This window comes from Lactuca serriola, chromosome 5 (genome assembly GCF_051521515.1).
Source record: "Lactuca serriola cultivar US96UC23 chromosome 5, Lser_US96UC23_V15, whole genome shotgun sequence".
Lineage (NCBI taxonomy): Eukaryota > Viridiplantae > Streptophyta > Magnoliopsida > Asterales > Asteraceae > Lactuca > Lactuca serriola.
This window is the reverse complement of record NC_136412.1, coordinates 341,090,413-341,162,501: the sequence shown is the minus strand read 5'-3', so window position 1 is coordinate 341,162,501 and position 72,089 is coordinate 341,090,413. Positions and strand designations below refer to the sequence as shown.

At 32.6% G+C, this 72,089-nt stretch overlaps 3 long non-coding RNA genes across 11 annotated transcripts; all 3 read left to right on the top strand.

The window, feature by feature from the left end:
* Window positions 1-7,365: 7,365 nt before the first annotated feature.
* LOC145055380 (uncharacterized) lies at window positions 7,366-17,836 on the top strand. 7 transcript variants are annotated; one of them, XR_013685162.1, is made up of 19 exons: window positions 7,366-7,652; window positions 8,097-8,277; window positions 8,428-8,796; window positions 9,067-9,159; window positions 10,386-10,460; window positions 10,554-10,661; window positions 11,066-11,319; window positions 11,439-11,498; window positions 11,778-11,829; window positions 12,120-12,225; window positions 12,316-12,459; window positions 12,543-12,595; window positions 13,098-13,180; window positions 13,303-13,609; window positions 13,689-13,782; window positions 13,885-14,259; window positions 14,389-14,448; window positions 17,184-17,258; window positions 17,733-17,836. It is a non-coding gene; the product is annotated as an uncharacterized LOC145055380 (long non-coding RNA). The 7 variants fall into 7 exon arrangements; XR_013685168.1 differs by lacking the exon at window positions 17,733-17,836 and adding an exon at window positions 16,340-16,464 and having other exon boundaries at window positions 8,428-8,485; window positions 17,184-17,537; XR_013685167.1 differs by lacking the exon at window positions 17,733-17,836 and adding an exon at window positions 16,340-17,110 and having other exon boundaries at window positions 8,428-8,485; window positions 17,184-17,537.
* Window positions 17,837-36,395: 18,559 nt separating this feature from the next.
* On the top strand, window positions 36,396-39,513 carry LOC145052047 (uncharacterized). 2 transcript variants are annotated; one of them, XR_013683946.1, is made up of 4 exons: window positions 36,396-36,648; window positions 37,335-37,472; window positions 38,054-38,117; window positions 39,413-39,513. It is a non-coding gene; the product is annotated as an uncharacterized LOC145052047 (long non-coding RNA). The 2 variants fall into 2 exon arrangements; XR_013683947.1 differs by lacking the exon at window positions 37,335-37,472.
* Window positions 39,514-52,331: 12,818 nt separating this feature from the next.
* On the top strand, window positions 52,332-62,891 carry LOC145055379 (uncharacterized). 2 transcript variants are annotated; one of them, XR_013685160.1, is made up of 11 exons: window positions 52,332-52,396; window positions 52,477-52,638; window positions 52,712-52,878; window positions 53,064-53,159; window positions 53,560-53,683; window positions 54,138-54,214; window positions 54,327-54,414; window positions 60,779-60,816; window positions 61,497-61,531; window positions 61,974-62,087; window positions 62,338-62,891. It is a non-coding gene; the product is annotated as an uncharacterized LOC145055379 (long non-coding RNA). The 2 variants fall into 2 exon arrangements; XR_013685161.1 differs by lacking the exons at window positions 52,332-52,396; window positions 52,477-52,638; window positions 52,712-52,878; ... (2 more) ...; window positions 54,138-54,214; window positions 60,779-60,816 and having other exon boundaries at window positions 54,333-54,414.
* Window positions 62,892-72,089: the final 9,198 nt, after the last annotated feature.

The following is a 72,089-nucleotide window of genomic DNA, read 5'->3' as shown; positions in this document are numbered from 1 at the left end:
GATGGTAGATTTCATGTTAATGTTTTAAGACTAGCAATTGATAAGAATCTATCCACACCTACTTTGTGTAAGTTAATCTGGTGCAAAATTATTCCATTGAATAATACTTGCTTTATATGGGGAGCATATATGTAACATTCCAAAATTCAAGGCCAAAAATTTCATTTTTAAATAAGTTATTATAAAACCATAAGTATAAATACATCCATAATAACCTCTCATGTCAAAACAAAGTGTCAGTAGTCAAACATGTTATCATAAAATAATATGAGAATGTAATCCTAAAGATCTCATATGCGGAAAACATAGTGTGATGCGCTGCGATCGAGCCGACTCATTTCCTTTGAAACAATGTACCTAAAACCAAAACTGTAAACCGTAAGCACGAAGCTTAGTGAGTTCCCCCATCATATCACATACCATACAATACACATACTGTCGGGCGATTATGGGGTGCCTAATCTACCATGCCAGACCATTCTGGGGTGCTTGACCTACCATGTCAGGCCATTATGGGGTGCATGACCTACACATGTCAAGCAATTCTGGTGTGCCTGACGTAGTCAAGCAGTTCTTGGGTGCTTGACCTACTTTGCTGGTTAGTCAGAACCAGGCCTAGGGACTAATCCCTTAACTAACACTATCACATAATAACATGACATAATCATACTACTAGGCATGCAAGGGTACTGACTACCCCTTCAGTATCTTTCAATCGGTAACCGGGGACTATTTCACCCATACTACTACTAACATGTATAACAGAGCACTCTGGCACACAGAGTATATCAAATAGCAGCAAACCAGGCAATTATCACAAAGACAATTATCTAACACACATCTCCTACTAGTGGGCCGACATTATGGCCTTAAACCCATTTCTACTGGAAGGTAACTCACCTCACACTACTGAAGTCCCGCAAACCCAACCCCTATTGCTGGATGACAGATTCCTGAACTGTCAACATCAAAACATCACCCAATTAATAATTGGGTTCCAATACATAACCATAAGTCTATGCTTGGGGTAAGAGACTACTCTACACCTAACTTGGCTTGATTCAAGCGCAAGGCCCAATCCAAAGGCCCAAAAGTCCAACTATGGCTCAAAGCCCAACATATGGCCCAATTTTCCAAATTGGGCCCAAACCTTCACATGGTCTCATTCTAAGGCCCAACCATTTATTCCAGTCCAACAATTGACATTTTAATGGCCTAATATCATATAACCATTAAGTCCTAAACTATGGCCCAATTTTCCAAATTGGGACCAAACCTTCATATGGGCCTTACCCTAAAGCCCATCTAAATATTCTAGTCCATTTGATTGTTTTTGGATGGCCCATTATTAGCCCAATCACCAAAGCCCAAGTGAAATTAAGGTTTTACATAAAATGACAATTAGGGTTAAGTGTTTCTCACTTAACCCATTAAGGACTTAATCCATTAAGTCCATTACTTTACTAGATAAGTCATATGGTGTGATTGGGTGTAATTCACAATTCCATTCCAATGGCCCAAATGTGGGTCCCGATAAGTCCAAGGAAAAATTAGCCTTTGTGGAGAATCTTCTTGGAGAAAGCGAAAAATTAATGTGGCAGCAATGGCGAACTGCATACCCAGGAGCATACTCTGTTCTTGAAACAAACGCAGACGACCCATAAAATATAACTTCACAAGTAAGACAACTAATTATAATGGAGGATCCATATAGAGGATCAATTGATGAACCGAACAGAGCCTACAGGGACCTAGATAGAATAACTTGTGAAGAAACTAAAAATTTGTGGTCATTCTTGCAAGGTTTCAGACGATTGGCAGTAAAGTCCGGAAAATTAAACTTTCCCTCAACAACGGAAAAACTCTTTGCTAAACTTCCACCCTCTTTATCCAAAAAGATAAAAATGGGAGTCTATAACAATCAATAGACTCAACAGTCAAACATGGTCTGATAACAAGGCAAAATTAGCCTTTATGGAGAATCTACTTAGAGAAAGCGATAAATTAATGTGGCAGCAATGGCGAACTGCATACACAGGAGCATACTATACTCTTGAAACAATCGCAGACGACCCACAAAATATAACTTCACAAGTAAGACAACTAATTATAATGGAGGATCCATATAGAGGATCAACTAATGAACATGACAGAGCCTGCAGGACCTAAATAGAATAACTTGTGAATAAACCAAAAATTTGTGGTCGTTCTTGCAAGATTTCAGACGATTGGCAGTAAAGTCTGGAAAATTATAATTTCCATCAACAACGAAAAAACTTTTTGCTAAACTTCCACCCTCTTTGTCCAAGAAGATAGAAGAATCATTTAAGGCCAAATACCACGATCTTAATGCATGAGTGTTACCTGCAATCAAATTTACTCATACTTTCGTCTCAGAAATGTGCAAAGACGCGACTCTTGCCAAAGAATTAAGGGATTTATCTCTTTGTTCTGCCATACCAATTCCCGGTTATTATAAAAATGACAGGAAGAAATATGGAATGAGAAAATCAAGGACATACAAAGGAAAACCACACAATTCTCATGTAAAGCCATTCAAGAGAAAATACAAAGATGATAGAGGACGAGTAAAGAAGTGTAAAGGCTTTATTTGTGGAAAGGAAGGAAACTTTGCAAAAGATTGCAAAAGTAAGCAAGGAAATATCGCAAGATCAACTGTTTATCAAGAATTAGATCTTGACGACAACTGGGATATTGTCTCGGCAGACTTTGATGATAGCAGTGTATACAACATATCAGAAGGAGAAGGTGATGTTCATCGAAACACTAGTTTTTTAGTTCAATACACTCCTTTTGAAGAAGCATCCCTCATGGCGATGAAAGAAATTTATGAAAGTGATGATGAACAAAGCATAAAAGAAGGCTGTGATAACCATCATGCCTTCATGTTTCACCCTGGACCACCAACAAAAATAGTAGACATGGTCCAATAAGCAGGATCGTGGAAGCCAGACAAAGAATTACCAACCTAGAGCAAAGGTTGTGAGCATGATTGGAAAGAAAACACGGTTAGAAATTATACAACCTGCTATTATTGTGGAATATTAACTACAGGCATGTCAAGGCTCAATTGTCATAAGTGCCAACTGACAACATGTGCTCTTTGTGCAAGAAACTATCTTGGCAACATAGTCAATGTTAAAGGAAAGCAATCAAATAAACCAAAGGAAGATGAAAGGAACTTCAACAGTAACGAAGTAAAGCTTCTTAAAGAACTTTTAAAAGAAAAGACAGAACAAGTGCATCAAATGATCAGGGATAAAGCCAAAGAATACTATGAAAACAAAGCCGTTATGGAAAAGAAGGAGGAATTATGGCAAAAAAAGGAAGGCTTGTTATTAAGGGACCCTACAGATGCCCTCAAAATCATTTATCAGCTAAGAAATGAAAAGGAAAGGCTTGAAGAACAAAAGAATGAAGAAATAAGAAAACTTAAGGCACAACTACAAAAGAGAAAAGAAGTAGAAACTCAGTTCTCCAGTGAAGAGTTTCTGCCACCAGGAAGTCCTTAGATAGTAAACCCCTTCATGGAAGTAGAACTTTATTATTCTAGAAACACTACTACAACTCCAAAAGTTAAGAAGGTCACCAATCAACTTTATAATGTGAAGGTTAAGTTTAAAATTCCTAATTGCCCAATGTTTGGAACCACCGCAATAATAGATATAGGGGCATCAACATGTTGTATAAACAAGAAAGTCATTCCAGAAGAAGCAATGGAACCTCTAAATCACGATGTTTTCTTCAATGGCCTAAATTCAAGACAACAAGCCACCCATAAGATAAAGCAGGGCTACTACCTAATTGAAGGAAACAAATTCAAGATATTTCTTCTTTATGCATAGGACAACAATGGTATCGAAATGCTAATATGATCCAACTTCCTGAGGCCAATGAAAGGAGGAATTCATATAGAAGGAGATGAAATAAACATTTACAAAAAGGTTACCAAAATCAAAACCTCAAGTCAAACAGAAATTGCAGAAATTGCTGAGTTAGGAATTAGTGAGGAAGACTTCCTTGGAATAAATGAATCCATTTATTTCAACCAAGAAGGAAGCAAGGAATTCTTAGAGCAATTTAAACCTATCATAGAAAGGTTGAAACATCAACGGTACATCGGAGAAGAATCCTTAAAGCATTGGAAAAAGAATGGTGAACTTTTTAAACTAGATATCATCAATCCATATATCACACTTGAAGATTGACCATTAAAACATGTGACTCCAGCAATGGAAAACTCTTTCAAGAAGCATGTTGATAGCCTTCTCAAGATAGGTGCCATTCGCCCAAGTAAGAGCAGGCACAAAACCATGACAATGATCGTTAATTTAGGAATAACATTTGATCCTGCAACTGGAAAATAAATCAAAGGAAAAGAAAGGATTGTTTTTAATTATAAGTCCTTGAATGATAATGCATACAAGGATCAATATTCCCTACCAGGAATCAACACAATTATCAAGAAAGTAGGAGGTGCAAAAATATTCTCAAAGTTTGATCTCAAATCAGGATTCCATCAAGTTTCTATGGAAGAAGAATCAATCCCTTGGACTACATTCTTAGTCCCAGGAGGACTTTATGAATGATTGGTTATGCCATTTGGGTTAAAAAATGCCCCAATAGTATTCCAAAGAAAAATGGATACATTCTTCATGGGAACAGAATCATTCATCGCAATATACATTGATGACATACTGGTTTTCTCAAAAAATGAAAAAGAGCATGCTAAGCATTTGGAATTGATGCTAAAAATTTGTGAGGAAAATGGTCTGGCCTTATCTCTAGCAAAGATGAAGATAGCAATCCCAATAATAGATTTCATGGGAGCAGTAATAGGAGAAATTGCAACCACACATCATAAAAAAGATCGTAAACTTCAATGAAGAGGATCTGAAGACTAAAAAAGGATTAAGGCCATTCTTAGGAATCCTTAATTATGCTCGGAATCATATCCAAACGCTTGGGATACTCCTGAGGCCGCTATATGAAAAAACAAATGCTCATGGAGACAAAAGACTGAAAACTTCTGATTATGAGCTGATCAAAAAAATCAAAGAGCAAGCTCAAAACCTTCCGGACCTTGAAATTCCACCAGAAAATGCTTACATCATCCTGGAAACAGATGGATTCATGGAAGGATGGGGAGGAATAGTGAAATAGAAAGTTAGCAAGGCAGATCCAAGAAGTTCATAAAGAATTTGTGCATATACAAGTGGCAAATTTTCAACAACCCAATCCACAATTGATGCTGAATTAATGCTTGCATCAACACTCTGGAAAAACTGAGGATCTACTACCTTGACAAACAGGAAGTCACCTTAAGAACGGATTGTCAAGCCATTATTAGTTTTTACAATAAGAATAATAGTAATAAATCCTCAAGAGTTAGGTGGATCAAGTTTACAGACGCATCCACAAGAACAGGCGTCAAAATTAACATTGAACATATAGAAGGGAAACATAACACCCTTGCTGATTCTCTCTCAAGACTTGTTAACCTTTGTTTTGCAGAATGCACAGTAGAAATGAAACAGTTAGTAGTAGCAACTTTTTGCTCAATGGAGGAAGTTCTAATAGTGGACCCGGGATGGGATGATTATTGGCTACAAGCGTTAAAATTGAATCGTCCCGTTCCACTTTGTCCTGTAGCTCGAAGGGCCCGCATATGAAACAAAAGATGTCGGCCATTAGTATGAATTATTATGTAAATTATTAACATGAATTATCACGTAGGGCCAATGTAACATAATCAAATAATGGTTCCACTACTAGAAAAATAGCATTTTACGACGCGCAATTAATGGCATACCCTGATAGAGGACGTGTATTTGTGCGTGCCCTAAAAATTAATGTCAGTTTTCCAAAATTTGAAGGATAAAGGACACACATTTTTGCGTGCCCTAAAATTAGTGTCCAAAAAAAAAAATTAAAAACGCGGAGGGCACTTATTTAAAGATGGGTGTCGTGGAGATGTCGCTTTATATTTTTAATGAAACGCGTGTTCCCTTCTTTTGCAGCTGGGGGGAAACGAAAATCCAAAAAGTTTGAAAGGCCGCCATGTTATCCTCTACCTTATTACCGTCGTTCTTTTCTATATCTCTATCTCCCACACTCTAATACCCCAAAAACCCTAATATCATCGCCGATCCTCTTTTCTCCTACAATAAAATCGCAATATCACCAAATATTCGATCTTCCACAAGAAAATGTCTCCGACCGATGTCTTAACCCACTCTCTGCCCTCACACTACTTCTCCGATCGATCTTCCACAAGAAAATGTCTCCGACCGATCTCTTAACCCACTCTTTGCCCTCACACTACTATATTATAAAACATATTCGAGAATATTCCCTGACATATGCTATGGTTTATTCCTTTATGTTTTTGGCATATTCCATATGCCATTTCTATGTGTTTCGCCTATATAAAGGCATTTGTATCGGTTGTAAAATACCATTGAAAACCCCATTACAACCATCATTTTATAATCAAGCTTCCGCAGGATTTTAATAAAAAAAGGTATGCTTTTGTAATACTTGTACTTTACAATTTTAGTACTTGTACTTTAAAGTTTTAGTTTTTGAGCTTTGGTACAAGATAAAAATTCATGACAACGTAATTAATTTGTTGTGATATAATTAGCCTTCCCAATATTTGATAATACACAATAGAATTCAATTTACCAATTCTCGCGCAACCAAACAATTTAGAAAAAAAATTACAAAATCTTAATTTTTAACATCAACGAAAAGATAAACAAATTGATACGTTTTTGACAATTTTAATTTTTATAATCAACTATTCAATCCACTGTATCCAAATTTGGTAACAATTAATGGTGATTTCGCATTCCATAAAAATATTACTTGTTACTTGTTTGTACATAAAACATTACATTGTCTATTTCTTAAATTTCAAGATTTGTCAAATATGTTTTATAATATAGCAAAAATACAAATATAAGTAAATTCACCAGTGAATCTATCCATAAATCCATTTATGTATGATTAAAATGTTGAGACTGTAAAAAGAAAATCAAATGAATCAACTTATATTCACATATAAATATAAATATTTATTAAAATTAATATTTTAGCCTCGAGGTCATAGACTAATTTAAGTGAAAACAAGATAAAATATTTATTTGAAAATTGCAATGCCCAAAACGATTAATAAACAAACATTTTAATAAATTTTAATTGTTTACAAAACGAGAATTAAGCATATTAATAAGTTTAAGATTTGATATGTTGCTTTCATGAGGGTGTAATTTAGAAAATGTTAATTTTGGAAAGCATTTATAATATTTAACCGTTGGAAGTCGAAAGAGTTGGCTTGTTCTTCAGCTATCCCGCTCTAACATACCCAACCCGGGAGACCCATGGCGATCTCCGCTCCCCGGAGACCAAAGAACCACCTTCCTTCGCCGGAGATCTAAGAAGCCCTTGGAATTCGAAAGGACTGGTTTGTAGTCGAGCGTTATATTCATCATTCCGCTCTCAACAAACCCAAACACAACCAAACCCGTAGCGATCTATGTAACTACACTACCGGAGACGTAAACACCCCCAACCTTCGCAGGATACTCTCATTCATCTCTCTTGTCCAAAAAATTATCAAGATCATTGTAAGTTTTTGCTAGGTTTTTTTTTTTTTTTTTTTTTTTTTTTTTTTTTTTTTTTGTTTTTTGTTTTTGTTTTTGTTTTTTGTTTTTGTGATTAAGGTATTGTGATTTCCTTTTAAATATAAAATAGTTGTTTGAATAAGAAAGAACCGAAGGTTGATTGCTATTTTTTTAATCTTATTTTATTTTTCCCTCTTCTCGTTGGGGTTTCTACTTTCTAGTAAAACCCACTCCTATTTGCTTATGTTTTGCTAATTGATGACTAGTTGACATTTTAGTGTAAACAAACTAACAAAACAATGTCTGTATTTATTGCATTTAGCCTTATTATCTGGTGTATGTGATTGTGTGACGTAGAACAGGGCTCAGGTTAAGTGTAAAACTAATTTATATGTGAAATTCTCTATGTATTTGTTACTGATAAATGACTCATGATATCTTATATAGGATGGATGAGAAGCTAACATTGGACTCATGGATTAATTTTGCACTTTATTAGTTTTGACTGAATGTTCTTAATCAGAACAACTGAACAAGACTTAATTCAGTAAGGCTGTTTCTTTTTTACTTAAAGCAAAAAGAAAGAATTACGCAAAGTTTCAAGGAGAGAAGGCTTTCCCTATTAGAGGTAGTTATAACCTTTACATTACAATAAACCTATTCCATCATTCCATGTCTAAGGCAAAAGAGAGCGAATTGGCAAGTGGGATTGTTATTTTTCTCTCTAATTCTACAAAAGTTATTAATTATTTAATTAAATAGTTTTTTCGTTTGTTAGGAATAAGCTCTACTGTGAAGAATAATTATTGTGAGAAGGTGCTTATTCAGGTTAGCTGGTAAGTTGATTAATGAGGGGTCATATTCAAAATTTTGACTAATGTCTTTGATCCTCTTTCAAAAAACAGTGCACCCCATGTTGTTTTCAATGATGATATTCGTGTATTAATGTAGTTTTAACCTTATCAAGGGGAATTTATAGGGATTAGAAATGTATTCTAATATACTCTGTTTCTTTCTCTTAATAGCAATGTACTTTACATATTACAAGTTAAAGTAGATTTTAAAAAAAAATAAAAAATAGAAATTCTGCGTACTATCATATGGAGATCTTGAAGAAAGTTGATGTCATAGTTTCGCCAACAACTGGGTATTTATTCTATCTCATTATTGTAGATTTCTTTAATTTAAAATTAAATATTTTTAAAACAAGCATGGGGTTTAATATTTCAAGATTTTGCATCCTATTTTCATTTCGTTCTATTACAATATTGTACTTTTATCTTTTTCTTATTAAGACATTGTAGTTTAAAAAATTTACCCATTTATAGCAAATGTATGTGTAATCCTTAGACTCAGATTGAGACTGATTTCAATGGGACACAATTGCAGTTTTTAACCCCAAGATCTTTCGATTCAGGTAAGTCTCAAAGTCAAAGTCAAGGTCAAAATGAAATGAGGAGAAAGTCTCTCAAAATGATGCCTGCATAGTTCACCCTGTCACCCTCTCGAGGTAATTCATATCAAAAAATAAATTAAGAAAAGCCACTTTGTACTAAATTAAATAATTCATATAATTGTTACCCTATCATGACAAAGATAATATTACTTTTGGCATTTATTTAGATTGAAGAGGTTGCCTAGCTAACATATTATATATATATATATATATATATATATATATATATATATATATATATATATATATATATATATATATATAACCAAAATAGGTATGTGAAGCAATTCACTATTCATTCCACATAAGCATAGTCATTTTTTAAGTTTTCATACTTGGGGTTCTTTTTACATTTTTCTCCCTTTACTTTTATTTTTTTTTTATATTTTGTACCCTGAACTAATTTTGATATAACAGTTTTTATCCTTATAGTTTTAAAATTTATATATATTTATATTCTTTCTCCTTAATTAATTTTTATTTAACAGTTTTCACCCATTATAATTTTAAAGTTAAATTATTAGTATTTTATACATTATAATGTCAATTGTTTGTATCCATATTTTATTTTGATATTTTTGTGTTCCACTTTACATGATTTAATTATCTCAATGGTATATATGGTGTCAAACTACATTTTTTAACATACCGGATCTTCCGTAGCAACGCGCGGATGGTCTAAACCCTAGTTTGTTTTTAATTTGTTATAGGATAAATTCAGGAAATAGCAACATACTTAACATATGTTAAGAAAGTATGGATTTCTGGTGACAATTTTTGTTACTGGATCATGTAATAGATATTTTTGTTTTACTATTAGTACTTAATAGATAATTTTCTTTATCGAAGATCAATGATTGTGTAACAATATTACAATTAAAACCCGTGGGAACCACGAGTTGTAAAATCAATTAAATTTTCATAATAAAAATTTATAATTATTAATCAATTATTTAAAATAAATTATTAATTAAGAGATATATCAAAATTTTAAAGCTATTATAACTTCAAATTTAACATATAATTAGAAAATGTAAATTTGAATTTTGAAATGAGTTTCCTACATGACATATGACATAATATTAATGAGGAGTTATATTAGAGTGACACATGGCAAAAGGAGATTAAAACTATTCATTTATTAGAATAGGGATTCTACAACGTGTAACTGGAAATGCCCTGTATTCAAAATTCATCATCTATCTATAATAGTATTCAAAATGCCCTGTATTCAAAATTCAAAATTCATTATATTTTAATTATGTTTCACAAATTTGCAGAGTGGATGTGCTCTGATGTTAGGTGATGTTCAATCATTTCTTATCAGTTGTTTCAGACCAGATAAACAAGGCAAGGTATTTGCTTCCTTACCTTCTTAATTATTGTATTTGTTAAGAAAATATTTTTTGTTTTCTAACCATTATTAATAATACTATTTCTGGTGGCAGGTCTTGAAATATGCATCTTTATATGCTTCACTGCTAAAGCTAGAAGTCATTGATGATGATAAAGACAATAGACTGTGAACCCGATATTGAGCTCATAGTTGAATGGAGGTATGATTTTGTTAAACATGTCCTTATTGACAGGTTGGTGGTTTAGTTCCAAAAAGAAATATTTTTGCAGTTTTGGTCCTTAATTTCATAGTTACATAATGCTGTTTAGTACCCGGGTCATCAACTCTATCAACATAGATGTTAAATTTATAAGAATGACCATTTTGTCATCTCTTTCATTTCCATTTTCAAGGAAATTTCTCCTTTCGTTAAAAATCTGTCATATATGTTGAAGGAGCATAACTAAACCCTAAATCCTTATAAATAGAATCTTTTTTAAAATTATCTGCCATATATGTTATTCACGAAATGTATTTTTTGTGAATAACTTTTTAAAATCTCTTGCAAATGGAACACCTTCATCTTCATTCAGAGTCTCTCTCTCTCTCTCTGATAACAATCAGGAGAGGCTTGATACAGATACTACTTCAGAAGACATTCATTCGAGCAGCAAGCAGAAAAACAACAGGCTAAGGCAAAAAAACCCACGACCCTGCCCTATATATGGTCACGGTCAAAGTCAAAGCCCTGATCAAAGTCAAGGTCAAAAATGAAAGGAGGGGAAATATATGGGCTTCCAAAGACCACCAGCCTCTCGAAATGGCCCCCAATGATGTCAGGTCACCATAGTTCCCAAATACCCTCTGACCCTCTCGAGGTAATTTTTATCAAAAAAATAAATTTAGAAAAGCTGCTTTTGTACCAAAAATAATTTCATATAATTGTTACTCTACTATGACAAACTTATTATTATTCATTTACATTTATTTTTGGCAGTTTAATAAATTATCACTGGTGTGGGGAAAGCCACAACAGCATCTGTTAGGGGTTGAAGAGGTAACACACACTTGTTTTTAATTTTTTATATATAGGGTACATTTCAGGAAATAGCGACATACTTCATTTATTTTACCAATGTAGGCAATATACTTTACTTTTTACCCATAATAGCAACATACTTATATTTCTTTAAAGATAAAAGCCATACATACTTACAATTTCTTACTCATTATGGCAACATACTTAGATAGATCTCTTTACCTATCTAAACATGTTTGATTTTGGTTGCTATTTATAGCATTATACTCCAAATAACCTTTTTTATTATTGAAATAGGACATGGAAATGAAGATGCTGGGGAGTAGGCAGATATTGACCCACAGAGATGGTATCATATAGTTTTCAATTTTGGTCCTTTTTTGAGGTTTGTAATGTTTTAGATCCTTGTTCCAAGTAAAATGACTAATTTTGGGGCCAAAATTGTAAAAAAAGCTGTATTTGGTGACAAAAATATGCAACTTTACTTGGAACAGGACCAGAACTGTTATAAGAACCTCAAATAAGGACCCAAGTTCATAAATTAGCTATCACCAGGGACGGACCAAACTTGTATTTTACTCTTCTTTCTAAGTTTGTGTGCTTTATATTCTTCTGACAAATTCCGCCTTTTTGTATCAGATAAACACATGTGATTCGTGCATACAGAAATGCTCTTTCTATTTTTAAAAGAACAACATGGATTCATATGCAGGATCATGTCCATTTTCATATAGGAATCAGGACAGTAAGTTAGTTCTAAATGAATTAGTCATTCAAGTTTGTTATAATACGCATTAATTGGTTGAAATTACATTATTACCCTCTTTGGACACAGGTGGTATTCTTTTCTTGGAAGGTTTGATGTGGCAGTTAAACATACATTAGAAATTGTGGCTTGTAGTCGTCAATCAAAGCCAATGTAAGAATTTCGTTGATAAATGTGTGCTGCTCTGATAGACATGAGGAAACTCCTGACGAGGTAAATTATTTCATTATTTAAGAAACGCAAATAGAAGTAGTATTTTTTTTCAATGTTTAAGAGTCTCTTTGAAAAATAAAAAGGTTATGGAGACAAGCCCTGTGTTATGTAGTTTCATCAGCTGAATAATGCACAGGTAGTCTCTAATTGCATCTGCTTTTGAGTTATTCTTGTGTTTTATGTCTTTCGCATCTGTTTTTGTTGGGCATTTTCTAAAATGTTTTTATTCCATTTTCCAGTTAGTGTTTCAGTAGGATGCTTTTTAAGGAAATAAACTTCCATTATCATTGGTTCGATGTATAATTGTGTAGAGTATATGACAATCATATTTCTCAAAATAGCAACACACTTGATGATTTATTTATTACAACATCCTACTTTTTGTCCACCAAAACCACTTATGTTTTTTTTAAAAAAAAATCTTTTCAAGTCTACCAAAGTTGAACCTTTTCTTACTATAAGTGGAAATTATTCCTTTTCCTATACCAAAGATAAGGAAGGTGACTGTAGTACTTTCCCATGGAAACCTAATTGCAAATGTTTGTGGTGGAAGTCTTGAGTTCTATCAATCGGATGTTTAAGTAAATGGCAATTGTTTCATCATTGTTTTGTTGTAATACTCTCCATGCTTATTTCAGTTATATATCTTATCTTCCTTTGGCACACATATAACCAGATCATATTGGTGTACTATGGTGGCTCAGTTGGGTTTTATCAAGGAGTAAGAAACTTGAAGTTTATGCTTTTTCCAAATTAAGCTGATGATAATGATTTCTTTATTGTATCATGTCAAAACTGCTGTTTCTTTTTGACTTAATTACTGTAGTATTATCATTCGTGTAGGGCAACTTGAAATTGTTGGATGACAAGGCAAGGTATTCGCTTCCTCCTGTAATATCTCACCTTCTTATTTATTTAGTTACGTGTTTTTTTTTTCTCTTGTATTTGTTAAGAAAATATTTTGTTTTGAGAATATGAGTTTTCTAACCATCATGCTTTATCAAACCTCACAAATCTTATGCCTGGGAATTTTCCATTATATAATACTATTTCTGGTGGCACTTCATGGGATCTTTGTATGCTTCACTGCTAAAAGCTACAAGTCATTGATGATGGAGGAACTTGATATTGAGCTCATTGTTGAATGGAGGTATACTTTTTTTTGCGAGGGTTTATGATGATATTTCTCTTTCTAATTAGCTACTTTTTATAATGGGTATGTTTTGAAGATTGATGTGGATGTGGATGATGCAAATGCTATGATATTATAATGCGAATCAGAGGAATCAAAAACAAACTGTAAACACTTTTTCCATGTTCCAAGTAAGGCCAACAAAATTCATATCTTTCCTTAAAAAAATTGCGTCTGATATATGATGTGTTTAAAAGATATTGGTGTTCATAATAAGTCATTTTTTGTTTCAGATCATCAGAAGACGTGGATGTATTTCCTGTGAATAACTTTCAAGACCCTCTTTGTCTTCATTGAATTAAGCTCCTTCCAAAATCTCTTGCAAATGGAACACCTTCATCTTCATTCTCTGATAACAATTAGAAGACAATCATTTGGGCAGCAGGCAGAGCCAAAAAAACTTACAACCCTGCCCTGCCCGAGATCTTTCCATTCAAGATTTAGAAAAGTTTCTCAACTCTTCTGTTGATGGTCATGGTCAAAGTCAAAGCCATGGTCAAAATGAAAGGAGTCGAATTATATGGGATTCCAAAGACCGCCAATTTCTCGAAATGGCCCCCGATAATGCCACCATAGTTCCCAAATATTATCCCCCTGACCCTCTCGAGGTAATTTTATCAAAAAAATAAATTAAGAAAAGAAGCTTTTGAACCAAAAATAATTAGGATTTGCTTTCATATAATTGTTACTCTATCATGACAAACTTAGTATTATTCATTTACATTTATTTTTGGCAGTTTGATAAATTATCACTGGGCTGGGGAAAGCCACAGCAGCATCCTTTGGGGGTTGAAGAGGTAAATTGTTTGATTTTGTTACAAATAGCATTTTTTTTTTCCAATTAAGTTATTGCACTTTGAAAATCTAATCTTGTTTGGTTCTGGTTACCAACTTTTACTTTCATATTTTTCCGATTAAGACATTATATATTGAAAATCTAACCATTTTCAACACTATACTTTCTATTATAGCGCTATATTTTCAATATCTAACTTATAAGACCTTATATTTTTAATTTTTCTTCTTTTTGGTCATTTTACTTTGAAGTGGATTTTTTTTCCTATTAAGCAACTGTACTTTCAATTATCTTTTCATATTATCAAAATCTACTCAATTAAAACATTGTTTTTTCAACTATGTTTACTCGCTTTGCATTTTAAAACTCTAACCTGAAAAGACATTGTAAATTGAAAATCTAAACATGTTTGATATTGGTTAGAGTTTATGTCATATTACTTTCTCTTATAACTTTCATTTCCTATAAAGACATGGCATTCCAAAGTAGTCATTGCACTTTTATTTGTACATCTAAGGTCCCTAAACAAAAAATATTATTACTGATATTTTAATAAAAAAAAACAAATCTAAACGTAATAAATACTTACTGCTTGTTTATTAATCCCCAAATCCCCAAACTTCAACCTTTTTGCGGGAGATCGAACCTAAAAAGCTTGAGATATTAAACCCTTCAACATAGAAATCGACTTCAAAACCCTTTAAATGGAATTCCTAAAACTCCAACCACTGAAAAACAAAATAAAAACCCACCTCTAAGTTTATAAGATGAAACAAAATATCGAGATCAAACACTTTAGTAGGAAATCCAAAATCTAGCCACCCCAAATCTTAAAAATTACAAAGCTAAAATCAATATGGAAATGTTTTTTAAGGCGTTGTACTTCTAATCTTCTTTCTATTAAAGCATTTTATCCCATTAAAACCTTTATTATTATACTTTGAATATCTACCAAATTATAAGATTATACTTTCAAACTTGAACCAATTTAAATATTTACTTCTAACTTTTCTGTTTTAAGATATTTACTTTTCCAACAGGGACCAAATTTACAGTTTACTTAACACTTAATTTTTTTCCGATTAAGACATTTTACTTTTATTATTTCTTGTATTAAGACACTGTGTAAATAAATTGTAACCAATTATAGCATTATATCTTCAGTATCTAACCTATTAAGACATTGTATATTTTATTTTACTTCCCAAGATATCGTGGTTTGAAAGATTACAGTTTATAATTTTCTTATTGAGATGTACATATCAAAGGTAACGACATATAGCACTCTATACTTACAAAACGTTGTACCTTTCAATTCTTTTTCTAATTAAAACATTGCATATAAGGGCATCGCTTTTCATCTTGATGACATTGCTATAATTGGATAGATTTTCCAGGGCTACTTACTACAAAGATGAAGTGCAAATTAATGTATGTATAATCCTTAGACTTAGATTGAGACTGATTTCAACATACTTCATCTATATCATATGTGAAATTTTTTGTTACTGGATCATATGTTAATACTTTAATACTACATATTTTTGTTTTACTATTAGTACTTAATAGATAGATAATTTTCATTATCGAATATCAATGATTCCGTAACAATATTTTAAAACAATATATGAATGCTTTATCTATCTATCTGTTTTTTAGTAATATTACAATTTTGGTCCTCGTTTTGAGCTTTGTAATGTTTTTGATCCTTGTTCCAAGTAAAATGACAATAATGCTATGACCAAAACTTCAAAAATTATTGTTACAAGAATCTCAAATAAGACTACCCAATTCATAATTCATTAATTAGCTATAATCAGGGACCAAAAGTGTATTTTACTCTTCTTTATAAGTTTGTGTGCTTCTGATAAGTTCCACCTTTTTTGTATCAGATAAAACATGTGATTTGTGCATAATACATAAATGGATTCATATGTCCATTTTCATATAGGGCAGTAAGTTAGTTCTAAATGAACTACTATTTATTAAAGTTAGGTGAGCAGATAAAGAAGGCAAGGTATTCATTTGCTTCCTCACCTTGTTAATTATTTAGTTTCTCTTGTATTTGTTAAGAAAATTTTTTGTTTTCTAACCATCATACTTTATCAAAACACTATCTTATGCCCCGAGATTTTTCCATTTTATTTAAGCATGCCATTAGCTCTTTTGGTAAAGTTGACCAGTATCTTCATCTTGTTTCTTTAAATCTAATTCATTCCTCATCACACAAGTTCTTTGAGAAGTCAAAGTCTGAAGAAAGAGAAAACAAAGAAATCATTTGCATGGTTTTCATTTAATCATATTATTTGTTTAACTTACAAGCGCTCTGCACAACAGCAAGTAACCTTGATTTTAGATGTGAATTTTGTCTCCATCTTTTAAGTGAAATTTCTCTAAATAAATTTCATATTTCTTTGGAATTCTTTTTGCCTCCCTTGACCCTTTCCAGTTTCATTAGTCATGTTTATGATGACAGGGCCTTGAAGCAGTCCAAGTTTCCTTTTTTTTTTTTGGCATTGCTAAATTTGGTAACTTATTTTGATAGTTTTTTCAATGGGTACATAACCCTTTTTTTGTTTTTCTTTTTCAAAAAAGTGTTGCAATGATAAAGTATTTGAGATAGTAAACCTGGATTGGATGATGTGACAATTTGTTTGTCAAAGGTTAGCTAGCAAGTCTTTGTTCCATTTGGTGACATACTTCATTATATTTTAATTATGTTTCACAAATTTGTAGAGTGGATGTGCTCTGAAGTTAGGTGATGTTCAATCATTTCTTATCAGTTGTTTCAGACCAGATAAACAAGGCAAGGTAATCGCTTCCTCACCTTCTTAATTATTGTATTTGTTAAGAAAATATTTTTTTGTTTTCTAACCATTATACTTTATCCATTATTAATTATACTATTTCTGGTTGCCTGAGAAAGATATCGTGGGTTGAAAGATTAGGTTAAAATTTTCTTATTGAGATGTACTTTTAAAAGGTAACAACGTATAGCACTCTATACTTTCAAAACGTTGTACCTTTCAATTCTTTTTCTAATTAAAACATTGCATTGAAAATCTAACATATTTAGATATTGTACCTTTATTTTTTTTTTTTTCTATTTTGACATTGTACTTTGAAATCTAAACACTTTAGACATCGTGCTTTTACTTGATACCACTTGTAACATTATACTTCCAAAATTTTCTTATATTAAAACAATTTACTTTGAAAATCTAACCATTTATAACATTATACTCTCAATTATAGTATATTATAATTTGGTATGTTTGATTGTAGGTTGAAGTATGCACACACAGTTGCACGGTTTTTTTTCCTGAATGATTTTTTTTCCCGAATGATGAAGCAATGAATTTACTATGAATAAAAAGTTGATATTGAGGGTAAATTTGATTAAAATATTTTTTTTTGTGATCCTAATAGCATCTTAAGAAGTACATAAACATTTTAGTTATAAAGTTATATAAAAAGAAGTCTAATTTTCATGCATGAAACATCATATAACTTATATCTAAAACTAAGAACTCCAAAACGGAACTTAGAATTGATTTTTCAATAAATTGTAACAGTTAAAAAGCATCTATCATTAAGTCTAAAAAGATTGACAAATAAGTTATTTTCTCGAAAAAAAATTATTATTTCTATTTTATTTGTTAAAATCATTTTATGTTATGATTTTATCTAAATTAATGATTCTGTGACCATTTTATAGCTATGGATTTAATTCAAATGTCCATTAAAATCATTGCAGTTACCTCGTTTTTATAGGTTTAGGATCAAATACGAATCACAAATATTGTGTGAATGTGATAGCATGTACAAAATAATTACATGTTAATTAATCATAAATGCAAATATGATATTTTATTAAGAGAGAGAAATCAAAATGACCTACATTTTAGGCAACTAATTCAATTTAATTAATAAAAATCAATTCAAATTTCGGTCGGATTTTATTAAATATATTCAAACTAAATTTGATTTTTTGAGAATACGAATTCATTCAACACGTTCCAGTTCATTATCATATATTTTGTTTTCATTCTTAGTTCTTAAAGAATACGAATTCATATAAGTTAATCATCTATTTCGCTCTCATATATTTTGTTTTCATTCTTAAAGAATATAACTTCATTTAAGTGATCTTTTTTATAGTTAACATTCTTAAAGAATACAAAGTCATATATAAGTTAATCATATTAAGACTGTACTGTATTATTTAAAGAATCGATAATCTGTTAATCATAAATTCAAACCACTGGTTATTAATTATAAGCATTCTTAAAGAATATTTGGCACATGTGTAAATGAGAATGAAATTATTGAAAGAATCAAGTTTTATTTTATAATATCCATTTTTGACACAATGTTTGACATATTTATATAAAAAATTAGAAAACAGTGAATGTATATATTATTGTAAAAATAACATTATTGTCATAGACATTCTCGATCTTTTATGGTCCATTATTTTGTATTATGTTCTTTAAGAATAAGTTTCAATTCTATGTTTCATTCTCCAATAATCAGTTTCATTTGTTTCTTCCGTTCTTCAAGAATCTCTGGACAAAATTTGCGACCTGCGATTCATAAAAAAATACAATGACTTTGCATTTATTTTAGAATTATTATAGCAAATCCTATCTGATGAAAATTTGGAAACGATTGACATGTTCAAAAGGAAACCTTATTCATTCCAAATATATAACATATTTAATTAATAGCAAATAAATATATCATATGCAAAATACTAAAATTACTCTTCTATATTGATTGGACAACAACTGGTCACACATTCACACAATATTTGTTGGTTATATATGATGCTAACTATATATATATATATATATATATATATATATATATATATATATATATATATATATATATATATATATAGGGTTAGGTTATTTTGTTTTCATTATCTATTGTGTGCATGTATGATTGATTCTGGACCAATCATTTTAGTTATTTTAAGAAAGTAATTAATGCATATTACATGTTGAAGATATAATGGATATTAATTACATCTTCAACATTTAATATGCATTAATTACTTTCTTAAAATAACTAAAATGATTGGTCCAGAATCAATCATACATGCACACAATAGATAGTAAAAACATTTGAACCTAACTCTCTCTCTCTCTCTCTCTCTCTCTCTCTATATATATATATATATATATATATATATATATATATATATATATATATATATATATATATATATAAAGTAGGGGTGAGCAAAAACCGCACCGCAACTAAAATTAACTGCAAAAACCGCAACCGAAAAACCGCAACCGCAATAAAAACCGATGGTGAGGTTTTCTGTTTTTCAAAAACTGCAAATTTGCGGTGCGGTGCGGTTATTAGTTTCCAAAAACCGCAAAAAAACCGCACCGCACCGCATATATTATATACAATTTTTTTTTTATCAATTATTAGTTTATTAAATATTAAAAATAAGACAAGTTTCATGAATGAAAGACAAATAAAATACTAAAAAACAAAAGTGTTGGTTTTTTTTATGTTTAACTTTGAAAAATGATGAAATTAGACAATTTTAAGATATTTATTGTTAATTACTAATGATTTGACGTTTTTAAGATATTAGTTGTTTGTGGTTTAAGTTAAATAGTTAATTGTCTTATACCTTATGTTTTTTTATTATTACAAGTAATATGTTTGAATTCTTAAAACTATTTGAGCTCTAAACTGTGGTTAAAAACCACACAAATTAATCGCACCAAATCCATGCGGTTAATAACCACAACACTGAAAAAACAAAACCGCACCGCAAAAATAACCGCACCATGCGGTTTTGAAAATGGATTAATCGCATTTGCGGTTAGTGGTGAGGTTTTGGCTAATAACCGCACCGAACCGCACCGCGCTCAGGCCTAATATAAAGTGATGGGATGTTTACGTTGGAATATGTATTTTATCATCTTGAATTGTGTGCCAAAGGATAAAGTTGGAGATTTCGGACTATTCGCCATCGAAATCCTTTGATTTCGGACTAGAAGTCCAACCGAGAACCCATAGGACACCGAAATCTCGCATGATTTCGGTCTAGGCTGCAATTTCGGTTGGCAGGGTTTGCGGTCAAGAGGTTTGCAATCCGAAGGATGGGCTCTCACAGGGGGTTTTCGGTCCGAAGGGTAGAACCATCTAAAGTATGTTTTCGGTTCTAATTGGCCACAATTTGTGTTCTCGGTCTAAGTGGTTTTTAATTCTAAAAATCGACAACCTCTAAAGTAAGATTAAATTTTATATATTATCCTTTATGAGTAAATAAATTGACTTTTAATTTCACTTGTTTGACCTTTATTGACTCTCTTTGACTTTTATTTACTTTCTTTGATTTTCATTGACTTGAAATAACAGGTTGTTACAAGCAAACCTCAAACTTCAAGCTCCTTCAAAAGAATACCAAGAAATCACTCTTCAAGCTCACTCACACTCAAAGGCTATAAAGCCTAGGGTTTATGCACGAAACTAGGGTTTATGTACAGAGGGGACCGACAAGGAGGTCGTGCAAAGGCTATAAAGCCTTTAAATAAGGTGCAACACCCTAAAAATTAAGGTTTCATATTGAGGCTCCTTGACTCGCTGAGTTTGCCCATTATTATCCGCAGCCAATGCCACTTCAACACGACGAGTTGAGGCCTTCCAACTCGTCGAGTTGCCAAGGAAAACATGACTAAAGATTTAAATTTCATACCTGAGGATTGGGATGTTACAACTCTCCCCCACTTGGACTAGGCTTTATCCTCGAAGCCTTTTGCGGTAAACAACTTCGGGTAATGCTCCCGTATCTCTGCCTCTGGCTCCCAGGTCCACTTAGAGCCCCTCCGATGTTGCCAACGTACCTTTACCAAAGGTATTTCCTTGTTACGCAAAATCTTCACTTTCTTCTCCAGGATAACTATCGGCCTCTCGACATAGTTCAGGCGCTCATCAGCCTGAATATCATCCAATGATACCACTGCATCCTCGTCCAATACGCACTTTCACAACTGCGAAACGTGGAAAGTGCTATGAATCTGATTAAGCTCCTTCGGAAGATCCAATCTATAAGCCACCTTGCCAACCATGGCAATAACCCGGAATGGTCCAATATATCGGGGGCCCAACTTCCCATTTCCAAGGTGAGGCCTTTAGCAACATCATATCACCGACCTGAAACTCCAACTTAGATCGGCGTCGGTCGGCATAGCTCTTTTGCCGACTCTAAGCAGTCTGCAATCTCTGTCTGATCTACTGAATTATCTATGTAGTCTGCAGAACCACCTCGGTCCGACCCATGACTTTGTGACCAACTTTCCCTCAATAGACCGGGTTGCGACATCTCCTCCCATACAGGAGCTCAAAAGACAGAGCACCAATGCTAAAATGGAAGTTGTGGAGAACTCTGCAAGAGGTAGGTAGGAGTCCCAGCTCCTGTCAAAATCAATAACACATGATCGCAACATATCCTCGAGAATCTGGATGGTCCGTTCACTCTGGCTGTAGGTCTGCGGATGATAAGCTGTGCTGAAAATGAATGTAGCCTCGTGCCCAGTTCTTCATGAAACTTCTGCCAAAATCGGGAGGTGAACCGAACATTACGGTCTGAAACAATAGAAACCGGAACCCCATGGCGAGCAACGATCTCGTGAATATACCATTAGCCAACTGTTGGATTAGGTGTCTAAGCCCATAACTATTTTGGTATGTACTTGATTTGATTATGAGCATGGTCCTTTTTGGTGTTCTCCACTCATGCAACTTGATAGGATAACAAGAGGAAAAAAAGTAAACTTTATTATATGAATAATAAATTAGTACTAAAAATGGTTTTATTAATATATTACAAGATTACTATATTATTAATTAGTATTGATCAGAAATTAATTTGGAATTAAGTTGGTGATCAAAAGAGACTGATTAAATAAAGGGGACTGATATTGCAATTATCTGATAGTTGCTAGTTGGGCTATGGATTCCTAATAGAAGGGATTGGACAAAATCTATGGAAGCCCATAAAGATTTCGTCCAAGGGGGCCTTCTAGAAGGGCTCCATGGATTGCATAAGGCCTAAGCAAGGAAATTAGGGTTTCCACCATAAAACCGTAATAGCCTCAGCTATAAATATACCCCTTAGGATGTGGAATTGGGCTCTATGTCTTCTTTGAGTTGCCCTGGCCGATTTCACCTCTCTCCTAAGTCATCTTCTTGCATTGAGTGTCTGTGACTCCATTAGAGGTGCAAAACTTAGGGCACTAGGCTTTCAGAAGTCAATATCAAGAAGGATTAAACTTGTTATTGCTACATAACAAGAGAGGTAAAGATTCTAACCCTATTCATATGTGATTTTCGATATATGTGCTAGTCATACGGTTATTGCTTTGGTATTCATAGTTGTATGTTCAAATTAGAAAAACCTAGATCCAAAGCAATTAGGGTTGCATGTGCACCATAACAATGATGTTATGCTTAAAACCCAACAGTGGTATCAGAGTGTAGGTCATTTTTTTATTTGAATAGATGCAAAAACGAACTGCCAAAGGATCAAAAAGTCGAAATTTTGCTGTCTGACATGTCTACTCGACGAGTCTATGCCTGGACTCGACGAGTTCTAGAGTGGACTCGATGAGCAAAGTGATATGTTGTCGGATTTTTCGATTTTTTGGTCAGATTTTTATTATGATAATTACCAAAACTCGTTTTTATTGTCTAAAATCGATTTTTAGGATTGGTATGTGATATCCTTATCAAAATTGATGGATTTGGTTAAATATGGATAATATAGGAATATTATGATTCAAATATTTAACCTAGTAATTTTGAAAAGTTTTAAATTACACCTTTTTGGTTTTTATAGTTTAAATTTGAAATTAAAAGTTTTAGTTTTTTAAAAAATAAATAAATAGTTAAACTATAATATTTTGAAAGGTTTCAAAATTTATCCTCAAGTTTTGGAATTTATAATTTAATTAAATGGTATTAATTTTGAAATATTAAATTTTAAAACCCTAGTGTTTTGAAAAGTTCAAATTACACCCTTATGGATTTTATTAAATTAATTAAGAGTTTAATTAAAAGTGAGAATTAATAAATCCATAATTATATGGTTTAAGTTTAATTAAATTAAAAGTCTAATTTATTAATAGATTAAACCACTTAGTATTTTAAAAGTGTAAAATACAACCTTATACTATATAAAATTAAGAATCTAATATGTGAGATCCCCAATTTCACGACCAGAAAAAACCGATTTAGTTTATGCTTTTATAATAAAATCAGAGTAATCCTTTGATTAAAAGTATTGCAAAATTTGTTCCCAAAATAAAAATATGATAAAGATTTATCAAATCATTTCCGTAGAAATGTATTTCATTAAAAAGACTCGGGATGTCATGTTCGATACAGATCAAAAGCATAAATAGTACATTATAAGCGTTACAACAGTTATTTACAACTACTGGCCTATAATCCAAAAATCCCTCATCATCATCCAAATTATGCTTTGGGTCCACTACCTGTAAAACAGAAAGCTGAGTGAATCAGGCTTGGGAGCCTGGTGAGCATATAGGGTTTTCAACCCACAAATAATAATAAATTTATTAATTTCATCGACCAATAATAAATTTATTGATTTCATCAACCAACGATAACCCTAATTACCCATTCCTGTTATCCTCACTTTACGTCCCTAAACACCTATACAAAGTGTGACATCCCTATTTTCACGGCCAGAAAAGACCGATTTTGTTTATGCTTTATGAAAATCAGAGTACCTCTTTTAATAAAAATGTTGTGGAATTTATTCCCAGAAAAACACGATAAATACGTTATCAAAGCATTTCCGAAGAAACGTATTTTATTCATTTAAAACATCTGGGATGTCATCGTCAATACATAAACACAAGCATAAACAGAACTTACATTCATTTACACTAGTGATCTATATCTCCTTAATCTCTCAGTGTAAGGTCACTTCATATCGACACCTGTGATATAAATAAACTGAGTGGGTCAAGTTAGGAAACCTGGTGAGTACATAGAGTTTTCAACCCACAATAGTATAATTATTATGTTTAAACAATCAAACAATCAACCCAATCACCCATCCCCATTATCTTCTTTAGTCTTAAGGATCTACCATAAGAATCAGCTATTCCTCGTTCATTCATTCCTAAGGATCATCCTAAGGAATCGGCACGAAGTCCATCGTTGCCACGGTTTACACAACGGACACTAAGTCTGCATAGTCGCCAGGTTTTAGGTATCAAGTCTGCATGATCACCAAGGTTTAGGTATCAAGTCTGCATGATCACTAAGGTTTAGGCATCAAGTCTGCATGATCACCAAGGTTTAGAGTACACCGGGTGAACACATCGTTCACAACACTTACAGGTTGCGAGCCTCCTAATGTTCCACTGGACTGTCTAGAATAGTCTGTGGTTGTCATCCATACTCTGCTGAATGACAGGGTCATTGTTTGGGAAAAGGCTTCTCACATCGTTCACCCCTCACCCTCACCTCGTGGTCTATAACGCCTCTCAACTCATCATCCAACTCATATTACATCTACCCATGTTTTACCCCAACATTATCGTAGATATAAAATACATATACAGTTTAAATCATTTAAAACATGTATAAAATCGTTCATCCAGCATAGACAGCAAGTATTCAGATAATATGCACACATAGCACGTAGTTTATATAAAATACTTCATATCTATGTGTAAGATGAAAGTAACCATGCACTCACCTGAGAAGGTGGTGACTCGGTACTCGGACAGTGCTTCGTTTACTTTAAAATAATTTCCTTCGACGAAACCTAGTATTATTACCACTAGATTTTAGTCTAATATTTACCGTGACTAATTATTAGTCTTATTATTATTATTATATAAGCGTTTAAACAATATTTTCCAACCACTATGTACAGATAGGGGCCAGACATAAAACACCGGAGGTCAGGACCATTTTGACATATAGCACTTTTGAAATCCAACAACCCTATGCGGCCCTTTAAACCATATTCCCCGTACCGCGAGTAGTTAAAAAGATATTATAACGACACTTATATAATAATAGCTCAAATATTTATTATAAGTTCATAATAACAATACTAATTTTAAATATAAACTATATTAAAATAGGGTAATCATAACTTACTTACAAGGGGGTTTTAGCTAGGAGTTGGGCTCTGCAGGGGCAGAACTTCGTCGCTGAATCTTTCTAAGAAAGATTCGTGCAACGCTTCGGGGCTCAGCTTACTATACTAAAACTACAGAAAGAGAAGTCGAATCACGAGAGACTGAAATGCTCAGGGGATAAGAAGAGAAAGACTCTTGAATCAAGAGAATGGTGCAAGAAATATGAGAGTTAGAGGCTCTTATTTATACTAATTGAATTTTCAAAAACTACCCTCCATAATTACTTAATGACCTTATTAGTTATATAAACAACTAAACACCCTTTTATAATACTATTTTAAATAGACTTAACGATATATGTACTAAACTAATGTCGAAAGAACTCAACATTAGTCTTATAATGACCGCATCTTCGATACCTTTCTAATGATATATACATATGTATATATATGTGTACGTATATATGATTTATACTTTATTTTAATACGTAAATATGCTATTATAATTTTTAATTAGTTCATATGAACTCCGTTTTTGACGTTATTTATATCCACGTGTAGGTGGAGACGTACTCTACAACTTTCGTTTAGACTCCGTCGGCTAATTTTGACTTTATTTTTAAAGTTATATTTTTAACAGGCCGGGACATGATTGGTCCGTTAAAATCTCATAACTTCTTCATCCGATGTCCATTTTCGTCTGTCTTTTTATCGTTACGCTACTGATAATGAGATTTTCGATTCTCGTTTAGGTTGTGTCGGCTAAAACCGCTCGATCTAATACTCGAACTTCGGGCTGTACACCGCAAAGCCGAAACTTCGAAAAATCATAACTTCCTCATACGAAGTCAGATTTGGGTGTTCTTTTTATGGACGCTCTCAGGTTAACATATTCTACGAATTTTATTTAGATTACTAAGGCTAAAAGTTGCTCTATCATAAATTCACTATTTACGTCTTCCCGGTGTCGTGCCGGTTTCGTCACAAAACTTTGACGGGTCATAACTTCTTCGTTATAACTCGGATTTCGGCGCTCTTTATATGTACGGAACCCTTGATACATATTCTACAACTTGGTTAAGATTATTTATTCTAAATAATCTTTTGTCGAAAAGTCGTTTTCGACCCCTATTATCTCTAAATTGACTATCCCGGATCTACGAGCGTTACACAAGGGACCTAGTCTAAGGATTTTATCATCGGGATGGACTTTACTGCTAAGGGGATACCTCAGCCATATATGTACGTAAGGCAACCATGAGGGGAATGGAGTACACCGGTGAACATCAAGCCCACAAACACCTACAGGTTGCGAGCCTGCTAGCGTTCCACTGGACTGTCCAGAAGAGTCTGTGGTCGTCATCCATACTCCTCTAGATGACTGGAACAACAACAATATCGAGGCCTCTCATCATTTTATCACACACCAACTATTTCATCTACCCATGTTATACCCAACATATTTGTAAATAAAATATATATACAGTTTAAATCATTTTAAAACTTGTATAAAACATTCATTCAACAACCATCTCAAATAAACAATCAATATATATATATATATATATATATATATATATATATATATACATATATATATACGCATAACACGTATTTATATAAAATACTTCATATCTATGTGTAAGATGAAAGTGACTATACACTCACTTGATTTAATGATAATCGGGCAACACTTCGTTTCTTAAAATGATCGTTTCTGATAAAACCGGGGACTTTAATGAAAAACCAGGCTCTGCGACGTTGGAGCTTCAAAACCGAAAAGATAAAATTTTATGGGTCTTCGGGCACTTCGATATGTGTTTTGGGTGTTGAAAATGATACCGAGGCTTCGTGGGAAGTCGAAATAGTCAAAATATAAGTTTAGGGGTGAAAAGTGGCAAATTTCTAATTCTAGCCGGAAGATCTCGCAACCCCCCTACTTATAGGGTGAGAGACTGAGGATTAGTGGCTAAGAAGGCTCCACATAGCAGTTGCGAGGCTCGTATCCGGAGGGGAGACGTGGCTCGGTTCGCAGGTTGACACGGAGAAGGCACGCGTCGGACCACATGCTGCACACGCATGCGAGCTCAGAAGATGCCACCGATGTGAGGCGCGTCGGTCTCCTATTGGACCTCGTACATATCTCGCATGTGAGGCGACGTGGCCGAAGTCCCACCATGCGAAATTTCTCGGATTTGGCCTTTTTTCTCGATTTTTATGCCAAAACTTCTAAAATCCATAAATTTCGCATACAGACTCCGTTTTTGACGTTCTTTATATGCATGCGTAGGTAAAATTATGCTCTACAACTTTCTTTTAGACTTCGTCGGCTAATTTTGACTTTAGTTTTTATATTTTTATTTTTAACAGACCGGGACAGGAAATCCGTTAAAAATTCATAATTTCTTCATCCGACGTCCATTTTTGTCTGTCTTTTTACCGTTGTACTACTATTGATGAGACATTCGATTCTCGTTTAGGTTATGTCGGCTAAAAATCACTCGATCTAAAATTCGAGTTTTTAGCTGTCTACTGCTAAGCTGAAACTTAGAAAAATCATAACTTCCTCATACGAAGTCAGATTTGGGCGTTCTTTTTACACACGCTCTCGGTTTAAACGAACACTACGACTTTCGTTTAGATAGCTAAGGCTAAAAAGCATTTTAGCGTAAATTCACTTTTTTACGCTTCCCGGTGCCATGCCCGGTTCCGTCGCGAAACTTCGACAGGTCATAACTTATTCGTTATAACTCGGATTTCGGCGTTCTTTATATCTCCGGAGTCCTTGTTTTGTCCACTAAAACTTCCTTAAAAGATATCGGCTTTATCTAATATTTATTTTCAACGCTTATTTTTATTATTAATTAATTAAATCATAATAATTAAGCAAATAAGCACATAATTCACTGAATATTAACATAATTCATCTTTATTACTTCAAAATGAGTTACAAAGGTTGACCTAGACTATTACACCATTATTAATGCTTTAGCCCAGAAACACGGGCGTTACATAATATATTACATATGTATAAGTAAAAGTCAGTCTTACCGTTAGTAAGCCTCATTCACTAAGTTGGTCCATAAGGGGTGTTTAAGGAAGTGGCATGTAAAATGACCGTCATTGTGTATCCAATCTTACCCACCGCACCCTTAACTAGTGGAGGGTCGTTAGCCGAACGGGTAGGATAGGACACAAAATCTCATTAATAAGTATAATGAAATATAAAATAACTAAACATTTTTATAAATTCCGAAATCTTAGTTACTTTAGGAAAAATGTGAATTTGGTGCTAATCCATGAAATTGCACATTGCACCTTGTTGGTCGTTAGTGGAGCGTGTGTGGTTAACCGACACACTAATATGGGACCAATGAAGGATGGAAATGGGTGGCTCGTAGATTATCATAGATCAATAGAGCGTGTGTGGGTAACCGTCACATTGATTAGGTGATATACGTCTTCGAGAGTACCAAGCTAATTTGCATGGTTATTCACACCTTGTTTGTGATCATCGACATCCCAGTCACAAACTTGAAGGGAATAATCGAGATTAAACATGTCATTGAAAAGTTCAATGAATCTCAAAAGATCTAGGAATTTCAATTCATTTAAAACCTAATATTAATTTTCGTTTTTCATTGTGGAAATTGGTAAATCGTCATTTACCTACCTTCAAATATTTTGCAACTGGATTACGACATCCCTCTTCCGAGTTGTAGAATATTGTGTTGGGTCCTAGCCTTATTATGTCATTTGGGTGATATATTAAGGATTGAATCAATTAACTTGAATTTCTCCTATTTTGTAGATGTCAAATTCTAACAACTATGGTCTTCCTGAATCCTTTGGAAAAAGCTTTCCACATGAAGATGATATTCCATGATTGGATCGTGGAAATGGAATTCATGCTTCACTTCCTCCAACTCCTTTAATAATTCTCTCTGACCCACATGTTCGAAAACTTGAAAAGTTCAAGGTTACTCAAGCCCTATTGGCAAGCAAACAAGAAGATGGAAAGTTTGTATGTGATCACGACTTGGACATGAAGTTGCATATTGACAAGTTGGAAATGTTGGGTATCAAAGTCTCAAGGAAGTTGGCTGTTAACTTGGCTCTTCAATCACTTCCTAAGTCATATAGTGAGTTGATAAAAGATTACTATATGAAAGACCTCGACGTGACCCTTATCGATCTCACTTATTTGCTAATTGCTGCTGAATCAGCAATGATTTGGCACACTGGTAAAGCAAATTTGACTGGTAGTTCAACCTCCTAAACTTCCATGGATATTGACGATGGCAACATTGGAAGTCCAGAAAAGTCTTCTCTTCCCAATGGAAAAGGATCGGCCAAGGTCAAAACATTTGACCGGATGGTAAAGAGAAAGGCTGAATCTGAAATTGTCTCATGTGCTATTCCAAAAGAGTCTGTTTGCTTCTACTACCAAGAGAAGGGGCATTGGTTATGAAGCTGCCATATCTACCTGAAGGATCGAAAGGATGGGAGAGTCAAGATGTATGACTCTAGTTCAAGTAAAATCTATTATTTAACTCTATTAAGTTCCTATTTGTAGATTCTTAATACATGATGTGATAAGATTGCATTTTGATGTTTTGTAGGATCGAAGAAAAAAAAATGAAGCTTAAAGGAAAAGTATGTTGAGTCTGATCGCGAAGAAATGGATTTTGATCGCATGGTTCGATGATCGGATTTTTGAGTTGTTGCATAGGAGTTATGATAGATTGCTTAGGAATATTTGGTAACATAGTTTTCATTTGTAGATGCGTTGTAAGGACAAGTTTTCCTGCACTTTTATAAATAAAGAAAATTTTAAGTTTTTGTCTTATTTATATATCCTTGCATTGACATTCGTGAAAATTGATGTTTGTATGTTTCTGTTATTAGCAATATTGAAAATGATTCTTAGTTATGATTTTGTGGTAGTGTCAAAAATTTACCAAATTGGACAGAAACTTGGAATCATGCAACTGGTATTGTATGATGAATGAGAACCTTCGTATTTGGGAAGTTAAGACTAATTTCTTTTTCACATAAGTATGTGAGTCAAGTGAAGGACTAAAGGATCTATTACGCATTGATGTGCACTGGTTAAGTCCACCGCAAAGAACGATAAAAATATTCGTCGTGATTTTCTAAAAGTTTAGTAAATATGGTTATGCTTACAATATTAAGTGTAATTCCAAATTGTTGAAAAGGTTTCAATGTAAAGCGGAACGAATAAGAAGAATCATTTAGGCAGAAAGATAAAGTTTCTTCGATCTGAAAAGAAGGGAGAGTACTTAAGTATCGTGTTTTATGATTAACTTAGTGATTATGAAACCGTGTCACAATTGATCCTCTAAAGACACCTTAGTGCACTATTATGGCTAAGAAGAGGAATAGACAATTGTTGAAATGGTTAAATCAAAAGATGAATCATATTTCGTTCCAAGATCGAGTCTTTGAGTTAAACTCCAAGATTGTGACTTGAGTGACTTCATCTTAAGAAGGTTTATAACACTCATCAAATGTGGAGTAGAAAAGTTTCTTACTCCTACATGTTTGAAATTGGTAAGTTGTGATGTACTTGATAGGACAAAGACCAACTAAGACCAATTGTGTGAAGTGTTTGTCTTGATAAGAATCTGCACTAATTCTTGAATATTTTTTGTCGAGGAATGTTTCTTGACATGGGAATATTATATGTCAAGAAGTCAGTGGGAGTCTTAATGGTATTGAATATCTTCAGGAACTAATCAAGAATAAGACATATCACTAGCACACGACTTGAGGTTTATAACCTATCTTGTTGACATATTCTTGTTTCTGTGCCATTCCAGTTAAGTTAACTATGCATGTGAGCCCTAAGAGTTCTCAATTGATTACATAAGGCAAAGCACCTTGATTGGTGAAAGTTCATTGATATGTATGGGTGAGCTGCTTGACTACTTGGAAGACATGGTAGGCCTTTGTGCTTCCAGGTGGCGAGAAATTAAGAGTGGACAAGTTCGGTCCATATGGTTTTGGATTTGTCACAACCTTGTCTTATGATTATAGTTATGACAAATTCACATAGATAGGAACGTATACACCATAAAATCGAACTGGTAAGGTTTCTCTCCACTTCATGAAAATGATTACGAGGAAACACTTTCACTAAGAAGATTTTAAGGAGATAGCAACTGTGTAAATTGCATTCTCAAATTTGATTATGATTACGACATCCCTCTTCATAGTTCGAATTGTGAGAAGTGGTAATTAGTCTGAACATTTAGGACTTATTGATATAAGTTCTGAAATAGTTTAGACACACATATGAGCTTTCTAATAAAAGATGTATGAGATTAGATAAAGTCTTATCAAATCATCACGTATCAGAAATATGAATTTTGGTAATAAAGGCAATAAGTATTGATTTCTAGAAGTCCAGCTATTTTCTGAGTACGTATCAAAGCTAGTGGGAGCATAAGTGTTATGCTGGTAAAGATATAATTATCATGTTAGTGGGAGCATGATTATTATGTTAAGTGTTGCAAGTTAGCAATATTAATTATAGAAAACAAAAGTTTCAATTCGCAAAGTTACAGAGGTTGAAAGTTGTTTTGCTATAATTAAGGGAGAAAATTTTATACTTCATTTCAAATCTAAAAGCTTAGATCGATAAATTTTAATCAAATTTAGTCAAAGGACATGTATCAATGTTATGTTGAAAAGATTCAACATAAGGGAATTCTATATATAGCAATATTATAACAGGAGACTGGTAAAGTATCATGTCTTTATGTAAGACATTATGAATCGTATCCCATATGCTTCAGTTATAGGATCGATTGCATATGCTGTAATATTCGACCTTTCTGATTTTCCAAATGCCTAGGGCATTAAGAAGGAAAAAGGAATAGAACCGGATATGACTAATATAATTAAACAACTGTTAAGGATGATCTAAGGTTCGCTAAGGATTAGTTGTTTGTGGGCAGTTGGAAGTAGAGTATTGAATGGACCATATTGACATTATATGAATAAATAGGATTCTATTAAGAATGTGTTGTCATATGGAAAATATGGAAAAGTTTCCATAATGAGAGTTGGATATTAAGAATCTATGTGTAGGTTAGAAACTTTTAGGCAAGAAGCATGTTCAAAGGAATGTACTTTGAATTTGAAACTTCATGTCTATGGAGTTATCTTGTAACAATCTCCAATAGAGCACTTTGTGATATCATTGGCAAAGTCTTTGTGACTTTGGTGCTGTGTTATTAAAAAAGGATCATTGCATAACATTTTAGAATCTAACATATTCTAATAGTGGCAAGAATTTGGTATTCTTACACTTGTGATACGGATTGAGAATTGTGAAATGAGCATCATTGGAAATGTGTTCAACTGGTCTGTTTCACAAAGTAAGTACTATAGGTAAACATAGTGTGCATGCTTGGAGCATGGGATAACTATTGTTATAATTCAAGTATTAAGTTGATTAACCGAAACTTTAAACAATGAATGATGTGTAATCAATATGGTGATTAAATAATAAGTGTTTTATTTATACTCAAAGTGTTGAGGACATATTGGATTTGATTATTCTTGTGTTTCACTTTGCATGTTTTGACTTTCCAAATCATAAGATTATTCAAACAACCACAATCGATCATACGTTGGAAGTAAATATTGAGGTAAGACTGTCATGAATTCGACTGTAGATTGTCTAAAGTGTTTAGACATAGCAAAAGTCTGTTGCAGTGTTCATGAGTACTCCTGAAATAAGATTTGAGTATTGGATTAAACTTATGCTCACGTGAATCACTTCATGGATTTTATCCCGAGTGATTGTGAGACGATAATATCTTATATTTTTTAAACAGAGAGATATGAGTTGTTGTTTACAAGTTGGTTGCACATTGATAATACATAAACGCATCAGTAACTTGATGTTATAAAACGTATTGTTGTGTGAGATTTGATGAGTAAATAATGCAAGGATATAAGTTGACGTTTATCCGTCCCTTTTACCCAAAGTGGGATAAAAGCAATATCTATGGGCCCCTCGATGATTTAGTGATGAAACCTAAGCGCTTGGCTAAGCCTAGACTAGGTTGATGTGTTCAACTAAAGTCTATTGTCAGTCGTCTTAAATCAGAAATCGGGAAACAACACATAGACAGAGAGAATGATTATAATCCATGTCTCATGTCTATACGATATCTTGAGAATGGAGGAATATATAATCCCTTATCTAAAGGACGCGTTGCTGATAAGATCAGAGTTCGACAACGGGTTTTGAAAGCTACAGTCGCTAATCAAATTCTGAAGTCGTACGCAATAATAGTTATTAGACTTATCCAAGTGGGAGACTGTTGGATTAGGTGTCTAAGCCCATAAATATTTTGGTATGTATTTGATTTGATTACGAGCATGGTCCTTTTGGGTTGCCTTAACTCATGCAACTTGATAGGACAACAAGAGGAAAAAAGTAGAATTTATTATATGAATAATAAATTAGTACTAAAATGGTTTTATTAATATATTACAAGATTAATATATTATTTGGAAATCATATTATTTAATTAGTATTGATCAGAAATTAATTTGAAATTAATTTGGTGATAAAAAAAACTGATTAAATAAAGGGGACTAATATTGCAATTATTTAATAGTTGCTAGTTGGGCTATGAATTCCTAATAGAAGGGATTGGACGAAATCTATGGAAGCCCATAAAGATTTCGTCCAAGGGGACCTTCTAGAAGGGCTCCATGGATTGCTTAAGGCCTAAGCAAGGAAATTAGGGTTTCCACCATAAAACCCTAATAGCCTCAACTATAAATAAACCCCTTCGGATATGGAATTGGGCTTTATGTCTTCTTTGAGTTTCCATGGCCGATTTCACCTCTCTCCTAAGTCATCTTCTTGCATTGAGTGTTTGTGACTCCATTAGAGGTGCAACACTTGGGGCACTAGGCTTTCAGAAGTCAAGATCAAGAAGGATTAAACTTGTTATTGCTACATAACAAGAGAGGTAAAGATTCTAACCCTAATCATATGTGATTTTCGATATATGTATGCTAAGCATAGGGTTATTGCTTTGGTATTCATAGTTGTATGTTTAAATTAGAAAAACCTAGATCCAAAGCAATTAGGGTTGCATGTACACCATATGAATGATGTATGCTCAAAACCCAACACCAACTTCTCGGCCGACGAGCTCTCCTGAATTGCCAGTAAGTGGGTACTCTTGGTCAATCGGTCCACGTTGACCCAAATAGCATCAAAACCCTTTGTCGTCTTCCGCAACTTGGTGATAAAGTCCATCGATATCTGCTCCCATTTCCACATGGTAACCTCCAGAGGCGGCAGCTTGCTATGCGTCCTCTGATGCTCGACCTTGACCATCATGCACGCTAAGCATCTCTCGACGTACAAAGCTATATCTCTCTTCATGCACGGCCACCACTAACTCAATCTCATATCCCGATACATCTTGGTGACCCCTAGGTGAATAGAAAAGTGAGACTTATGAGCCTCCAATACGATCTGTCTGACCCCACCAGACACAAGAACCCATACTCGACCGCAACGGGTCAACAAACCACGACTATCCAGAACAAATATGGTAATCTCACCCCTAGCATGAGCCTTAGCCTAAGCCTCCCTAATCAATCTTACAATTCTCCTATCGAACGCCCTTAGCCTGAGCCTCCCTAATCAAAACCTACAGGTGGAGAATCCACATATATCCTCATACATGTCATCGGAACAGAATATCCAGCCGACTTGCGACTCAGGGCATCCACCGCCACATTCTCTTTACCTGGATGGTAAAGGATCTCGCAGTCATAATCCTTGACTGCGTCTAGCCACTTGCGCTACCTCATGTTCAGGTTAGGCTGATCTATAATATGTCTCAAACTCTTATGGTCAGTGTAGATAGTACAACAGATCCCATAAAGGTAATGTATCCAAATCTTAAGGGCGAAAATCACCGCCCCCAAATCAAGATCATGTGTGGGATATCTCGTCTCATGCAACTTCAGCTGTCGCGAAGCATAAGCTACCACCCGTCCTCTCTGCATGAGGACTGCTCCCAAGCTGGTGATGGATGCATCACAGAAAACCACAAAATCCTTAATTCCCTCCGGGAGGGTCAAAACTGGGGCCTCGTAAAGTCTCTGCCGAAGGGTCTCAAATGCGAACTGTTGCTCAGGGTGAAACATCCCAAAATTCAAAACCAAAAATTTCATTTTTAAATCATAAATAAAACCATAGTTATCAAAACCATCTTATAAAAATATAAGTCATAGTATCTCAAAACATCATTGTAACGACCCAAAAATCTTTCTGATAACGATGTTAAACTTTGTTACACGGATAACAGTGGTTGTAAAGTTATTTCGATTCTAAGCGTATCAATTGAAATAGATTAAAAAATATATATTAATATCTAGAAGAATTGATCAATTTTTAAGAATGGAATAATTTAACTATTTAGTTTGTAGGAATATCTAGTTTAAATTTAATCAATTAAAGATATAAATAATTCTAAGGTGTTAAACGTCAAAAAGAAAACAAAAATATGAGCAAACTAATTAAAATGAAACAAAGGAAACTTTGTGAAGCATAGGCGTGCGTTTTAGAAAGTTTAGAAGCTAAAACCGTTAAAGAAAAGGGTACAGGGTCTGTTAGGGAACGTTGACCAAATTCTAGGGACTAGATCTGTAACTTGTACATTGATATCCCAACATGAATGTAAACCGACGCATCTTTCGTTCCACTTCAAATATGAGAGTAACTCGCTGATTTATTCGTTTCCTTTATTTCCGTTTCGTGCGATCGATCTACCGGTGACACACCTACTAAAATTGATGCCCTAATTGAGGGGTTGCTGCAATCGTTAAGTGGGAGAAAGTGTGACCGAGAGAAAGAATAACTTTGGCTGTAGAGCTTCCCGACGAAGTTACGACGAACCTAGGATTCTGGCAGAAACATCGTTAGGCAGCGCGAGAGTGGCGATTGAAGTGTTTTCTGTCATTGATCGATTCACAGTAAGTTTTTGAGTTTGAATTAAGAGTCTTATAAATTTAGAGATGCATATTTATGGTTTTGTCCACCTAAATATCAATATAAAAAATATGCTAACTGAGATTCATAAATTGGTACTATCCGGTCGATACACTACATTAACTAATAGATACGGATCTCATGTTATTGAAATAAACCTGTTAGTGAGCATTGATGCTTATTAGATCAAAGAAAGTTATGGTTTAATTCTTAGGCCGAAAGGAGTGGTAACACTCCTAGCACAGTGTCATATCAATTTTTTTTTAAGGAGTGGTAGCATTCTTAACACCAATTGATTTTTTTTTTTTTTTTTCATTTTTCAAACTTTAATAAAATATATTTTTTAAAATACATATTTCATATTAAATAAATTATATATTTTTTTAAAACTCAAACTTAAATAAATTATGTTTGTTATTGTTTAAGTGCTTCTAAAAGGTAATTAACAAACTAATGTATTGATAGTTCTTATTTAAATAAATATAATTTATTGGAACTCTTTATTCAAAACAAAATAAATATAATAATGTTTTTCACAAATTGATGGCCATGCATTGCATAAAGCAGGAGATTATTCTCAGAAAAAAAAAAATCAGCCAATCACATTTAATCAAAAGCCCTCTTTCCTTACTCAATTTAATATCTTTTCTTTTTCTCGCTATGCCGGCAGCGACTGTTTCTTGGCGTGCATCCTAACGAGAGGTAATGAGTGGTCTATAGCGAGGCAAACGAGTACTTGGCGAGAGGGGTGGCGAGGCCACTCCCTCCAACCTTACGGTTATCGCCTAATGAAGTCTTTAGAGATGAGGTAATAAATATAAGTGGACAAACTCTCAACGTAATGACCTTAATATTTAGGAATATTTAATCAAAAACTGAAGCATGGATTATAAATCACAGTATATGGCAGCATGAGAATTTTATTACGGTATATGGATTCATAATAAGCACTCATAATAAAATAACTTAAACTATATGCTTAATTTGAGTAGGCCTTATAGTTTTATAAAACAGACTACTCGTGATTAACCATGTTTATTTATCCAACATCCTTGCTTTAAGTCTTGACTAAATAGAAATATTCATGGATAGATTAAATATGACGAAAATAAAACAACATACGTAAATTAGAATTTTTAGTTATTTTAATATAGTTAATATACAAATTTGATGATACGGGTTTAGCTTTAGCATTCTTTTATATTCTATTATGGAGATTTGATGTCATAAGAATCTGTAATGTTACACCATGGTATTTAATAAAAATGACAAATTAATCCAAGAATAACACATAATATAATATAAGCTAACAATTTCCATAACCATTGAGATGTGAAATATTATGAAATAATATAATCTAAACTAAAGATGATTGTAATAATTGTTTAGGTGTTTGCTGATTAAAGGAGTTACAAGTTGATATCTTAGAGAGACGGTATTACGGAAAATCAAGGTGAGTTGATAGTTTTAACTCACTAAGGTTGCATTATTGAAACGTGCAATCCGTAGATGGTGATTTGATTCACTTTAGGATAACCATGTCATTACTTGTGCTTGATGATGATATGATATTTGTGAAGCTAATATATGTTTTGTGCTAATGCCATGATATGACTTAATTGCTATGTTGCTTGCATTTTAATGAACTTGATGTATATAACATGCTAGCTTAAGTTGCTTGAAATATGATGTATGGTTATGTTTTGATGTGCTGGTTATGAATACATTACATGTTTAATACACATTCATATGATATGAATTACATGACTTGCTTAATGTATAAATTACATTGCGGGGTTATGCGTAGAGGGTTTGGGTGTTCATAATCTTTGCCTAAAACCTTATTCAGATCATTGAGGGTGCCTGCTAGGTTGAAAGAGTACCTATAGGAAGATCTATAGCCACAACGGTGATTAGTTGTCCGTCTTTCTAGATGACCGTGTGACACATGGTTTGCGGGCACTTCGGTGTTCGTGGGCTGGAGTGATGTTGGTCCCTCGTTCGCAGCCAGCGTAAACATCACGTGGGAATCGGGAGGTGTATCGTTGGAATTGGCACCGTTTGTACTGATCCTGAACGACACCGCGAGGTACTTGTACTTTGCAAAGTCGAAGTAGCGAAAGTGAAGTCATGGGGTGGTGTTTTGGGTGTAAGTCATAAGCCACTTAGAACATTCGGCTGGCTGTGCACACAAGTAGTGAACGGGGTGTTTCTCTTGGGTTAGGTAGCACAAAGAGACACTTTTCTATCAATCGGTTGGATATATATAATAAAAGGTTGAACATGTAACAAACGGTTGGTTGCATATTAAAAGGTTGAATATATAACAAAGCTTGGTTATTAATAAAAGGTTGAACATGTAACAAAAGGTTGGTTGCATATTAAAAGGTTGAATATATAACAAAGGTTGGTTATTAATAAAAGGTTGAACATTTAACGGTTGCTTATATATGAAATGTGATTAATTATATGCTATGCGGTTGCTTATGTGGTATTTGGTTGATCATATATGTTATGTGGTAGAATTGTGGTTAAACATATATGCATGTATGCGGTTGAATATGTGATCGAATAATTATGATATCTGGTCATTTTCTAAGTGGTATTTGTCTATCATTTTTATGCTTCATCATAAAATGAATGATTGACTCATTTGGGGCTTGTATGTTTTATGTGCAACTTTTTGAACTCACTCAACAGGGGCTGACACTTGTATCTTTTCTCTTTTGTGCCTTTTGATTGGTGCAGGCAGTTTAGAAGATTGGCCTTGGTGAGAGGGGTTCTTATGGGTAGTAGATTTATATTAACAATACCACTCTTGGACACATTATTTATTATTTAGTTTAAAGTACCATTGCTTACATTTTAAATGGTTTGGAATTATGATTGAATTTTTGAAGTAACGTTGTGGTTTCAAAAATGTTTTGAAAAAAAACTAAGTCTTCCGCTAACGTATTCTGTTAAATAAATGTTTTAAAAAGAAAAAAAAAATTATGGTAAAAATCGCGACGTTACAATCATATCAAAACACATGTCAATATATCAGAGTAAAACATCCAGGCTAAACATCATGTTGTGTGTAATGCAGTCATCCCGAGCTCTTTCCTTTGCTACTGGAAGTACCTGAAACCAAAACTGAAAACTGTAAGCACGAAGCTTAGTGAATCTCCCCAAACTACCACATACTATACACATAATCACATCATAACATATCATGAGCCTCGGCTGACATCGGACAATGTCCATCATCGGGCCCCAACCGGCATCGGACAGAGTTCAGCATCGGGCCCCGCTTGGCATTGAGCAACTTGGTATACATATAAACATATCAACGAATACACATAAATAATAATATAACATAAACATATAAACATGTAACGTCCGTAGATTCGAGCTAGTTAATTTAGAGACAATAAGTGTCGAAAACGGCTTTTTGATAGAAGATTGTTTAGAATGAATAATCTTAATAAAAGTTGTAGCATATTTCACAAGGGTTTCGTACACATAAAGAACACCGAAATCCGAGTTATAACGAAAAAATTATGGCTCGTCGAAGTTTCGCGGCAAAACCAGTACGACACTGCGTGACGTAAATAGTGAATTCACGATAGAGTGCTTTTTAGCCTTAGCGATCTAAACGAAATTCGTAGAATACGTTAAACCGAGAGCATGCATAAAAAGAACGCCCAAATCTGACTTCGTATGAGGAAGTTATAATTTTTCTAAGTTTCAATTTAGTAGTATGCAGCCCGGAGTTTGAATGTTAGATCGACCCATTTTTGGCTGACACAACCTAAACGAGAATCGAATATCTCGTTAATAGTAGCGTAACGATAAAAAGACAGACGAAAACGGATGCCGAATGAAGAAGTTATGAATTTTTACCGGGCTATTCCTGCCCCGGCCTGTTGAAAATATAACTTAAAAAATAAAGTCAAAATTAGTTGACGACGTCTAAATGAAAGTTGTAGAGTACGATCCTGCCTACGTGTGGATATAAAGAACATCGAAAATGGAGCTCGTATGCGAAAGTTACGAATTTTAGAAGTCGAGAGGGAAAAATGTGTGTTGGGTCTGAAGGCTACGCCCAGCGTAGCCAAGGAGCGCCTCATGCTCGCAAACGCCATGCATACGAGGATTGAACGTTGCGCGTTCTCACCACACTAGGCTTCAGATGGACCACGTAGCACCAAGGAGCTTCGGACACGTTTCGTACGAACGCGTTGCGTAGAATAGGAACATCCTGCGTACGATGAGCGCCCTACGTACCCTCGCAGGAATGCGCTGCGTACTTAGTAGGTCCGACCTATAAATAGGTTGCGAGGCAGCCTCCATTTTTCACACCTCCCATTTTTACTTTATCTCTCTGCTCTCTCTCTCTCTAAACTATCCTAATCCCCCTGTAACACTAGTCAAAATAGGTCAATAAAAATCACATGTGATTATACCAATCATGTAATGTGATTTTGTTAAACTAGTAATGTGATAAACTTAATATGTATTTCATGATAATTCTAATATAAATATGAACTTTCATACACACTTTATAGTATAAATCAAAGAATATGTCCATACGATTCCAAAGATATAGAGAACGTCTGAATCTGACTTCGCATGAAGAAGTTATGATAAACCGAACACTATAAATCTTTATAATAAGAGGAATTTAAAATAGACTTAGAATTAGCTATTGGAGTCTAAAATAGAGTTGTAGTACTCGTAAATACGTACGCGTGTATATAAAGAACGTCAAAAACGGAGTTCGTATGCGAAAGTTACGACCTTCCGAAGATTCAGCTGTCAAAAACCCTAATTTGACTGAGCTCACGACGTGAGCACAAAAGCTCACGACGTGAGGAGTCATTTTGCCACATTTCGAATCTAGAAGGTGCGTGGCGAGGCTACGAAGGGATAAGTTCTAAGCTCACGACGTGAGCAAAGATATCTCACGACGTGAGGAGTCACATGGCCACCTTCCGAAGCTAGGGACGCAAATGGCAAGTCTACGGGGTGACCAGACATGGCTCACGACGTGAGACTAAATGGCTCATGACTTGAGAGGCCAAAAATATTACTATAAATAGCAGGTCCGACTTCAGATATTCTTACACCTTTACTTCTTTCCTTTCTCTCGTTTGTTGAAGCCCTCTTGCATCTCGAGCCCCAACGACCTCGTACTGCTGACCGTTTCTTCTTAGATTACATAAAATCACGCTATTAAGGTGAGTTTCATGGCCCCACTTTCTAATATTTTTTGGGGTAAAACACATGCTAAATATTGTATATATGTTAATATTATGTCTATATGATAGTATACTCGTATCGACATAGATAGTTATATTAACCGGGATATAGTTGTTTTGTATATAATATTTCTAAAATATACAAGTATCGTAAAGTTGTTAGCATGCTATTGTTATAGAAGTATACGAATGTAGATCTTGAGTTATACTTAGGATTCTATATATATGTTGTGTGCGATAAAGTTCCAGAGTTATACTCGGAAGTTCTATATACTAATTACTAAGTATGTTGCTATTGTTGGTTTTATGTCAAGATAAAACCTATTATGTTATTAATATAACCATGAAGGTATATTCAGGTGTTCTATATATACTTGTTTAGTATGTTGCTATTGTGGGTTTTATGTTAAGTTAAAACCTGGTTTTTAATTCTAGTTATAACTATTATACTGCCTAAGTATTATGAATATTAGGAGTAATGTTTAAAGCATAGTCTAATAACTTAGAGTTTTAGACATGAATATGTTTTTACTACTAGAACTAACGGAACTCGACAAGTCTACATGAGTTACTGTATTCATCAAAAATCTTAGGGATAATCCTCTGACCTGTAACCGTTAATCCCGTGCGAGCGTGGAAGTCGTGTATGAATAAGATACGGGTTGAAAACCCCACTCGTGGTTGTTAGCTACAACCAAACTTGAGCGAGTGACGAACTGTCCTTTTATTTGTTTATTGTTCCAACGTTGATGAAGCGTGTGGACCTTATCTTAAGATGTGAAACTTGTAGCATCAAGCAGAGGTTTGAAACTAGTCATATAGCCGCGGTTACGGACTCATGGTATCAAATTGTTAGAAGCATTATACTTTGTCGTTATACAAGTATTAATGTTAAGTATAAGTTTCCCAAACACTTATACTCTAACTACAAGAAACTGGTAGTGTCACAACCAGGAAATTCTAATGCTTTTGTAAACATTAACAAGGATAACATTTGTAACTAAAACTTGAAAGCATGCATGATGTTTATTCAATGACAACAAAATTCCATCAAACACTCTATACAAACACTTCAATGGTAAAAGAAAAAGATTGGATACCATAAAAATCCCGGTTTAAGTCTAATATGGACTAGGGTTTTCTTATTGGGCCTAATGGATCAATAAGCCTCCAATTTGACTAATTTGGGCTTAGAACCCTTAATTGGGCTCTAATTCAACCCACCTTCATAAGATTTGACATTTTGGACCACATTGGGCCTAAAATGAAATAAACTAGCATAATTAACCTTATTGGGACATAACTAACCTACTTAGCTTTAATGGGCCATGAAACCCATTCTCTTATGCTAGTTGGGCCGTGAACCATCCAAAGGAGCCCAATATGCCAAAAACTTCTCCATGAACTTCATAGTTTCGAACATAGGCTAGAAGGGCCAAAAATTTATCCATACCTTCTTCCACTAGGCCCATTTCGGCCCAAGTAAAAAAAGGGAAGAATAAAAATAATTAAAAGGAAATTAGGAGAATTAAGGAGGGTTAGCCACCTCCTTATTACATAGTGGATTTCTATGCAAGTCATTTCACTCCTTCTCTCCTCTCTTCTTCTTCTTCTCGGCCAAGGATCACAACTACACCACCATCTTCAAAATTTCTCTTCAAACTCTCTCAAGAACACCTTCTTCCTTCCTCCAAAATTTCGAGAATCATAAGAGCTTCAAGAAGGTTTTCATCTAAAAATCACTTCAAGTTACATACTAGTGGTAAGATCTTGCAAACATACTTTCTTTCTACACTTAATCACTCTTCTTACCACCTTAAATTCTTGATCATACTCCCTAGAACCTTTCAAATTCGAAGGTCTCTTCAAGGAGCTTGCTAGGGTCGAAAAACCATACAAATCTCTTTTATCTTTTTCAAAACCGTGAGCAACAAAGCAAGGTGAGTTCACCACCCCTTTTTTTTGGTTTTTACTTGTTTTTTTTGGGGAGAATACAAGTGTTATGTTTTGATCTATGTGTGTTTGCATGTTATATGTGATTTCTTTGGTTTTTGTGGTGATAATGTGTTAATACTTAAGATATTTCGAGATCTATAGCTAAAATGTGAAAGATTCATAAACAAAAACATAATAAACAACATGCATCATAGATCTAAGAGTCCCTAAGTTTAATAAGTGAAAAACAAAGCGAAAGATCTTTACAAGTGTCATTTTTGCAAAAATAACAAAGATTGGGTTGAAAGTTGATAATTTTTGGTTTTATGAGGGTTATAAAGTATTTATTTATATAAAAGCTGATTTTTTTATGAAAATAATACTTTTCAAAGGACCAAAAATATAAAATTCTACTTAATGGCCTTATATTTGTGCCTCACAGATTATTGGGCCCAAACTTGCGAAAATGAAGAGTTTTAGGGACTGAAATTCTAAATTCATAAAAGTATGAGTCCAAAACATAAATAAATAAATTTCAGGGGTTGAAAATGATTTTATTACCAAATTGGACTAAAAATGCAAAGTTTTTGGATTTTGGGCCAAGATTGTGAAATTTGCGGAAATTTGGACCATAAATGCAAACTTTTCCAAATATAGGGCTGAAACTGCCCAAAGATTATATTATGGGCTGAAATTACTATTTAATTAGTGTTTGGTCCGAAAAATGTCAAGAAAAATAATTTAAGAACCTAAAATGTCATTTTTTTCATTAAAAAGGACTAAAAATGTCATTTTTGTTAAAAGGGCTGAAATCGTAATATTATGTGAAAAAAGGGCTGAATTGGTCAAACAAATATTTTTTGGTCAAATGTGCTATTATTAAAACAATTGGGCCAAAAATATAAAATTTTATACCTTATGGAATTAAAAATGCATACTTTGATAAATTATAATATCGTTATAAAACGATTGACGAATGTTATAACTTTACGATTAACAGCTTCGTGTAAAACAAATCTTACGACACTATTAACATACAAAACGGGTAAAGAACATAAATAATACATGTTTATTGGGCTTTCGGTGACCCAATTACATACCTAATGGACCCTTAATGACTTTTACATGCTAATGGCCCATTTGCATTGCTAGTATGGTCCAAATAAATCATATGCGTGATGGGCTAACGTGTCCGTCGCATACTCGACAGCCTATAATAACATACATAATTAGTGGACCACCGTTGTCCTCTTTCATGTCTGTTAGACTTACTTCATATTCACGTAATCATCATTTGGGTTGTAAAACAAGATTATTCAATTTCATGAGATTCAGTGAGAAATAACGGGTGGCACCAATAAGTGTTGGTCGTAGTCTGTAGTTATAACCAGAGTCTTCTGGAGGGAGAACGAGAGTTTGTGTATATATCTATACGGGGGTGACTCCCCCACACCTAAGCTGTTCGCTATAGTTAGACTCGGTCAGTTTAGGGTGACAAAATCTTGATCAAAACCGGCGTTTGGAAAAATACCAAGACAAGCGAATTAGTCATTATTATGCATGGTTATAACGACTCACATAGAGATCCATTACCATCTAAGTAATCATGGGAAATCATATTCATTCGTTGTAATGATACAATAATACAAAACTATCATACTATTTCAATCGGAAAACATCGGGTTTTCCGGGGGAACAACTTCATTCACTCCTACATACAACAACTATAATACAAGAATCAATTTTGAGTAACAATCATTTTTACTTGTTTTGAAATCACATACATATGCACTTATGGGATCATTACATCTTTTTCGCAAACAGTTTTTGCACAGAAAATATCGGATTTTCTGGGTTTTACAAACTATACAAACTGGTTTATAACAAACATGCTTATGAACTCACCAACATTATATATGTTGACGTTTTCAAAATAACTTGTATTCTCAGGAAATCGTTAGACTGAAGAACCTCCAAGTGTGTTCCAGGAAACTTCTTTTGTGAAATGTTAATCATCAGACAATTTATGTTTTGAAATATGTCATGTAAACAATGTACATGATGTGAACAAGGTCAGTTGTAACGTATTAATGCATGGTGATGTTTATGTTGTGTTTCATGTATATTCATTGTGATGATATTTCAATTTAAGTTACGCGAGCCCTCGGACGTTTCCGCCGTCTGGTTCGGGGGTGTGACAGGTAGGTATACTACTTGTATATTAAGTAGATAATTATACCTAGCACACATACTTGTATAGAATTGAAATAGATATATACGTAGCAGTTTTAATAGTATAGAATTGAAATAGATTTATACGTAGCGGTTTTTACTCGTATAGAATTGAAATAAGATTTATACGTAGCAACTTTCGTTTGTATGGAATTACAAACACTTATATTCACAGTATATGAGACTTATAGGTATATACTTATTTGGTAAGTAAACTTTTATACCTAGGATATATATATATATATATATATATATATATATATATATATATATATATATATATATTAAACGTTGGAAAGTCAAAATGATACTTTCAAAACTATACTTTTGAACTTGGAAAATGTATTATTTTTATATGGAGTCAAAACCTGTGAACTCACCAACTTTATGTTGACGTATTTTTTAAATGCTTGTGTTTTCAGGAAGTTGATAACTATGATACGAGAAATGACGTTACACTGCCCAATGTTTCCGCCGATGCTCGGGGTGTGACACCTCCAAAGCCTAGGGTACCCCTAGCACCCGAAGGAAGACCCAGAGCTCCCGAAGGCTCCGAGAAAAAGAGCCTTTCGGCTCGGAAACGTTGCTTCAGCGAAGCCCGGTTTTGTTAAAAACCCGTTGTAAGTGAGTTGCGCCTACATTGTTTTAAATATAGCTTTTATTTAATTATAGCATTGTTGTTATGAACTTATAATAAATATTTGAGCTATTATTATTACTTGTATAAGTGTCGTTATAATATTTTTTTAACTACTTGCGGTACGGGGAATCTGGTTTAAAGGACCGCATAGGGTCGTTGGATTTCAGAAGTGCTATATACCAAAATGGTCCTGCCCTGCGGTGTTTTATGTCTGACCCCTATCTATACATAATGGTTGGAAAATATTGTTTAAAAGCTTATATAATAATAATAATGCTAAGACTAATAATTAGTCACGTTAATATTAGACGACTAAAGTCTAGTAGTAATAATACTAGGTTTCGTCGAATGAAATTACATTGTTAAGAATCAAAGCGTTGTCTGAGTTTGGAATCATCACTTTAACAAGTGAGTGCATAGTTACTTTCATCTTACACATATATATGAAGTATTTAATATAAATTACGTGTTATGTGTGCATATTATATGTATTCTTGATATCTATGTTGGATGAACGATTTTACGCATGTTTTAAATGATTTAAACTGTATATGTATTTTATATCTACAAAATATGTTGGGTATAACATGGGTAGATGAATGATGAGGTATGAAAGATGATATAGAGGAACGTTGGCGACTATGGACTTAGTACCTATTGTATGAACCCTGACGACTATGGACTTAGTGTCTGTTGTATAAACCCTAACGACTATGGACTTAGTGCCTATTGTATGAACCCTGGCGACTATGGACTTAGTGCCTGTTGTATAAACTCTGACGACTATGGACTTAGTGCTTGTTGTATAAACCCTAGCGACGATGGACTTCTTGCCTATTCTTTAGGATAATCCTTAGGAATGAATGAACGAGGAATAGTTGATTCTTAGGGCAGACCCTTAAGAATAAAGAAGATAATGAGAATGGGTGACTGGGTTAATTGTTTGATGATTAAACATAATAATTATATTATTGTGGGTTGAAAACCTTATGTACTCACCATGTTTCCCAACCTGACCCACTTAGTTTATTTATCACATGTGTCGATATGAGGTTACATTACACTGAGAGATTAAGCAGATATAAATCACTAGTGATAATGAATGTAAGTTCTGTTTATGCTTATGTTTCTGTATTGACGATGACATCCCAATGTATTAAAATGAATAAAAATACATTTCTTCGGAAATGTTTTGATAACATACTTATCATATTTTTTTGGGAACAAATACCGCAACACTTTTCTTCAAAAGGATACTCTTACTTTTAAATAATGCATAAACAAATCGGTCTTTTCTGACCGTGAAAATGGAGATGTCACAAAACATTCCTTGGGCCCCGCCCAACATCGGACCGAAATCCGGAAACATACAAACATTCCTCGGGCATTGCCCCGACCATAATCCGGAAACATACAATACATAGACATGCAAGAATCACAAAAACATCAAGCATACAAACATTCCTCGAGCACCGCCCGACATCGGATCGAAATCCGTAAACATATAAACCTACATCGGGCACTGCCCAACATCAAATCGAAATCCGGAAACATATAAACCTACATCGGGAACTGCCCGACATCAAACCTTAGTCCGAAACATACTAACATACATATATGGGTCGACATTGGTGCCTTCGACCTGTTCATACATGAGGAAATTCACCTCGCACCGTTGAAGTCCCGCGAATAAATCTGGTTGTTAGCTGACTGGTCCCCGAACTGTCAATCATTTAAACAAAACCCAATTAACCATTTTGGTTTTAATGCATAACCTTAAATCCATCACTTGGGATAAAATGACCATTTTACCCTTAACCTAGCTTGGTCCAAGACCCAGGCCCAAACTCACACTCTGAAGGCCTAAAAGCCAAATAATCAACCAAGGCCCAACTATGGCCTAATTTTCCAAATTGGGCCCAAACCCCTCACATGGGCCTTACCCTAAAGCCCATCCAAAATCCTAGTCCATATACATGTTCTTAGATGGCCCATCAATAGCCCAATCACCAAAGCCCAAAAGAAAGGCCCAACGGCCCAAACACAATTAGGGTTTTCACATAAAATGACGATTAGGGTTAAGTGTTCTTACTTAAACCATTAAGAACTTGATCCATTAAGTCCATTACTTCACTAGGCCAAACATTCAATGTAATCGGGCATAAGTTATACTTCAATCCACTTGCCCAAACGCATGTCCCGACAATCCAAAACTAGCATCCCCTAAAATTAGGGTTTTCTAAATCCTAATTAGGGTTTCCAACCCAAACACAACTCAATTAGTCCAATGGTTACGTTTTTACATTAATTAGAGTCTAATAAGTCGGGCACCACCCACTACTACTTGGGTGGTGGTGGTCAATGGTGGTTTGTGGCGGCAGCCACCACCTCACAGTGGTGGTGGTTATGATCTTAGGCCAAAACAACACCATAAGCATCCCAAATAACAGTCTAATCACATGTAGGAGCACCCACCCACCCAAGGTGGCAGTTGGTGGCGGTATGAGGTGGCAGCTACCACCTCACAGTGGTGGTGGCGAGTTTTCCTTGGGTTTTATCCAGCCAAGCACACCCATACAACATATCATCTTAAAGGAATTTCACATACACACCATGCGACATACACAACCACCTATGTGGTGGCAGGCGATGGTTGGAGGTGACAACCATCACCTTACGTTGGTGGCGATGGTCTCTCTTGATTCCCTACCAAGCAAACACATCAACACACGCACACACCTTCAAAACATGAGTTCACAACGGAAAAACACACCCAGTCCCAACTACTCCCGCAGTGTCGCATGGCAGTCGGACGAGATAACAGAAATGAAACGGTTGCTAGAACGACAACGACTACGTAACAACTGAAGGGAGATGGAGAACGAGTGAAATGCAATTACCGAGAGCCTTTAGGTCGTTCACGACCCAAGCATCGACGTTCATAGCCTCCTTCGTTGGTCTTGGTGGCTATTCCAGCTTCTCACCACGTCTCCGGCAACAAGGTTGTGCATGTGGCATTTAACAACAAAGTAGCGACGGCTGAGGAAGCTCCGAAAGTGGTGGCGGATGGAGTAAGATGCGCTAGATTTAAGGTTGACGAGAGGGAAGGGAAGTGGGTCTAAATCCCGTGTTCCTTCAAACATTTGCTCAATTTCCAAGTTTGGCCCATCCTCCACAAAACCTTTTCAACTTAGGTCCATAATTTACCCTTTAGCCCATGCCTCCAAAAATTCTTTCATAATAAGTCCAAAAATTACCAATCATACCTTGACTTCTGAAATCCTTTTCAAATTAAATCCATAATTTAGCAAACAACCCTCAACCTTCAAAATTCTTTACAAACTAGTTTGGAAATTACACTTTTAACACCAAAAGTCCAAATTATATCATTTAACCCCCGAAACCAACGTTTTGCTAAATTATTTCGAATTTAGGGATACTATTCATTTATTAATTTTATCTATTTATTTATTTAATAAACGGAATGCTACACAGGGCCCCACCGAAAATCCACCCACTTCCTCGTCAGACGAGTGAGGGGTACTGCAATCTTGGGGAAATCCTGAATAAATCTTCGGTAATACCCTACAAAACCTAGAAAACTCCTGATATCCGAGGGAGACTTCGGAACCTCCCACTGCATCACCGCCTCGATTTTGACCGTATCGACCAAAATCCCATATTGGTTAATGAGGTGTCCAAGCAACTAAGCCTCTCGCAACCAAAACTCGCACTTGGAGAACTTAACATAAAGTCGTTCTCGCCTCAAACCCCTCGGAAGCTCGCGAAGATGCTCCTCATGTTGCTTTATGGTCTTGGAATACACCAAGATATCATCATTGAACACAATAACTGAGCGATCGAGCATCAACCTGTATACCCGATTCATCAAATCCATAAATATCGCAGGCACGTTGGTGAGCCCGAATGACATCATCACGAACTCGTAATGTCCATAACGAGTCCGGAACATGGTATTCTCCACGTCCTCCTCCCTCATCCTAACATGATGGTACCCAGACATGAGATCAATCTTGGAGAACCGAGATGCTCTCTGCAACTGATCAAAGAGATCATCAATCCGCGGAAGGGGATAATGGTTCTTCACCATTAACTTGTTTAACTCCCTATAACCGATGCACATCCGGTGCAAACCATCATTCTTCCTGACAAATAGAATCGACGCTCCCCACGGAAGAACTGATCTGGCGGATGAATTGCTTGCTTAGCAACTCCTGCAGCTGAGATGACAACTCCTGCATCTTAGGCGGTGCCAATCGGTACGACGCCTTGGCAATAGGGGCCGCACCCGGCACAAGGTCGATCCTGAACTCGACCTGCCTCTCAGGAGGCATACCGGGCAACTCCTCCGGGAATACATTAGCGAACTCCGTGACAATTGGAACATCATCAACAGACACCTGATCCCCAACCCGCATGTCCACCACATAAGCCAAGTAACTTGCACACCCGTGTTGAATATACTGTCGAGCCCTGACTGTCGAACAAAACACTGAACCCAACCTGGTGCCCTCTCCATAAAACATCAACAATCTAAAATATGAAATAATTTACCATTTAGTTTTCATTTGTTATGACTTCATAAGGAGTAAGATCTAATTTATGATCAATCTAAGAGACCGGTTATGTGTAAAGCATGTACTTGTAGTTGTTTCATCCCAAAAAACAATATAATACATGTGAGCAAATATAAGCATTGATCAGACAACTTCACTATTTCACAGAGGAGTTTGTTTTATATTTCAACAACAAAATTTACATAGTACCATAACACCATCTTTTTGGTCGTGGGTTTGAAATAACACTTAGGTTAGGGAAAACGACATCTAATAGCTGAAATTCAAACATTTAATTGCGAAATTGATCACTCAAGAAGAAAAGACGAAAATAGCCTCATGTGAGGGCACATGTTGAAGAAAACGGAGACATTTTAACATTTGTTATAATTAATTCACAACGAAAAACCCTTAAATAAAGACAACTTTTGCATTTTGAAACAAAGTAAAAGAATTACAAATAAATAATGATTATTATTAAATAAAAAACATTTCAAACAATTCCTTTTGAATGACCATATGATTTCAACAACAAAATTTACATAGTATCATAGCACCATCTTTTTTGTCGTGAGTTTGTAATAACATTTAGGTTAGGAAAAACATCTAATAGCTGAAATTCAAACATTTAATTGCGAAATTGATCACTCAAGAAGAAAAGACGAAAATAGCCTCATGTAAAAGGAACGTATTGAAGAAAACAAAAGACATTTTAACATTTATTATAATTAGATACTAAATCCGCAACGAAAAACCTAGAATAAAGACAATTTTTGCAATTTGAAACTAAGTAAAAAAATTTCAAATAATTAATGATTATTGTTAAATTAAAAACATTTCAAACATTCCTTTTGAAAGGCCATATGATTATATAAAAAAAGACCAAGAGCAATTTAGTTGGTTAACAATACGAAATAGATACAAAATTTGGCATGTCGGTTTAACTAAACTTTCCAAATTTTCATGTTATTTGCAAAAGATTCTTAATTTAAATCATTATCTTTCGTAAACGGTTCGTTTGACTACAAAAGAGCGCCAGACTCATGAACTCTTCATATTCTTCTTCCCCTTTGTTTTCATGAACTCCTTTAATCGTTTTCCTCAGGTGTTTGTTGTTGGTATGCTCTTCATCTTTTTGGCGTTTCTATAGGTTTTAAACACACTATATGTTGATTTCCTTTGTAGGTTCTTGGGTTCCGAGAATAACACTTGATTTTAGTCGTTTTCTCCGGTTCCAATAAACAATGCCACCTCCAAAACATAACTAATCTCTAGAACTTGGCGACAGTGGAACAGACGATGATGTCGGAGAGCAAGCGTTCTCGATGCTCTCAATTTTTTCTTCAGGTATTCCTTTCTCTAAACCAAATTAATAGAAACGATATAATCAATTCACGAAATTCTTCTGTTTTTGATTTAGGAAATGTGTCATCCACACTACGACCCCGACGTATATTTTTTTTGCCTTTATGTCTTCCCCCCAAACCCTATTTCTATCAAACTCCAACCACAATTTCTCTTTCCCCAAGCCTTTCCGCTCTCCAAATCTCCTGCAAAAATTCGAATCTCTTCACACTTGTTTATTCGGTAACACTGTTTCTTCCTTCTTGATTTATTTATTTATTTTGTAGTTAATCATATGATATTAAGCTGTGCGTAATCTTAGATTCTGAATCGATCTACTCCGATTTTAGCTATGCATTTTGATTTAGTGTGAAAAATCGATCACCAAAATAAGTAACTATTTCGATTTTGAATTTGTGGTTTTGTAGTGCGCATCTATTCTTTAAAAAAAAAATTCTTTCTGCGTGTTGCTCTACTTATTGATTTCGTTTTTCACCATTGGTGTCGCCAGAAGAGTAAATATGGTGAGATCTCATGCTCTTGTTGTTTCCTGGTTATGTTTACTTTTTGGTGTTCTGTTTGCATTCTTGAGTTTTGATGTCAAACAAACGAATGGTGGACTTTGTCAAACAATCTTGAGTTTGAGAAATATCAGGATTGGAATGGAATGACAAAGTAAAAAGTTGGATAAATGAGTAGATAATTACTGAACTTAGAATCTAAAAAAGATAAACTAAGTAACTACAATCCCAAATTTAAGCCTACATTCCCTCCTATTTGCAACCCTAAATTGAAGAATAATACGAAACCGAAAACATGACAGATTACAATTCCGATTCCCTGAATTTCTTATTTTCATTGACAGATTCCATTCTTCAAAAAACAGACCAAAACGCCCCTAATATTTTCTTGTTTTCAATGCAGATTAGACACAACACTTTGTCCTGTTGTTAGCATCATTGTGGGATAATACAACAAGAAATACTACATTGATATAATTGAATCAAAGCCTTCAAATCCAATAAGTACCATTGAAACTGATTGTGAGGTAGATTTTGCTCCTCCTCTTGATTACAAGCAGTTTTATATTTTTGATCTTATGTTATCTGATGATTTTAGGGAAAGATGTAGGAAGCAACATGCTATACTTTTTATTTTATTTTATTTTATTTTTATCAAGGTAGGTGTTGTACTTCATTTTTTACGCATAATAGCAATGTACTTATGTACTTTTTCCCATAATGGCAACATGCTTATAGTTAACTCTTACCATTTAATATTAGGGTATTTGTGTGTTGAAGTGTCCTGTTTTTTATGGAAAACTAAACAAAAAATCTGAAAAAAACCCTAGAATCAGACACCAATTATTTGAAAATGAAATTAAAGGTTTCTTACTGAACTTTGTGTTGCCAGCATTTAACAATACCAATGTTTGTGATCTTGAAAACCTACCTCTTTTAGGGTTAAGTTAATCTTTTGTTAAATTTTTTTCTGTATAACAGGCACCAATTATTTGAATATGAAACTCCAAGGCTTTTGACATTTAAGTTGAGATTCGAGCATTCTTTTTTAGTGATGCGTATGTTCTACTTTTTTCACTCTTTTCCAATTTGAATAAACTCAATATTGACATTGTAAGATACAATTGAGAGTGATACTAAAATTTTGTATATTTTGTTGTGTGTTCTCAGTTCTTGTCAGTTATGGTGGAGATACTGAAACTTCCTTATGCTCCAAGTTTACTGAGAGATACCAAAATACTTTCAGGTCTTATTCCAGGTATTTTCTTAAATTATACTAAACATCTTTATATTTTCTTGTGTCTTCTTCATTCTTGTTTTTGTATGATAGTTTACATTCATCAGCATTTCATATCTATGCATTTTAGATTCTGTTTTTTTATAAAAAAGCATTTTCTCTTTAAAAATCAACTCAATTATGACATTGCACTTTTTTTAGTTCTTTTCTGTAACAACAATGTTACTTTCAAATTTCTTATTAAAATCACATTTCCCTTTGATAATCATCGCAATTAAAACCTTTGTACCTTTTTTTTCCTTTACAACATTGTTACTTTCAAATATTTTCATATCAAGACATTTTGTTAAAAAGTTCTTACATTATTTTCTTTTCTAGGCATTTTACTTTGAAATTTTTTACAACTATAGCATTGTACTAAGTTTTCTTATTAAAAGTACATTTTCCTTAAAATAAATATCCCATTTAAAGCTGTGCAGTTCTTTAGGTTTTTTTTTTTCTTTTACAACATTGTTACTATTACAACTTTTTTACTTTCAAATATCTTTTATAAGAAATTGTTTTCAAAAATATGTCCATTTTTACTTATCTAGGCATTTTACTTTGAAAAAATTACCAAATGTAGCACCGTACTTTCATTGTTTTTATTAAAAGCACATTTCTTTTGAAAAATCATCCCAATTAAAGCATTGCATTTTTTAGTTTTTTTTACTATTTCAACATTTTAACTTACAATTATTCCTTTATCAAGACATTTTTTTACAAAAATCTTTACATTTTTCACTTATGTAAGCATTTTACTTTGAAAATTTTATCAATTATTGCATTGTACTTTAACTTTTCTTATTAAAAGCACATTTACTTTGAAAAATCATTCCGATCAAAGCTTTGCACCTTTTCAGAAACATAGTTACTTTCAAAAATTTTGATCAAGATATTTTATTATAAAATTTATAAATGTTTTACACCTATGCATTTTAAATTAATTTTTTTTACCAATTATAGCATTGTACTTTCAGCTTTCTTTTTAAAAGCATATTTTTTTTTGAAAAATAATCCCAAATATAACATTGAATTTGTTTAGTTTTTTTTTCCTATTAAAACAATTTTAATTTCAAAGATTATTTTATCAAGACATTTTATTAAAAAGTCTTTACATCTTTTACTTATCTAAGCATTTTACTTTGAAAAATTTACCAAGTATTACACAATTTTTTTAGTTTATTTTTTTGTTACACCATTTTTACTTTCAAATATTCTTTTATGAAGACATGTTTCACTTATCTAGGCATTTTACTTTGAAAATTTTACCAATTACAGCATTGTACAATTTTCTTATTGCATTTTTTTAGTTTTTTAACTATTACATCATTTTTACTTACAAATATTCATTTTTCAAGACATTTTTTACAAAAATCTTTGCTTTTTTTTTTTTTTTTTTACTTATGTAAGCATTTTACTTAGAAAAATTTACCATATATAGCATTGTACTTTTAATTTGCTTATTAAAAGCACATTATGTTTGAAAAATCATCCAAATTAAAGCCTTGAAGGTTTTTTAGTTTTTTTAGTATTACATTATTTTTACTTGCATTTATCAAAGAAAATATTTACAAAAATCTTTACATTTTTATTTATTTATCTAGGCATCTTTTTTATAAAAAAAAATGTTCTCGATTATAGCATTATACACTAAATTTTTCTTATTAAAACACATTTTTTTTGAAAAAGTATCTCAGCTAAAGCATTGCATTTTTTTAGTTTTTTTTACTCTTTCATCATTTTTACATGCAAATATTCTTTTTAGAACATTTTTTTACAAAAATCAAACATTTTTTAGGCATTTTACTTTGAAAAATTTATTAATTATAGCTTTGTACTTTCAGTTTTTTTTTTTTTTTTTTTTTTTTTTTTTTTTTTTTTTTTGTTAAAAGCACATATCTTTTATAAAATCATCCTACTTAAAGCATTGCATTTTTTTAATTCTTTCATCATTTTTACTTGCAAATATTCTATTATCAGAATATTTTTTTTACAAAAATTAAACATTTTTTTAGGCATTGCATTTTTTATTTTTCATTTTTCATTTTATTTTTTATTTTTTTATTCTTTCATCATTTTTACTTGCAAATATTCTTTTATTAGAACATTTTTTACAAAATCATCCAACTTAAAATTGCATTTTTTTAGTTTATTTATTTTTTATTCTTTCATCATTTTTACTTGCAAATATTCTTTTATTAGAACATTTTTTACAAAAATAAAACATTTTTCAGGCATTTTACTTTGAAAATCATGCGACTTAAAGCATTGCAATTTTTTTTTACTATTACAACATTTTTACTTTCACATACTCTTTTATCAAGACATTTTTACTTGTCTAGGCATTTTACTTTGAAAATTTTACCAATTATAACACTGTATTTTTAATTTTCTTATTAAAAGCACATTTCGTTTGAAAAATTCATCCCAATTAAAGTATTGCGTTTTTTTAGTCTTTTTAGTTCTTTTTTTTTTTTTTTTTTTCTATTACAACATTTTTACTTTCAAATATTATTTTATCAAAACATTTTTATATAAGTCTTTACATTTTTTACTTATCTAGGCATTTTTTACAAAAATCTTTGCATTTATTATTACAACATTTTTACTATCAAATATTCTTTTATCAAGAATTGTTTTACAAAAATGTTCACATTTTAACTTCATAAGGTATTTTACTTTGAAAACTTTACCAAGTAAAGTATTGTACTTTCAATTTTGTAATTAAAAGCACATTTCGGTTGAAAACTCATCCCAATTAAAGCATTGGATTTATTTATTTATTTTTTATTATTACATCTTGCAAATATTCTTTTTCAAGACATTTTTTACAAAATTCTTTATATTTCCTACTTTTCTAGGCATCTTACTTTGAAAAATTACCAATTATAGCGCTGTATTTTCATTTTTTTTTTACTAAAATCACATTTCATTTGAAAAAAATCATCCCAATTAAAGCTTTGCATTTTTTTAGTTATTTTTTCGTATTACAGCATTTTTACTTTCAACATATTCTTTTATCAAGACATTTTTTATATAAATATTTACATTTTTTTTACTATCTAGGCATTTTTTTCAAAAATCTTTACATTTAATATCACAACATTTTTACTATCAAATATTCTTTTATATGGATTTTTGTTACAAAAATCTTCACTTTTTTAACTTCTTAAGATATTTTACTTTAAATTTTTTAGCAATTATAGCATTGTACTTTCGAGTTTTTTATTAAAAGCATTCTTTTGAAAACTTATCCCAATTAAAGCATTCTGTTTTTTTTACTATCACATCATTTTTACTTACAAATCTTCATTTATTAAAACATTTTTTTATAAAAATCTTTACATATTTTTATTTATCTAGGTATCTTTCTTTTGAGAAATTTAACACTTATAGCATTATAGAAAATCTTTACATATTTTTATTTATCTAGGTATCTTTCTTTTTGAAAAATCATCTCCATAAAAGCATTGCATTTTTTTAGTTTTTTTTTTACTTTTTTTTTTTAAATTATTATAATTATTATTATAACATTTTTACTTTCAAATATTCTTTTATCAAGATTTTTTTACAAAAATCTTTACATTTTTAAACCATTTAGGCATTTTACTTCAAATTTTTTAGCAATTATAGCATTGCAATTATTTTTTTTTAAGGACATGTTTTACAAAATTCTTTACATTTTTTACTTCTTTAGGCATTTTACTTTGAAAAATTTAGCAATTATAGCATTGTACTTTCAGGTTTCTTATTAAAAGCACTGTTCTTTTGAAAAATTATCCCAGTCAAAGCATTGCTTTTTTTTAAATTTTTTTTTATTATTCCAATAAAGTTTTGCACATTTTATTAAAAAATCTTTAAATGTTTATATATCAGACATTTTTTTTTTGAAAATTTTATCAATTATAGTCTTGTACTTTCTTTTTTCTTGATAATGCACATTTTCTATTTAAATACGTCCCAATTATAACTTTTCACTTTTTTAATTTTTTTTATAACATTTTAATATCAAATATTCTTTTATGAAAACAGTTTTTTTTAAAAAAAAAACTTTACATTTTTTACATATCTAAGCCTTCTACTTTTAGCTATTTACCAGTTATAGCTTTGTAGCTTTAGTTTTATTATTAAAAACAGATTTTCCTTTGTAAGAATTATAGCATTGTACTTTGAGTTATATTATTAAAAGCACATTTCCATTTGAAAAATCATCCCAATTGCATTGAACTTTTTAAGATTTTTTTTATTACAATATTTTTACTTTCAAATATTCTTTTATCAAGACATTTTATTAAATATTTTTTACAGTTTTTACTTATCTAGGCATTATACTTTTAAAATCTTACCAATTATAGCATTATACTTTCTGTTTTCTTATTAAGTGCTCATTTCTCTTGGAAAAGTTATACAAACTAAATCTTTGCACTATATAGCATTGTAACTTCCAAATTTTTTTTCTTATTAGCGCATTTTATTTTAAAAAATTTCCATTTTTATTATTGCACTTTTTTGCTATCAATGCATTTTATCGTATCAAGTCACTTTACTTGTAAAAATCTATCCCATTTTTTTACTTTGAAAAAATAATAATTATTTTCATTTCAAGGCATGTTATTTTTAAAAATCCATTGAAAAATTTTCGTATCTATAGATTTTATTTTGAAGAATCTATTTTTTTTCTTTCAAAGCATTTTACCTTGAAAAATTTATCATTTTTTATATCAAACCATTTTACTTTGGAAAACCTACCCTCTATAGCATTGTACTTCCAGTTTTCTTTATATAAGCACATTTATCTTTCAAAAGTCAACCCATTTATAGCTTTGCATTTTGCAGTATTCTTTTTGTTCAACATTATTACTTTCATATTTTAAATTATCAAGTCTAAAAGGTCTATCAACTTTTTTCTTATCAAGGCATTTTACTTTAGAAAATTTATCCTGGTTTTTTGCTCATCAAAGCACTTTATTTTTTTGAACAATCCATCATTACAACTTTTTACTTTGAAAAGTCTATCAGTTATAAGTCTAAAAAGTCTTATCAAATCTTTTTACTTGAAACCCAATTGTTTTATTTTAGCTACAACATTACAACTTTTTTTTTTAATTGTTTTTTTAATCTTATCAAGTCATTTTACTTTAATCTATAAAATTCTTTTATTATCAATGCATTTTACTTTGAAAAATCTAACAATTATAGCATTGTATTTACAGTTTTTTCTTATAAGAACATTTCCCCTTGAAAACTCAACTCATTTATAGCATTGCTTTTTTCTTTATGTTACTACATTAAAACATTCAAAAAATTTCATGATCAATTTATTTTACTTTGAAAATCTGTTAGTCATAGCATTGTACTTTCACTTTTCTTATTTTAAGCACATATCATGTTGAAAAATCAACCCCATTTTAGCATTGCAGTTTTAATATGTTTCTTTCTACTACAACATTGAAAAGTATATGAATTATTGCATTGCATTTTCAGTTTTAATATTATAAGCATATTTATCTTTGAAAAATCAACCTGTTTATAGCATTGCACTTTTCAATTTTCTTTCTGTTATTGCATTGTAACTTTTTTTTTTCTAATAATGTCATGTTTCTTTGAAAAATCCATCAATTTTTTCTAATAAAGGCATGTTATTTGTAAAATCTACGATTTTTCTACATCATTTTATTTTGAAAAATCTATTAATTACAGGACTATGCTTTTCGGTTTTCTTTTTATTACAACATTGTAGATATCAAAAAGTTTTTTACCATGGCATTTTAGTTTGAAAAATCTACAATTTTTAGCATTGTTCTTTTAATTTTCTTATTATAAGCTACAATTTAAAGCGTTGTATTTTTAGTTTTCTTTGAATAAACACATTTTCTTTGAATGTTTAATCCAAATATAGAATTTGATTTTTCAGTTTTCTTTCTGCTTCAAAATTTTCTTACCAAGGTCTTTTACTATGAAAATGAACCCAATTATAACATTGCACATATTAGTTTTTTTTTCGACTACAACATTGTTACTTTGAAAAAATCTCTTATCAAGACATTTTACTTTAAAAAATCTTTACATTTTTTTCTTATCTTGGCATTTTACTTGGAAAAGTCTACCAATCCTAGCACATCTCTCTTGTAAAGTCAACCCAATGCAGTATTCCATTTTCTTTGTGTTAAGTACATTCAAATATTTTTTTTATCAGGACATTTTACATTGAAAACCTATCAATAAAAGCGTTGTACAGCATATATATGCTGATGACAGGTTTTGAAATGTAATTTATTGATTACATTTGTGTATGCTCTGTTGAAGGTTAATTGTTTTTAGTTGTTGATAATAATTGTTTTAGAAAAATCAGGTTCAGAAGCCACATTTGCATATGGGCAGGTTTGTCATTCCTGTTTCTTACTTTCTTTATATCCGTTACTTTGTTTACTTGCTTTGATTGATGTATTTACCTGTTTTATTTTGTAAATATTTTTAGTTTAGTTGTTTCAATATCTTTTATGAGTTAATTATCTGATTTGATTTTAACTAAGTTTTATGTTCTTAAACATTTATGCCACTGTTACTATTTTTTTGTTTAAATTTCTTGTAGCCACATGATTATCTGTAGTATGTATCTATTTTTTCATTTGCCTCATTTTATACTGCTATGTAGTTAGAAATTATTTATTTATTTGTTACTAATTTTCATCAAATCATTTGTATATGGTGTGTTTTATGCATGTTGTTTTGTAAAAGGTGGTAGGTAGTTTTTATATTAAAAGCCAATACAACTTTTTCTCTAGCATCCACTTTTGTTTTCTTGAAATTAAGAAAATGTTAATTGTTTTCCTTTGATTTTTTTAGTTAATCATATGATATTAAGGTGTGCATAATCTTGGAATCTGAATCTGATTACTTCGATTTCACCTATGCACTTTGGTTTAGTGTGAAAAACGGATCACTAAATATAACTAACAATTTCGATTTTGAATTTATGGTTTTGTAGTGTGCATCTGTTACTTTTAAAAAAAAATCCTTTATGCGTGTTGTTCTACTTATTGATTTTGTTTTTCATATAGGTTGCAGGATTGGTCTCACCAGAAGAGTAAATATGGTAAGTTGTCATGTTCTTGTTGTTACCTAGTTTTGTTCACTTTTTGGTGTTCTGTTTGCATTCTTGAGTTTTGATGTCAAACAAATGAATGGTGGACTTTGTCAAACAATCTTGAGTTTGAGAAATATCAGGATTGGGTTCTAAAGCTACCATAATTCTCTTTTGGAGTGCTTCATTTTTGTTGGAATGGAATGACTAAGTAAAAAGTGGGATAAATGAGTAGATAAGTACTGAACTTAGAATCTGAAAAGTATAAACTAAGTAACTAATACCTATACTACATTACTACCCCACTCCAATCCCAAATTTTAAGCCTCCATTCCCTCCTATTTGCAACCCTAACTTGAAGAATAATAGGAAACCAAAAATGTGACAGATTACAATTCCGATTCCCTGAATTTCTTATTTTCATTAATAGATTCCATTCCTAATTTCAATGCAGATTGGAGACCACACTGAGAACCTTGTCCTGTTTGTTAACAACAGTAAATTCTACATTGATATAATTGAATCAAAGCCTTCAAATGCAATAAGCATCATTGAAACTGATTGTGAGGTAAACTACATGCTATACTCATTTTTCATCAATAGGCATTGTACTTCATTTTTTTATGCATATTATTTTTTAAAACAGTAAAGTACATTGCTATTTAACTGCAAATTACCCATAATTTTATATGTGAGTAATTACCATTCCTTTTGTTTTTACCAAAATTCAATCCGTTTACAAGAGCTGGAAGAAAATTGGATGCTTTTTTAAGGTGAAGTTAATCTTTTGTTATTTGTTTTTTGATTCTGTATAACAGGCACCAATTTGAAGGTGAAACTGAAGGCTTTTGACACTTAAGTTGAGGTCTGGGCATTCTTTTTCAGTGCTAGGTATGTTCTGCTGTTTTCAATCTTTTTTAATTTGAATAATTTCATTGACAATATAAGTTTACTCAGAGATAGCAAACAAATACTTTCAAGTCTTATTCCGGGTATGCTCTACCAAACATCTTTATATTTTATTGTCTTCTTGATTCTTGTTTTTCTATGGTAGTTTACAATGACTAGCATTTCATATCTATGCATTTTAGATTTTGTTGTTGTTTTTTTTTTATATACAAAGCATTTTATTTTTAAAGATCAACTCAATTATGACATTGCACTTTTTGGACCTTTTCTGTAACAACAATGTTACTTCAAATTTTCATATTAAAATCACATTTTCCTTTGAAAAATCATCGCAATTAAAAGCTTTGTACTTTTTTAGTTTTTTTTCTTCTTTACAACGTTGTGACTTTCAAATATTTTCATATCAAGACATTTTGTTAAAAAGTTCTTACATTATTTTCTTCTCTAGGCGTTTTACGTTGAAATTTTTAACAGTTATAGCATTGTAATAAGATTTCTTATTAAAGGCATACTTTACCTTTGAAAAATTATCCTAATCAAAGCTTTGCACTTTTTTTTTCTTCTTACAATAATGTTACTTTCAATTTTTTTTATCAAGACATTTTAAAAAGTCTTTATGTGTTTTACTTATTAAGGTCTTTTACTTTGAATTTTTTTTTTTACAAATTTCAGCATTGTACTTTACGTCTTTTACTGGCATTTTACTTTGAAAAATTTACCAAGTATTGTATCTTACTTTCAACTCTCTTTCCAAAAGCACATTTCCCTTAGAAAATCCTCCCAATTAAAGCATTACATTTTTTAAGTTTATTTTTTTCAATTACTCCTATTTTACTTTCAAATATTCTTTTATGAAGACATGTTTTTAAAATATCTTTACAATTTTCACTCATCTAGGCATTTTACTTTGAAAATTTTACAATTTAGAGCATTGTTCATTCAATTTTCTTTTTAAAAACACATTTCTTTTGAAAATTCATCCCAATTAAAGCATTGCATTTTTTTAGTTTTTTCTAATAAAACATGTTTACTTGCAGATATTTTTTTTATCAAGACATTTTTTATTTATCTAGGCATTTTGCTGTGAAAGATTTACCAATGGTAGCATTGTACTTTCTGTTTTATTAATAATAGCACATTTTTTGAAAAATCATTCCATATAAAGCATTTCATTTTTTTAATTTTTTTTTCTAAAAAATAATGTTTGCTTTCAGATATTTTTTTTATCAAGACATTTTTTTACAAAAATCTCTACATTTTTACTTATTTAGGCATTTTACTTTGAGAAATTCCATTTTCTTAATTAAAACACATTTCTTTTTAAATATCATTCCAATTAAAGCATTGCTTTTTTTAGTTTTTTTTTTCTAATAAAACATTTTTACTTTCGGATAATTTTTTATCAAGACATTTTTTACAAAAATTTTTACATTTTTTACTTATTTAGACATTTTATGTTGAAAACTTTATTAATTATAGTTTTGGACATTCTGTTTTCTTAATAAAAACACATGTTATTTTCAAAAATTCATTGAAAATATTTCGTATCTAGAGATTTTATTTTGAAAAATCTTTTTTTTTTTCTTTCGAAGCATTTTACCTTGAAAATTTTATCATTTTTTATATCAAACCATTTTACTTTGGAAAACCTACTCTCTATAGCATTGTACTTTCAGTTTTCTTTATAATAAGCACATTTATCTTTCAAAAGTCAACCCATTTATAGCTTTGCATTTTGCAGTATTCGTTTTTTTCAACATTATTACTTTCATATTTTATTTTAACAAGGCATTTTACTTTAGAAAATTTACCATGTAGTTTTGCTCATAAAAGCACTTTATCTTTTTGAACAATCCATCATTACAACCTTTTACTTAGAAAAATCTACCAATTATAAGTCTAAAAAGTCTTATCAAATCTTTTTATAAAGGTGTTTTACTTTGAAAAATCAACCCAGTTGTTTTCTTTTAGTTACAACATTGCAACTTTTTTTTTTAAAATCTTATCAAGTTATTTTTCTTTAATCTATCAAAAAAAATTTTATTATCAAGGCAATTTACTTTGAAAAATCTAACAATTATAGCATTGTATTTACAGTTTTTTTCTTATAAGAACATTTCTCCTTGAAAACTCAACTCATTTATAGCATTGCTTTTTTCTTTATGTTACTACATTAAAACATTCAAAAAATTTCATTATCAAGTCATTTTACTTTAAAAAATCTGTTAGTCATAGCTTTGTACTTTCACTTTTCTTATTTTAAGCATATATCATGTTGAAAAATCAACCTCATTTTAGCATTGCAGTTTTAGTATGTTTCTTTCTACTACAACATTGAAAAGTATATGAGGTTATGCATCGCATTTTCAGTTTTATTTACAACATTTCAATTTTCTTTATGTTCTACTTTTGAATTCCTGTCCCTTTTCTTATGTGGTTTTGTATGTCAATTTGCTTTGTTTGTAGGGTTCTACTTTATCTGTAGAGTTTTTTTGTGGGTTTGTTTGCAGGGTTTCTCTTTGTTAGTAGAGTAGCTTTGTTTATAAGGTTCTACTTTTTTTGTAGAAAGTTCTTATGTGGTTTTGTTTGTAGGATTTTGCATTCTAATTCATGTCTTTAGTTCAATTTGTAGGGTTCTATTTTTGAATTTGTGTCCCTTTCTTGTGTGGTCTTGTTAGTAGGATTCTACATTGGTTGTACCGGTTTTGGTTGGTTTGTAGGGTTGTACTTTTTTTGTAAAGTTGTGCTTTGTTTTTAGAGTTCTTATATGGCTTTGTTTTTATGGATCTTTATTTATATTTAGTATGGCTTTGTTTGTAGGGTTCTATTTTGTTTGTAAGGTTCTACTTTGTTCGTAGAGTAGTTTTGTTTATAAGGTTCTACTTTGTTTGTAGAGAGTTCTTGTGTGGTTCTGTTTGTCCACTTTGTTTCTTGTGTGGCTTTGTTTGTACGATTCTGCTTTGGTATTAATGTCATAGTTAGTTTGTAGGGTTTTACTTTGAATTTCTTGTTTGACTTTGTTTGTTGATTTTACTTTCTTTCTGGGGTTCTACTTTGGTTCTTATGTGGCTTTGTTTGTAAGATTCTGCTTTGGAATTCATGTCTTGGGTTTAGTTTGTGGGGTTTTACTTTGAAGTCTATGCTCTATTTCTTGTGTGGCTTTATTCATTGGTTATGCTTTGTTTGAAGGGTTCTTGTGGATTTTAATTATAAGGTTATGCTTTGTTTACATTTTCTTGTGTGGCTTTGTTTGTAGGGATTTACTTTTTATATAGAGTAACCTTGTGGCTTTGTTTGTAAGGATTTTCTTTTTATGTAGAGTTATTGTGTGGCTTTGTTTGTAAGCTTTTTCTTTGTTTGGTTCTTGTGTGGCTTTATTTAAAGGGTTCTATGTAACATCTCAAAAATCATAGGAATTTTTTGATTTTTAAGAAGTAAAAACTGTGTCATCAGACTGATTACCCTTGACTCATTAGATTGTGTTATGTATCCTTATGTATAAGATGTTGCTATGGTGTAGTGAACTATTATATGAGATGATCTGTACAATTGCGTCTTTGTCTTGCCCCGATTATCTGATGTACCTGAAACCATAAAATCAACAACTGTAATTTGTTGCTTTTATAAGCAACCTCCCATTTATTATTTATTTAAATCTATTGAAAATATTCATTTTTAATGAGTTTTCATGACGTAAAAAGTCAGCTAGGGTATTTTTAGATTTGACTGTTACCACCAATATAAAAATTTAGTATGCGTAATTAAACATTTTTACATTGATAATTTGCTAGTTGTCGGTCCCAACTACTAATACATGACATCTTAGATTCATTTGAGAATACATGTATTCATCTGCTAGTATCCAAAAAATATATTTTGATATGCATAAACAAAAAATGGATGTTTATTTTAGTTTACCTTCTATTACAAAATAATGAAAAAATGTCATTTTTACATTTTAATACTCTTTTAGTAATATAACAAATATATTTGAATAAAATAGTTGATTGTTGAAAAATTAAAGTTAAAATAAACATGGGAAATTTAAATACCTTTTTAGTAATTTAAGAAATATATTTGAATCAACGAAAGTATTTGTTGGGTTTATTATTGTGTGACTTTGCTTTAGGGTTCTACTTTGGAACTCTTATATAACTTTGATTGTAGGGTTTTGCTTCTGAATTCTTGTCATGGGTTCTTTATGCAGGGTTTTGCTTTTAATTTTTTTGTCCATTTTGTATTTGTTGTGTGGCTTTGTTTGTAGGGTATCCTGCTTTGTTTGTAGAATTTTTTTGTGGCTTTGCTTGTACGGTTCTCCTTTGTTTCTATATTTCTTGTGTAAATTTGTTTGTAAGGGTTAACTAGATAGACACAAACACCTAATCTTCAACAAGAGTATTATCATATCGATTTTCGATTTAAATATGTTCATTACTTCATGGTTTAATTAGATTCAATCTAATAACTTTATGGTTGCATAATTTCTTGAATAGTTTAGTTAAAACGAGAGCTAATTGGTTGATCTAATGTTGATTTGTTCTTACAATTATTATTCCCATTTTAATCATTGTGTGTTTTAACTCATTGCAAGACTTTGATAACTTGTAGCTTTTATAAGCAAATCCCCATTTATTATTTATTTAAATCTAATAAAAAAATCTTCATTTTTAATGAGTTTAGATACAGTAAGAAGTTAGAGTGGTGTGATGGGCGGATGTGTTGCGATTAAGCTGAGTCATTCCCTTTTGAGCTAGAAGTACCTGAATAATAAATTGAAAGTTGTAGGCACAAAGCTTAGTAAGCTCCATCAAAATACACCAGACCGTACATACATAATAGTCAAAGCAACACTGGGTCTATTTCACCTCATTCGGTCTCTTTCAATCGGTACTAGGTATATTTCAACCTCTTTGGTCTCTTTCAACCGGTATTGGCTGTATTTCAACCCCTTCAGTCTCTTTTAACCGATATTGGTTTTTCACCTTTACAACTAGCATATAATCATAACTGGAAGAGTCATAGAGACAACAAGCATATACTGGCATAACAGGAAATTGTCCTGAAGACAATTATCATCCTACAAACATAATCTAATGGGCCGACATTGGTGCCTTCGACCCACGAGTACAATGAAGGAAACTCACCTCTGTCTAGAGATCAATAATGCAACCCTAATTAGCAATTAGGTTGCTAACCCAAATTGAGGGTCCAGATTCTAAACCTTGACTCCTAGTGTAAAAAGGCCGCTTTACCCATCCTTTAATGGGCCTAACATAACATGGTCCAATTCTAAACTAGCTTAAAGTCCAAAAGACATTTAAAGCCTAATATAGGCCCAACTCCATAAAAGGTTTCCAGGTGAGTACTCTAAACATACCACCAGTACGCCTGATGTACTTGACGAATGCGCATGGATCGGGATCCCAGGTATATACGCTCAACGGAAATAGGTGTAATCTAAACAAACGTTGTAGTCATCGTAAAAGTGAGAGTGTGCATATAAAAAACATCCAAAATCTAATTTCGTATGAGGAAACTATGATTTTTCAAAGTTTCGGTGTAATGTTAATCAAAACAATGTAAATGAGAGTTGAAGATCTCAGGAATACAACATCGTCGATATAAAGACTGTCGAGAACGGAGTTCGTAAATAGTTATGATTTTTATACGGGTTTTAAGTTTAAGCTCTTTAAAAATATAAAATTAAAATTAAAGCGATAATTAGTTGACGGTGTCTAAATGAAAGGTTTATTACTCATCGGTAGCTAAGCGTAGATATAAATAACGTCAAAAACGGAGCTCATATGAGAAAGATATGGTTTTTAAAGAAACATAAAAATACGTGCACATGCGGCAGGGGCGCGACGCGCACACCTTTAAGTAGGGGTGGACGCGGAGCATTATGCACCTAACACGTGGCAAACAGCAAGAGGATCAACGTTGGTCATAAGATGTGACGTGTCTTCTAGTTTCCTCTCTCTTTAATATCCTGGGTTTTCAGGTATTTTCAAATCCTTCTTTTGGTTTTAAAGTATGTCATTTTGGTCCTTCGATATAAAGATGTAGCCCTAGTGGCAAAATGGTAATTTTTGGAGCAAGATTTGTACGCTAGGCGTACTAACGTCTGGGTAAAACTCTAATTTTTAGGGTTTAAAGAGTATTTAAACACCATTATGGATCATTCAGCCTCACCCTTTCTGCCTCCAAGCCTTTGTGTCGTCCTTGAAGAACCCTAATCCCATAAGTGAGTTTTAAGCCTAAATTGTGTTATTTGTGTCCTTAAAGGAGAAAGAAGTGCATCAAGGATTCTAGAGAGGAAAGCAATCTTGTAGATCTTGCATCATCATCTTCTTGGAGAGCTCCAGAAGGTAAAAAGTTGTTACCTTTATGCTTGGTTTGCTTAGATCTCATCTTTGTAGCTTTAGGATGTTCTTTTGTCCTTAAATGTTCCAATGTTGTGCATGTTTGGTGTTGGATGCTTTGGGTTGTCCTTTCAGATCCTAGGAAGGGTTCTAAGCCATAAAAATGAGGTCCCCTTAGCTAGTTTGGCTCCATGCTTCTTATGGAAGGTCTTAATGGATTAAGACCACATATTAAGGACTTTTGAGACGTCTAAATTCATAAAGTTAGACTTTATGGCTCTAAGGTGCATTTGGTCCATGGATCTAAAGTATGGGCTTAAGTGATTAATCCATTAGGAACTTATTAAGGTTTTGTACTTTGCGAGGGTACGCCTCACGTACCTGTTCAACGTCCTCGTTTTTCAGTCAATGTGAAGCTTCTGTACGTTGCGCGTACCTCTGTTGTACACCCTGCGTACTCACATGGTTCAGTCGTTTGCGAGTTGACTTGGTTGGGTCGACTTGGTTTGGTCAACTCTGCTGAGTTGACTTAGTCGGTTATGGATTTTGACCAGATGACTTAGAGTTGACCATGTTTGACCAAGTTTGACTTTAAAGGTAATTTTGGTATTATTGGGTTTTGATGGAATTGGTCATATGGTGTTGTAGGCATTTAAGTTGTGAGCTGAGATTTGGATTCAGGCCTTATCAGTTTTGTGCTACTTGTCAGGTGAGTTTTCCTTACTGTACTTACGGGTTGAAGGCACCAAGGTCAGGCCATTGGTTTGATAACCTGAAATTGTTGTTATGTGGAGTATGGAATACATATGCATGCTAGTTTTTATATGCTAGTTTGGTAGATCTGTAGGACTACCTATGATATTGTCTGTTTATCTGTATATGAAATTATCTGCTATATGTCGACATATTGTGTGGGAGGGGTTGAGGTTGTGTTGCTCTGTGTTGTAGCCAACAATCCCTAGAGCATACCAAATATGAGATGAGGGTCATGGAAGGCATGCTAGACTCATACTAAGGGCTCATGAGCATTCTAGATACGAGCTGAGAGTCAGGAAGGGCATGTCAGACTCGTACTGAGGGCTTAGCGGTGTTCAGCCTGAGGACTGAACATGCCAGGGAGTAATAGACTTATGATGTGGGCTCAGGGGTAATCCAGTATGTTAGTTGTGGACCCATTGCATCTAGTTATTATATTTGTGTTATTTGTTGTGTATTCATACTTTGGGGGAACTCACTAAGCTTTGGACTTACAGTTTTAGATTGTGTTTCAGGTACCTCAAAGGATAGCAGGAAGGCGAAGGCGTGATCGTGCACCTCCTCATGTTTTTGTTTTCATGATTTTGGTATTACTCTGATATTGAACCTGTTTAGAAAACTATTTGTAAAAATGAGGATATTTGGGTTGTTTTAAAATTTTAAATTTTTCATGAATTTTATGGTTGTTACTCTCTCTCTCTCTCTCTCTCTCTCTCTCTAAGAAATCATATTTCTACAGACTAAATTGTGTCTTAGGTTTTGAACTGATTAAGAGTCACAGGGATGCCACAACTTCAGGAGAGATTATAAATGTATAGGAATAGAAACCTACAACGAAGATGGTTTAGTCTGGCTTACTTTTCCATCGGAACATTCAACCTTAAACCAAGAACAAGGACCCAAATCTGCCACTTCACCCTTCTTATTCCATTTATTGAAACCATCATGTGTACTCGACTCATGTGGTAGTCTTCATCAAGTCTAGCTTGCAACCAACCAAAATTAGCGATACCTTCACCTGTAGATGAACACAAAATCACAAAACCTAAAAAACCAAAATTAACAACTCCACCAACAAGTAAAAGAAGTTCATCACTTTACAACATCAAAATTCTATATAGAACAAATGCATACAAAGGGACGACTAGGCAATGGACGAGTTGGGGGAAGATTGTGGTATAAGTGGTGGGGCAGCAACTAGTGATTCAAGCTATGGTCGATGAAGACCGAAAGGTTTATTCTAAACGTACAATCGCCCCTCTTCATGGAAAATCGACCTTGTTATCATTAAATTCAGTTGATTGTAACAATTTTAGTGCTTAGATTGATCCTGATGAAGGTGGAGGCCGTTTCAGACCGCTGGTCAGGTAGCTATTAACCGGTGATGAAAAAGGAAATGAGGAATCCGATTTCTTGATGAATTGCGAGTAGGAAAAAGATGAAAATGGGGGTAGAAGTGGTTGTTCGGAGTGACAGATGAATCTGGGGCTATAAATTATGCCCTCTGCTTCATGATGCCGAGATATAAAAAGTGATGATGGCTATAAAGGCCGAGAGAGAAGATAGAAGTGGTTAACGACGGTTATGCTCATCCATAAAACCAAGATCATATGCATAATTCCAAATTTACCCTTACGTGTCATCTTTAATATTAACAAAAAGTGAGGACACCTTAAAAATTTTGAAAAAAAATTTTAAAAATAACATCAATCCTAAAATAGAGCATAGTACTATATTTGAGAGAAAAAAATTGGATCATTAAAGTTGAAGCATAAATCATTTTTATGATCCATGATTCAATTTTAATGATAAAAAAAAAAATTCCGATTTTTTTTCTCTCCACTATAGTATTATGCTCGATTTATGATTTGTATTTTTTTTTTATTTTTTTTACAATTTTTAAGGTGTCCTCACTTTCTGTCTTCTTAATAAAAACATATTTTTTTTTAGAAATCATCCCAATTAAAAGCATTGCATTTCTTTTAGTTTTTTTCCTAATAAAAGATGTTTACTTTCAAATATTTTTTATCAAAACATTTTTTACAAAAAAATTTATATTTTTTACTTGTCTAGACATTTTACTTTCAAAATTTTACAAATTACATCATTGTACTTTTTGTTTTCTAAATAAAAATACATTTCTTTTTAAAAACTCATCCCAACTAAAGGATTTGCATTTTTTTAGTTTTTTTACTAATAAAACATGTTTATTTAAAGATTATTTTTTATCAAGACATTTTTTACAAAAATCTTTACATTTTTTACTTATTTAGGTTCTTTACTTTTTGTTTTCTTAATAAAAACACATTTCTTTTGAAAAAACATCTCAATTAAAGCATTTCATTTTTTTAGTTTTTTTTTCTAATAAAACATGTTTGCTTTTATATATATTTTTTATGAAGACATTTTTTTTTAAAAAAATCTTTACATTTTTTATATATCTATGTATTTTACTTTGAAAAAGTTATCAATTATAGCATTGAACTTTCTGTTTTTTTTAATAAAAGCATATTTGTTTTGAAAAACCATCCCAATTAAAGCAT